A 72,089-nucleotide genomic window follows, 5' to 3' on the forward strand; every position below is an offset into this window, starting at 1 on the left:
TGTGACTCTCTTTGGAGATAAGAGTCTTTAGAGAGCGAATTAAGTTCAAATGAGGTCTTTAGCATGAGCCATTATCCATTATAATTTATGTCTTTATAAGAATAGAAAATTTCGACACAGACATAAACAGGAAAGACCATGTAAAGAAACAGGGAGAAGATGGCTATTTACAAACTGAGGAGAGAGGCCTCAGAAGATACTCACCCTTTTAACATCTTGATCTCAGACTTCTGGCTTCCAGAATTGTGAGAAAGTAAATTTCTAATATTTAAGCCACCCAGTCTGTGAAACTTTGTTATGGTACCCTTAGCAAATTGTACAGCATATAATTAACTTGGCTAGATTCAAAATGCAAATGATCATGTCCTTGGTGGGTAGCAGCTCAGATCTCAATTCATTTCTTTTTTGTTGTTTGTTTGTTTTTGAGATGGAGTCTTACTCTGTCACCCAGGTGGAGTGCAGTGGTGTGATCTTGGCTCACTGCAAACTCTGCCGTTGCGGTTCAAACAATTTCCCTGCCTCAGCCTCCTGAGTACCTGGAACTACAGGTGTGCAATACCATGCCCAGCTAATATTTTGTATTTTAGTAGAAACAGGGTTTCATCATGTTGGCCAAGATGGTCTTGATCTCCTGATGTTGTGATCTGCCCACCTTGGCCTCCCACAGTACTGGGTTTACAGGCATGAGCCACTGCACCCAGCCTCAATTCAATTCTGTAAACATGAGTTGTTAAGAGGCTTTCAGGTTTGTGCAGAAACAGTTGTTTGAGAGGTTAGTGAAGTATCTGAACAGTTTAAACATACAATTTTGGGTTATGGTTCTATGAATTTATCTCTCCTAGGGTCTCTCCCTCACTCTCTGGTGGCCCTGGGTTCCCTGAGTTTCTTTTCCTGGTTCTCTGGTTAGAAGGATGGTTGAGCTTCCCACTGGGGTTTTAGCTGCCCTAAAGGAAAAACCACATGAATAATTAGAACCAATCCATGCTAATCACTTGTTCCAACTTTTGCTTCTTTCCAAACTGCCCCTTTGTTAATCTCTAGAGGCTTAATGTAGTTGGTTTTTATATTCTGCCCTGAGTTTATAGCTATTATTTGCAAGATGATCAATTTGTTAGGCTCTCTTTTCTCCATACTGGAATTGAGACTTGCAATGGGTTTTGAATATTAATTTTGAATCTAATTGTCTTTCTGATTTTCTTAGTAATCTCAGATAATTTATCTCTAAATTTAATTTGTTTTTTTATCCCTTTAGAAAAAATAGGAGCTAGAAGCTTATTAATGTTCAAATTTCAGATAGTAAGGATGTTTTGACTTAATGCACATAACTGATCAAAAATAATTTTGTATTAGCTTATGTGATTTTGCCAAAAGAATTTTCTAATGTATTCAGTTTGTTTTCTTAATCAAGATAATATAGTTTAGCCAGTGATATGCAGGTGCTCAAACTTTCATATGGGTCTTAGGAGAATGCCAATAAAAATATTACTTTTTATTTTTTATTTAACAGCCTTGGAGAAAAAAACCAGTGAGGTGGGGTGTGTGTGTGTGTGTGTGTGTGTGTGTGTGTGTGTGTGTGTCACAGTTATACTAGGTCCTGATCACTAAAGAGCTTTATGTTTTGGTATTACTTTCATTCCATTTGGATGATTTTCTGAGACCCAACACTACTTCTTTTTCAAACATTTATTTGTTCATTTGTTTACTTATTTATTTAGAGACAAGTCTCACTCTATCACCCAGGTTGGAGTGCAGTGGAGTGATCATTTCTCAATGGCAGCCTCGAACTCCTGGACTCAAGTGATTCTCCTGCCTCAGTCTCATGAGTAGCTGGGATTATAGGCACGTGCCACCATGCTCTAACAGTATTTCTTTCTCCTTTTTTTTTTTTTTTTTTTTTTCCAAGACGGAATCTCACTCTGTCACCCAGACTGGAGTGCAGTGGTGTGATCTTGGCTCACTGCAACCTCCGCCTCCCGGGTTCAAGCGATTCTCCTGCCTCAATCTCCTGAGTAGCTGGGACTACAGGCACCTTTCACCATGCCTGGCTCTAACATGATTTCTTTCTTTTTCTTTTTCTTTTTTTTTTTTTAGAGATGGAGTCTTGCTCTGTCACCCAGAGTGGAGGTGCAGTGGCGCGATCTTGGCTCACTGCAACCTCTGCCTCCTGGGTTCAAGTGATTCTCCTGCTTAAGCCTCCTGAATAGCTGGGGACTATGGACACCCACCATCACTCCTGGCTATTTTTTTTTTAAATATTTTTAATAGAGATGTGGTTTCACCATGTTGGTTGGGCTGGTCTTGAACTCCTGACCTCATGATCCGCCCACCTTGGCCTCTCGAAGTTTGGAATTACAGGCGTGAGCCACCATGCCTGGCCTCTAACACTGTCTCTTTACTTTCCTTAGGTCTGAATAAAGAAAGCCCTCACTATGGGGTCCTAGGTCAGAAAGATCATTTGTCAGCACATGCTTTAAAAACATATCAATCCTGAGGAGCAACTCTGACAGATCTATATACCTCTACTCTGAAGATACAAAGAGTTTAAAACATATCAGGGCTGATGGTCTTCTCAAGCCCTCTCTGCTCTCTCAGCTAGCTAAGATTACTATAAATTCAGTATTAGAAAAGTGTTTTTGGCCATTATAAAAAGAGAGATGAAGAAGGGTTATTCCATACCTAAGGGCAGATAATTATCAATATTTGTATCATGTACATAAAATTTAAGACAAGCAGGAAAAGTCAAGCTGCATTGGTTATGGTACCAAGAGCAGTCTCAAAGGTTCTGTTGCTTTGGCAGTGGCTGCTCTAATCAGCAAAGCCTTTTATCATGGGCACCTCAAGGTTGGATGCCTCTGGCACTGCAGTAGGAATCTTATCTTACCTAAGCCCTTACCTAGGAAGACTTTAAGGGGAAAGGTGTTATTTTCATCTACCCAGAAGCCTTTGGAGTCAATCCTTTGGAGAAATATCTGATGTTCAATGGAGGTATATATCCTAGGTCCCTCACTGAGTAAGATCTAAGAGCAAAAAATCTCAGTTTAAAGAAGAAAACCCCTTTGACATTAAAATTTTTATTTTCAATTAGAATACAAACGTCACAGAGGAAAGATGATTTTCTGTTTGTTCACTGTTGTATTTCTAGTGTTTACAGCAAATATTTGTTGTATAAATTTGAACAAATCTCCCACATCATTTACAATTGCCTAGTATTTACAAGTGTTTGAACCAGATACTAGGCCCGACTCCCATGTTGGAGCCATGTAATTCCCCAGACTGAATTTCAAAGCAGCTACAGTGAATTTTAGTAGACATCACTCAGTGGGCATGTCAGTAGAGCCAGGGAGGAACATGGATCAGAAACAAGTCTAAGAGACCTGACAAAAGATCTGGCAATAGAAGGAAAATGTATCTGTTAATTTTTATTGTTCTCATTTTCTAATTCAGTTAAATTAACAACTTCATTTCAGTAAACCCATGGCCTCTGACTCTAGCACTTAGAAGGAGAAATAGCAAAAAAAAAAAAAAGTTAATCATTTGTCACCCAGCAAGTCAGTCCATATCATTAGCATTTATATAAGAGAGGTTACCATTATGGGGTAAAGAGACAGTATTTACACTTGGAGAAAAAAGTCTACTGAGAGGCAAGAGAATGAATTCTTTGATTTTCAAAATTTATCTTCTATTTTTAAAAAATGCTTTAAATTACACATACCGTATAAAAACAATTAGCAATTTAAAAATTCCTGTTATACAGGTATATATCAAGGAAAGTATGAGTTTTTATACTTCTAGGCTGTTCTCATTTTTGTTGAGCTGAGGATCATGCTCAGTGTTCTGGACTGAATCACAGAAGGAACTGGTTTTTGTTCTCCCTGTCACTTTCAGGTACACCTATCAAACCTAGATTTAGTCTTTTCACATAATCCCATATTACTTGGAGGCTTTGTTCATTTCTTTTCACTCTTTTTTTCTCTAATCTTGCCTTCTCAATTTATTTCATTGAATTGATCTTCAATCTCTGATATCCTTTCTTCCACTTGATCAATTTGACTGTTGAAACTTGTGTATGCTTCATGAACTTCTCAGGCTGTGTTTTTTACCTCCATCAAGTCATTTATGTTCTTCTCTGTGCTGGTTATTCTAGTTAGCATTTCATCTAATGTTTTTTCAAGGTTCTTAGTTTCCTTGCATTGGGTTAGAACATGTTCCTTTAGCTTGGAGAAGTTTGTTAGTATCTGCCTGCTTCTGTCAGTTCTTCAAACTCATTCTCCATCCAGTTTTGTTCCCTTGCTGGTGAGGAGTTGTGATCCCTTAGAGAAGAGTTGTTCTGGTTTTTGGTGATTTCAGTCTTTTTGCGCTGGTTTCTTCCTATCTTCATGGATTTATCTACCTTTAGTCTTTGACGTTGGTGACTTTTGGATGGGGTCTCTGAATAGACGTCCTTTCTGTTGGTGTTGAAGGTATTTCTTTCTGTTTTTTAGTTTTCTTTCTAACAGGCCCCTCTGCTGCAGGTCTGCTGGAGTTTGCTGGAGGTCCACTCTAGACCCTGCTTGCCTGGGAATCACCCAAGGGGGCTGCAGAACAGCAAAGACTGCTGCCTGTTCCTTCCTCTGGTAGCTTCCTCCCAGAAGGGCACCCACCAGATATCAGCCAGAACTCTCCTGTAAGATGTGTTTCCCGACCAGAAAACACTGGGGTCAGGGAGCCACTTGAGAAGGCATTCTGTTCTTTATCAGAGCTTAAGCTCTGTGCTTGGAGATCCCTTCAGGGCTGCTAGGTACGGACCTTTAAGTCTGCTGAAGCGGAACCCGCAACACTTCCTTTTCCCACGTGCTCTGTCCCAGGAAGCTGGGGGCTTTAATTATAAGTCCATGATGGGCTGCTGCCTTTTGTCAGAGATGCCCTGCCCAGCAAGAAGGGAGGGCCTGCAGAGGCCTGTCTGCCTGCAGAGGCCTTGCTGAGCTGCCATGGGTCTTGCCCAATTGCTATGTAAACTTCCAGGCAACTTTGTTTACACAGGCAAGGTTAAAATGTCCTAATGGAGCCTCAGCAATGGTGGAGGCTCCTCCCCTTACAGAGCTTGAGTGTCCCAGGTCAAACTCAGACTCCTGTGCTGGCTGCAAGAATTTCAAGCCAGTGGATCTTAGCTTGCTGGTCTTCATGGGGTTGGGACCTTCCAAACGAGATCACTTGGCTGTGTGGCTTCAGCCCCCTTTTTCAGTGGATAAAGCTGTTCTGTCTCACTGGCATTCCAGGCACCACTGGGGTATGAAAGAAAAAAAAAAAAAAAACTGCTGTGGCTAAAGTGGCCACCCAGTTTTGTGCTGGAAACCTACAGCACTGGTATTCTGGGCACCAAAGGGAATCTCCTGGTGTGCGGTTTATGAAGGCCGTGGGAATAGCTCAGTATCTGAGCCAAAGTACCAGAGTGTTGGGAAATGTCCCTAATAGCTTCCCTTGGCTAGGAGAGGAAGTTCTCCAGCCCCTTGACCTCCCGGGTGAGGCAATACCCCACCCTGCTTCGGTTTGCCCTCCTTGGGCTACACCTACTGTCTAACCAGTCCCCGTGAGATGTACCTGGTACCTCAGTTGGAAATGTGGAGATCACTCACCTTGTGGATTGTTCTTGCTGGGAACTGTGGATCGCAGCTGTTGCTATTTGGCTATCTTGGCAGAAGTCCTGAAATTTATCTTTTCTTGTGTTTATATATTACTCAAATTTTTTAAGTTGTATATATAACTTTTGTGATTAAAATAAATGCCTGTTAAAAATAACTCAAAAATTGTGTTTTCTTAACAAATGTTTTCTTGAAAACTACAGTCCTTTTTGACAGACTTCATCTAAACTCCCACTGAACTTGTTCCACGTACCTCTAAGACTTTGTTTAAAGTCTTCTGTTAGTTATTTTACTTGTGTGTAGGTCTGGCCTTGGTTCCTCTCTTCAGGTTGCACATGGTCTAACTTGGAACAGATGTATGATAAATCTAAAGTTTATAGTCATTGATTAACCACATTGCAGAATCTCAGAAAACACAGATGGATTGATTTAATCACAGGGAGAACACCATTGGACTCTAGATGTAAAAATCAACATGTATTTGTTTTGACTTTTTAGCTGGCCTTGGAGGGACATTCTTTAAGTTGAAGGACAGTAATGAGGCATCACAGAAGATTGGGAAGTGAGAAGAAGAGAGAGGGAATGGAAAGGATAGATAGTCTGTGAGCTCTTGCTTGGCAAATATGGGTTTTGTATTGGGAGTAACATTACTGGCACATGACATTTTAAATTATCACAACACCATTGAGGCAGAGAGAGCAGAGAAAGTGTTTTGTGTTAGTAGATATCATTCTCACGTCCACTGTGGCCAGGAAGGAAAAGATAAAGGAAATCTGTCTTGAGGAAAGTCCTCAAATCCTGTGGCATTGCCCACTGACCGGCTCACTGTCTATAGACTTCCTTGCTTCATCGGAAATATATACGCTTATGAACAAATTCCTATCCCTTTCTCCCAGTCCTTTTGTCCTGCCTGGCTAATGTCAAATCCAGTCTAGCTAGGGTCTGTAACTTCTGAGTTTATAGTCCAGGGGATACTTCCATCCCCAAATTAACTCATAGTAATTCTTTTTTCTGAAGTCAGTGACCTCAGAACCTTAGTGAAATCATCCAGTATCATTGTATACCAGAAACAAACAAATTGTCTGTATAGATTCATAATTTTGTACACAACTTGTAGGAGAGTAGATATTGAGTAAGGTTATGAGGGAATCTGAGGTCTGGGTTAAAAAGTCAGCTCAAGGACAGGCTATGCTGGAAGCTTTGACTCCCTCTAAAGTTTTACACATGGAAAGAGAAGTGTGTTATTTTACCACCTAGATCAGGTAGCCTTCCTCCTGACATAATTGCTGTTAATTAGAAACAATCCCTCACATGTCCTATGCTGTTAGAAATCTTATTCCCCAGGAAGTTGGACATACCTTTTTTTCCAGACTCATAGTGAAAACTTCCCTTTCTTAAAATCCCAGAGACTCCATTAACATAGGTGATCCTGTCTGAAAAGTCAAAGATCCTCTTTGTTTGTTTGTTTATTTTATATTGCTCCTTATACACTGGCTTTTGTGTGGTAAAACTTGATCTTCCAAACTCCTCCAAGTTCTGAGTCCTCCCACTTGGACATCTCTCATTTGGACCCATTAGACTATCATTGAATTGTGTGAGTAAGGGTCCTCTGCTCAGCAAATATGTTGGGCAAGGGTCTGATATACATTTTCCCCCCATAATTTTTTCAGAGAGTATCAGACTACTCTGTTCCCACATTGATGGTTCAGTTTGGCCTAGAGACCTTTAAACAACTGATGTGAGAGGGAAATAGGGAATAATAACTTGAGAATGATCCTGTGTAGGCAAAGATCAGAAAAAAAAATGTATTTGGAGCTGGATAGGAGTTTGTGGGTTTCTTGATCATGCTCATGCTTTGAAAGGTTGAACTGTCAGTATGGATGAGCAGAATGGAAGAAATCTAAAGTATTATAAGAGGCAGGAATGAGCAAGTGACAGAATACCTAAAAAGGCTTCTGAATTCCCTTTTTGTTTTCTATGAACCATTTTATGTTTTAAGCCACACCCAATCAACCTTGTATATATATTTGGCCAGTATCAGGTGAGTTAGTATTTGTAAGTCTGCTGTCAATTATAAAGTCTCTTGTTAAAAGAATGCAGAGATGGAGGCTGCTATTTGGTGAATGATTTCAGTCATCTTCAGCCTGGTTTATTGGTTCATGATTGGATCTGCAGACCAACAATTAGTTTAAGTAAAGATTAATCATTGCTATGTAGTAACCTAGGTTCAGACTGACAACACCCTTCTCTTAGAGTTTTGAAACTGTAGGAAACTTCAAAAAATGCCATGGAATATTTTGTCACTGTTTGTTGGCCTCTTGAGCTGGGTATCTTGAGATATGTTATATAATTGATCATAGTTTTAAGCAAAAAAATAAATTCAACTTTTTCTATTTGAACTTCTTTTCAAGTGAATCACAACTGACAGCATTGTCAGTTGTCTCACTTTTCACTGTGGATTTTATTTTTTTAGACCTTGCCACTTTCAAAAAAATATTTGAATTTTTGACATATACTAGTTTTACTAGCAAATTTTTATCTTTTTTAAAAAATCAACTTTTCGTTTCTCATTTGCTCCTTGTTACCTCCTGTGCTTAACATTGTCTTTTTGCTGTTTCTTTCTGCATCTTGGATAATTGAATCTCATTATCTCTAGGACTTGCATTTTCCCTCAGGTTTTTTGAGAAAAAATAATAATTTAGATAAGGTAAGGCCATCATTTTGGATCAAATAAAAAACAATTTTTTGAAAGATAAAACTAACTATCTTTAAAACCTAACCTTAAAAACTTTACATTGGAATTCCTGGTTTTAAAGGTGAGGTGATTTTTATTGTACAACTTTGGGCTAGTCTTAGGATATTTGATAATAAAATTGACATCTGTGGAAACCTGAGATTTAGGGTAGTATTATCACAAAACTCTGATTTTATAGAACAAAAATGCAAATTAGATTTTTAGAAGTTCCTTTAAAGTTGTTATTTTCCCATCCAATTTTATTAACTTTCAGCTTCTGTCTCTAATTCAACCTCTCTATAAAATGGAGGAACTGCTCTCTATAAAACCACCAGATCTCATGAGACTTATTTTCTCTCATGAGAACAGCATGGGAAAAGCCCACCCCCATGATTCGGTTACTTCCCAGTAGGTCCCTCAACTCATAAGGATTATGAGAGCTACAATTCAAGATGAGATTTGGGTGGGGGGCACTGCCACACCATATCAATACCCTTTTCTAAATTGTCTTACTGACTTTTAGATAAATCATATGTGTTTTTAAAAAATATTTCAATATCTCTTTCTGTTAGCTGGTTAAGTTTCCATTTTGTTATTATTTTGGTTAATACTCTGGAGATACAACATTAAGCCTTTAGTTATCAGAGGCTAATAAAAAATCATTTCATTATTTTCAGATAATGCTGAATCCTTATAATATTTTAACTTAATTTACTGTGTCCTTCCTTTTGTGTTATCACTATCATGATTTTATTTCTATGCATGTTTTAACCCTAGAAAATATTATTTGTGTTTCGATTTTCTCTGAATTTCTTTACTTTTCTTTATTATTTTTCTTCTGCCTGAAGAAATTTATTTAATGTTTCTTCACTGTGGGTTTACTGGTAATAGAATCTGTCCTTTTGTATTTTTATGAACCTTCCATTTTAAAAGACATGTTTCCTGAATCCAGAATTCTACTATTGCTGATAGATTTTCTCAGCATGTTGAAAAAGATGCCATTCCGTGGTTTTCTGGCTATCATTATTTCTGTTGAAAACACAGCTTACTGTTGCTACATTGAAATTAATCTGTCTTTTCTTGTGTTGCTTTTGAAATTTTCTCTTTGCTTTTGGTATATAGCATTTTATTATACCCTAATTCTAGCGTACTCTTTGTATTTTCCTACTTGAGATTTGTAGCACTTCTTGAGTAAGTGGCTTGATATACTTTTTCAGTTTTGAATATTCTTAGCTGCTGTTTCTTCAAACTTGCTTTTGTCCACTTCTTTCTCTTCCCTCCTTCTGGGAATCTTTACATCTGTTAGATGGTTCCATTCACTGAGTTTTATATATTCTGTTTACTCTTTTATGTATTTTCCATCAATTTTTTCCTTTGCTTCAGTTTGTATAATTTTTACTGGTCTTTAGCTTCATTAATCTTCTATTAATCTGTGCCAAATTTGCTGTTACACTTCTCCTGAGTTCTTTGTTTGTTTTTTGAGATGGAGACTCACTGCATTGCCCAGGTTCGAGTGCAGTGACTCAATCTCAGCTCACTGCAAACTCAGCCTTGTGGATTTATGTAATTCTCCTCCTCAGCTTCCCGGGTAGCTGGGAATACAGGTTCATACCACCATACCCGGTTAGTTTTTGTACTTTTAGTAAAGACAAGATTTCACCATGTTGGCCAGGCTGTTCTCGAACTTCTGACCTCAAATGATCCACCCGGCTTGGCCTCTCAAAGTGCTGGGATGATAGGCATGAGCCACTGCACTGGGTCCTTTTTGAGTTCTTAATTCTACTTATTGAAGTTTCTACATCTAAAATTTGCAACTACTTTAGCCTCTGATTTTCTGTGACATTCTTCATCTTATGATATATGTTTTTGACTATTAATCATAGATCTTTTAAAGTCTGTGTCTCACAGCTTAAAAATTTGGCTCACCTGGATCTGTTTCTGTTGATCAAGAGACCATTTTTTCCTTGATCTTATTTGTTGGAATATCAACTAATTTTTGGTTGAATCTTTCACACTACCTATAATTGAGTAAAGAAGCCCTGGGTGGTGTTATGTACGTCAAGAAAGGGTTTACCCTATCTCTTGACAGGCAGGAAGGGTAGAGCAGATCACCGCATTCTACTTACAGTCTGAGAAGACCTTGATCAGGATTGCAGCTGAAGTTACAGTTTAGATCTAGCTTGTTCTTTCCTTCAGGTAATTTTTACTCTTGGTGTATAGTCCTTCAAGTGCCCAGACTGTGAGCCTGAGAAATTTCCTGGAATCCTTCTTTGTTGATGGGTACTGAACCCCAATTTTTACTTCTGTGCACCATTAGGCTTTGTCTTATGTACCATGAGACTGCTAAGATTTTACTCTTGTTTTTTGGCTGTTTCTTATTGGCCTTTTAGTCTCTTGCCCTGCACAGCTTAGGTATTTAGTAAATGCACTATGGGAAATGCCATTGCTTGTTGGTCTGTCTTCTTTGAATCCTCATTCTTTAGGGATCTTGGCCTCGTAAGTTCTGCCTGAATCAGCACTCTAAACTGCAGTTTTTGTCCCTTTAACTCTGAGAGACTTCTGAAGTCTCTCATGATTTCATAGTAGCTACACTCTCCTTGGATTTTGTCTCTTCTCCTAACAAAGAAAATATATATGCCACAAGGAGAGAAGCCAAACTCAGAACATTGGGTTTATCTTATTGACTTTCTTCTCTCCTGAATTCTGACCTATCAAGTTTTAATTTTCTCTGCAGAAATCCAGTTCCTTCAGACAATTTGCTTTTATGTTTTAGCTGAATTTTTATATTATTTTTAAAAGGAGAGTTGGTCTGCTACATCCAGCATAATCAAAAATGAAAGTCAAGACAGGTGCAATGGCTTACATCTATAATAGCAGCATTTTGGGAGGCTGAGGTGGGCAGATCACTTGAAGTCAGGAGTTCAAGAAACACATGACAAAACCCCATCTCTACTAAAAATACAAAAATTAGCCAGGCATGGTAGTACGTGCCTGTAATCCCAACTACACAAGAGGCTGAGGCACAAGAATCGCTTGAACCTGGGAGGCAGAGGTTGCAGTGAGCCAAGATTATGCCACTGCACTCCAGCCTGGGTGACAGAGCGAGACACCATCTCAAAAAGAAAAGAAAAGGAAATAAATCAGTGCTCACTTTTTTCCTTTACAATCTATCTATTTGGTTTAATTGATATATAATTTACATGCAATTAAATATACAGTCTTAGTGTACACATCCACAGATCAACTTTTTACTGTGTAACAGAGGACCATCATTTTATTTTACTGGTAGAATGCTTCAGTTTAGCTCCTGCAAACTCAATTTTTTTTTTTCCAGAAGCGTATTTTTTTGCTTTATCACATTTATATAACTGTAAAATATTATTTTACCTAGAAGCCTATGAACTAGTTGGTCCTTGTTTTAAGGAATTTACAACCTGAATGGAGGATTAAGGTTTATAGACATATATACATCTTTTGGAACTCATTTTATCTTACTGATTACGTTACCCAGTTGTTAACTTTCTATCTTGGATGGGCAGGATAGGCTGAGAAGATTAAACTGGCCTGGGATTTTGTCTTGTGCCTAAAATTTTAAACTGTTCTTAGGGCAAGACAAGTAATGTCAGTTACCCTCAGTTTTTCTACTGTCCAATCTGAATAATGCCTAGACTGCAGGATCATTGTGAAATTGAGATAATGTGTGTAAGGACTTATTCCAGTGGCTGCCGCATGCTGAGTGATGCATTAATATTATTTTCTTCTCTACTTAGCATTTTTTCTCATCAGCTAATGTCTGTTGCTTTGCTTCTTCCTCCAACCCCTCTGCCTCCCTCTTCTTTCTTTTCCATGATTAAGTTTTCTCAGGTGGTTTTCATTCCCTCACTATCTCACCCATGCCCACATGCATGGAAGACAGTAGCATGTTATCGACTACTAGTATTAGCCATTATTCGCCTCCTCTCAATTTCTGGGAGTTGCTTGGACACAGTTTGTGTTGCATGTATATAAAAGTGGGCTGTAGAGGAGTGTGCTGAGGGCAGATAGGTGTCCTTTGATTGGAGAAATTGCCTCCAGTCATCAAGAACATGATCTTTTTTACAGAGTGTTAATTCTCCATTTTCCTCCATCCCGAGCCTCTGAGGTTTTAAACTAGGGCATCTGGCATATTGTCTTTTCTTTCTAGTGGAGGCTCTGATCAAACTTTCCCTGTCTTAGTTCAATCCTGGAGGGTTTGGGGTTGTTGTAAGGCATGCATTTCTAATTTGGTAAAATTAAATCTCTTCGGTTAAATCTACTGTGAAATTAAAACCTTGACTCAAACCTGACATTCAATAGATTCCTTTTGAAAGTGTCCTGATTTTATGTGAACTCACATAGCCACAGTAAGCCTAAGGTCCATTTCAAATTTTTCAGGTTCAGCTGCCTGATGGGAGATGCAAGATTGGTGCAGAGACAGAAATACTTTTCTAGGTGTAGACAGAGCAGGCTGAGGGAGATACTCAGAGTTATGTGGGGATAGTTTTTCTTTATACCTTATTTTAGGGCCTCTTTTTTTTCTTTTTTCTTTTTTCTTTTTTTTTTTTTTTTAACATAGCTATTGTGTTGTTTAGTGACTGGTTACTGAGCTATGTGTGCAATGATTCTGTTACCACTATACCTTTTTCTGCTTAGTGGTATTACGGTATTAATGATAGTATTAATGGAAGTGGCACTGAGTCCTTTTAACTTTTATTTTGGATTCAAGATCATCCATCTAGTGTGAAGCACTAGTTAATTACATTTGGTCTGATGTTCCTGGCTGTCTCTAGGTACAGAAGTTTAGTATGCTTAAGGAGATGCTTAATTGGCATTACTTGATTAAGACTGAATTTTCCAGGTAATTTGTTTAAATAAACAGAAGGTTATTTGATTTCCTGCCTTCATAAAATTAAACAAGGCTAAATTTTAAATTCTTGAAAACTTTAAGAAAATGTGTGTTATGTGTGTCTCTTATCAGTAGATTATTGCAATGTGGAATAAAGAGTATGTCTTGGTGGTATCAAGACCTGTGCCGTTATTCTGTTTATAAGGGTCCTTCTTCCTTATCCCTCTTGAGTGTGGAGTTGGAATCCTTGTGTCTATCCTCTCAGGATTTTCCTTGGGACAAAATTACCATAAAAATATGTGTTTAGATGATTGACTTCTTAGAAATATTTAATTTTAGAATACTATTAGGTTTAAAAAATTATGACAGAGAATTCTCATTTTCCTTGTATTTGATTTCCTCTAGTATTAATTACATTCACATGGTACATTTGTCACAATTAATGAATGCTATTAAAGTTATTAAATACAGTCCATACTTTATTAAGAATTATTTAGTTTTCCCTTAATTTTTTTTAAAAGAAATTCTGGATTCCACCCAGGATACCACATCTCATTTAGTTGTCATTTTCCTTAGGTTCCTCTTGGCTGTGACAATTTCAGACCATTGACTTTGAGAGTTATGAATGTCTTCTTCCACTTTTGAGATGAGACCCAACATTTTCTTTGGCTCTTTCTCTTTATTTGGTCCTTAGATTCCAGCTTTCAGTTTAACACACACACTCTGTCTTCTCTATCTTCCCTTCTCTCTGTATCAAGTTCTGGCCACATAGTTGGAAGATTGCCCTTTATTCTTTCATTGAGGCTTTGTTTGTTCTTCTTACCTGCTCATTTGAGATCTTACCTCCTGTGGTTTTTAGATTTTTTTTTTTTTCTTTTGAGCTCTGACTTGGATTAGCATTTTCCTGCATGAGTCTTTTCTAAGCTAAAGCTTAAGAAACCTTTACTGACATATGTATTTTTTATAGTAGACAGCTTCTTCATGTGTTCTCCTGATTCAATCATTAGTTTAGATCCAGAACAGACACATATTTGCTGTGCAAATTTAAATGATTAAATTAAATGGACTTTTTCTTCTAATAACTACCTCTTGAGGTCCCTGCGAGGAGTGAAAAGATTTTGCTTCAAACCATATGGCACAGTACTTGCATGGGGTTCCTTTTGTCCTCCATTCCTCTCTATATATGATTGACTAATGGAACTAAAAATTAAAAAGATGTTTGGACCTAACATATGCTTCTGACTATTGATTTTTGATTTTCACTGATGATGGTGTTTTTGCTAGAAGTAGACTAATTTAATTACTTTGTGGAAAACAAATGACATGAAAATACCAACACTATGGTTTTATAAGTATAAATGCCAAATGATAACAGCCTGTTGTTTACTTGGAGATCATTTAAAAATTATTGCCTTCAAACGGTTTAGTGGGTTAGTCTGGAACAAAAACTCAGTCTCAGAAGAAATCAGACTACAAAAAATTGGATTTTAATTAAAATAGAGAAAAGTGATTATATGTTATTACAATGATAGAACAAGACATAGAAAGTTTTAACCTGTTCTAATGTATTGTGATCCATCCATATAGTAGTACGAGGTCTGTTTTAAACAAATTATAGCAAATGGAACCAACAACATGATTTTGGTTCTATGAAATCTCTCTGAGTCATAGCTCCATTTCCAATCAAAGCAGATTTGGGCTTTAGGAAATTAATAATTTGTTTCACTATCACTTTCATTTTTCATCCTCTGCCTTCATCCAATTCTGTTAACTCTACTCAAAACCACAGAGAGCTTCCTAATCTCCTATATTATCTCTTCTCCCCTGCCCTGAGAAATAGTGAAGAAATTTATTTTAAAACGTTGACACAATTTGGCCCCTAATTGATTAAGAAATGGTTTTCTGGTCCAGCCGCTCTCTGAGGAGCAGTGTCTATTGCTATCCTTCAGTCACTTCACTTAATAAATTTTTCCCTTTGCAAGTGGCTGACACCCATGCTCTTATTTGATACAGCTTATGGATGATCACTCTTTAAATGAGAGATGCTTAGTAAAATATGCACATTTACCAAAATTAAAAATGCATGCCTTACAATTACCTAGATGAGATGGGGCATACTACTATGGTAGTTAAAGTCTATGGAGGGGAAAAGAAAAGCGGATGAGTTTGTTATTTTTCCCTCTTGGGGATTTCTTCCACATTTTGCCATAAGTATGCCCTCAACAAAATTCTGTCCAATACCTATAGTACAAGTCACAGTATGATTTCATCTCTTGAAGTCCCTGCTCTCCTTTTCCTTTCTTGGAAGAGACATGAACTTTCTAAATATATCCACAAAACATTTTGCTTTTCAAATATTCCAGCATCCCTCCAAGAGGGTGAAATGCTTCCCTTTTGCTGTTCATTTGGAATGTGAGGTCCCAGCAATTCCCCATTTTCTTGGAAATTGAGCTGAATCCTATCTTTCATCAGAAATCGAGATAAAAAGAGAATTTTAAAAAATAGTTTTTAGATTTATATTCATGGTATTTAGAAGTTGATTTTGGCATTTGTTAACTTTCAGTTTTGTCTAAATATGACTGACTCTGCTAATAGTTTGAATTGTAATTTTCACAAATTGAAAACTTTCTGTAGGTTTTGTGTACACTGTCTAATTTAGTTCTCAAAAAAAATCTTTATCAATAAAGTGGACACTATTGTCAATAAAGTGGACACAGTAAAGTGGACACTATTATCAATAAAGTAGACACTATTATGATCTTGATATTAATGAAAAACCTGAGGATCAAATAGATTAAATATGCTTGGCAGACTTCCACACAGAGAGCTTAAAAAGTTGAATTCAGATTTCTCTGAGTCATAGCTTCTTATCTTCTGGGTTTTGTCTCTATTGTCTCTGTCTCTCTATCTCTACCTCTATCTCTATCTCTAACTCTATCTCTATCTCTATCTCTATCTCTATCTCTATCTCTATCTCTATCTCTATCTATCTCTATCTCTATCTCTATCTCTATCTCTATCTCTCTATCTCTATCTCTATCTCTATCTCTATCTCTATCTCTATCTCTATCTCTATCTCTATCAAGACTGAATTTTAGAGTTCATGGGCATTATCTACCCAGAGAAAAAGAACTTTCCCTGATTTAATCCAATGGAAGGGAATGAATTCAAATGCCATCTTTTTTCAGTGCCCTATTGGCTCAAAGAGGAAATCAGAAAAAACAAAAAAGCCAATGTTTAAAAGAACTACATTGGTTACTTTAGGAAACAAAAGAATTAGGATGAATTAAAAGGAGCTGATTGAGGTTCTGAGCAAACAACACAGACCTGCTAATACATGTAACACTTGTATTACATGACAGGTGGCTCAAGTTCAAGTGACACAGGGTGTAGTCCGCCAAGAAAAAAAAAAAAAAGTTTAGAAATGGAACCGTGGTGTTTTAGTTTCTTAAATATCTCTCAGAGAATCAGTCCATTCTGTTCCAATAACATTGCATCTCTCACGGTTTGAGCTGCCATTCTCTTTTGCCTGGACCATTACTGTATTATAATTGTTTTTCTTCTGTCTGCCTTGTTTCCCTCTCTGGTTCCTATGTTGTAGCCTGAGTAAGCTTTAGAAATGCAAATCTTGTCACGTGATGTTCCTGCTTAAATCACCTCAGTGGAGAAAGACCTAGAGCTACCCCATGACCCGTGAGGTCTCACTGACCCAGCCCCTGCCTGACTCTCGCTGCCCTGCATTTCCTGCCAAAGCTGGCACTTACAGTTCTTGGATGGGCTGTAGACTTCTCTTCTTCAGAGCCTTTTAACGTGTTGTTCCCAGTCTGGGGAACAATTTTATAAACACACACACACACACACACACACACACACACACACTCACAAAATGACTGTGCTTCAGGAAAATTCTGCCTTGAGGGCTCATCATCTAGTTCATGGCCTCCTTTTTTTCTCGGCCTCCTGTGTTTTTTCTTCATAATATTTATCAAAATTTAAAATTACATAGTTTTTTGCAGACCAACTTCTATTGATTAGCCTCAGGCTGAGAAAAAGGAGATCATGACCTAGAGGAGGATATAAGCTCCCTGAGAGCAAATGATGTGTGAGTTTTGTCAAGCACTGTAACTACTGTGCCTAGCACAACGTCTGCCATTTATGGTCTATAAGAAATAGTTACCAAATGAATGGCTGATCATTATGGAATCTTATGGATACTATATGTATTAGGGTTCTCTAGAGGGACAGAACTAATAAGATAGATAGATGTATATATAAAGGGGAGTTTATTAAGGAGTATTGACTCACACGATTACAAGGTGTGATCCCACCATAGGTCATCTACAAGCTGAGGAGCAAGGAAGCCAGTCCAAATCCCAAAACCTCAAAAGTAGGGAAGCCGATAGTGCAGTCTTCAGTCTGTGGTTGAAGGTCCAAGAGTCCTAAAGCTGAAGAACCTGGAGCTCGATGTTTGAAGACAGGAAACATCCAGCACAGGAGAAAGATGGAGGCCAGAAGTCTCAGCCAGTCTAGTCATTCTATGTTCTGCCTGCTTTTATTCTGGCCATGCTGGCAGCTGATTAGATTGTGTCCACCAGATTGAGGGTGGGTCTGCGTTTCCCAGTTCACTGACTCAAATGTTAATCTCTTTTGGCAACACCCTCACAGATGCACTCAGGAACAATACTTTGCATCCTTCAATCCAATCGAGTTGACACTCAATGTTAACCATCACACTATGGCACTCTCAGTACGGATTCACACAACTGTCTTCTATTCACATTGGCTTCGTGTTCCTTCTCTCAGTATCCCCATCCCTTTTTGTGAGTTTAATATGTGCTTGGAAAGAACTCTCAAAATGTCAGTTCTTGGGGTGCCTTTATGTGGCATTGAAATTGTTTAGTGTATATAGTCAGATTTTATTTCCAATCTTTCTTCAGGAGTTATTCAATTCTCTTTGTGCATCCTTGAGTGAAGATGTCCTAATTTTTCTTTTTCATGTTTTTAAATCTGCTTTCCTAAAGTCCTCAGCTTATGCGTGATGCCTGGTATTCTCTTCCTCTCTGTCAAAGATTCCAGGATAATATAGTCAGTTTGGCTCAGGTGTCCTGGGGTTTCCATATGTCCAAGTAGTTCTTTCTTTGTAGTCAGAAAGAAGTCTAGAATAGCTCCTTTATTAGTGCTTTCTCTGACTATGGGTTAAAGTGTCTCCAAGGAAGGGAAAGTATGAAAAGTGGACATTCTTTCTGGATACACAGACCTAGATGTGATTTGTAGGAATTTACTCAGCTTCTCTCATTTTCTGATTTTTTATATACTATAAAATGAGACCATATTTATAATATGAAATTTTTTGAATAATTAACAAAATAACATGTAGAATATCATATCAGAAACTCAATAATTTATTGTTGATTTAAAAACTATTATTAGCCTTTCCCATTTGATGATATTCAAGAACAACTGATGAAGTCTAAATAATTTAAATAAGCCAAGACCTTTTCAAAAGATGAATGCTTACATTTTGCCCATAAGGCACAGGTGAAATTCTTGATGTTGGCACTCTAATTCCAAACCAGTATTGGCATGGCAAACAATAAGAGCCATGCTTAAAATGGGCTCATTAGTTGTATTTCTAAAGTCTTTTGGCTTTGTCTAGTTACTTACAAATGACCCTTGAACAATGCAGGGTTGCATTGTCGAAGTTGAAAATCCACAGATAACTTTTTTTTTTGAGATGGAGTCTCACTCTGTAGCTCTGGGTGGAGTGCAATGGCACCATTGCGACTGACTGCAACCTCTGCCTCCTGGGTCCAAGTGATTTTTGTGTCTCAACCTCCTGAGTAGCTGGTATTACAGGCGAGTGCCACTATGCCCAGATAATTTTTGTATTTTTAGTAGAGAAGGGATTTTACCGTGTTGGTCAGGCTGGTCTCAAACTTCAGACCTCAGGTAATCCACCCTCCTCAGCCTCCCAAAGTACTGGGATTACAGGTGTGAGCCACCGTACTGGCTAAACATCTGCAGATAACTTTTAACTCCCCCAGAATTTAATTACTAATACCCAGCTGGTGACTGAAATCCTTACTGATAATATAAACAGTTAATTAACACATATTTGTATATTATGTGTATTATATACTGAATTCTTACAATAAAGTGAGCTAGAAGAAAAAAATGTTATCAGGAAAATCATAAGGAAGAGAAATATATTTACTGTTCATTAACTGCAGGTCGATAATTATAAAGTCATCTTCACTCAGTACTGCCTGAGGAGGAGGAAGAGGAGGGGTTGGTCTTATTGTCTCAGGAGTGACAGAAGAAGAAGAAAATTTACATATAAGTGGATCTATGCAGTTCAAACCTATGTTATTAATTTTTTAATTTTTTGTAGAAACAGGATTTTGCCGTGTTGCCCAGGCTGGTCTCGAACTTCTGGGCTTGGCCTCCCAAAGTGCTGGGATTACAGGCATGAGCCACTGCACCCAGCCTGTTAAAAATTTTAAGAAATGAAAGCAGGAGCTGGAATATAATTTTCCTTGTTTGCCCCAAGCAAACACCATCATATTGAAATTTTGGGAAGGGTTCTTCAAGCTATAGAAAATATAAAAAGCCACTGATGTCTCTGAATGTTCCACAGAAACTGAACCCCGAGGATACTATTTTCCCCTAGGGTTACAGCAAAGACGCACCCCCTTCCTTTCTTACTCTTATGTACACATGTATTTGTCGGAGTCTGGAGAAACTGCCTGACCACTCAACAACTTTTCTGTGCAGAATAATGCTTGAGACAACTCAACAACTTTTCTGTGCAGAATAATGCTTAAGACAACTCAACAACTTTTCTGTGCAGAAAATCCTTGATTTTTCTGATAAAGAAAAAAGTGAAATTTGATTGTTTAACATCCTTCCTGAAATGTGCCCTGAAGAATATCATTACTGAATTTGTTTAAATAATAAACACATTTATAGAACTAATTAATGTCAAACAGAGGAGAATAAAGAGAGATAAGAGATACAGTAGACACTTACAGTGAAAATGAGGGTAAAATTAAAGAGAATGTGAGAAGACAAATGAAGTGAAGGACCCATTTGGGAGTGTTTCAGTTGGGGTGGCTTTTTGACAAGTAGTGGAAAGGTTTTCAGATTGAGGACTGGCAGGTGATGCATACCGAAAAAGCAAAATTGCTAGGAGAAACAGGCACACTCAAGGTTTAGGTGGCAGAGCAAATTTATGAAGTGTATTAAAATTAGGAAGTGCCATGTGAAGCTTCTGCCTGCGATGAATGGATTATCAAATGTAGTCTGTTATCCCGCCCGGAGACAGCCTGTAAAGTTCCTTTGCCAGGGAAAATATAGTTTTAATCAGTCACACAAAACAATTTTCCATATGTATCTAGTAATAAAAAGCTTTGTCACTGTGATGGATGAGAAGAGTACAGTGTATGTAACACTTTAGAATATTGGAAAACTTTTACATGCCGTTTACTTACTACTCATTTTCTTATAGGTTCCCCATAAAAATGGACATAATTCTGCTAAATTTCTAGATGAGAAGGATGGTGTCTTTTCCCAAGAGAGAATTTAAATAAGGGCTACAAGTACCTCAGTCATGGCATTGTATCTTAACTTTGTAGTGGTATATCTAGGAAGTTCTTCTGTGCAAATTTCAAAGGTCTTAAAGTCTCCAACTCTTAGGTTTGATATTGAGGGTGAGCCCTGTAGTCCCCTCCCTGCTTCCTAATGTGGAAAGGAACAGCAGAGGAGGAATCTGAAAACAGAACTTCTGCAGAAAATATTAAGTAAAATCAGTACTGTCTTACTGTCTTATATTTTGCAGTCTTCTACCTACCCCTCTCCTTCTACTGTAATATAAATATTAAAGGTAAAAGCATATTAATGGAATGTTTGCCTCATCTGGAAAAGTTTTCTCTTTCATTGGCTAGTCTCTGAGAAACTAGTCTTTCACTGGGAAATTTTGTATGTGCAGCTACTTTGTTAGGTGAAAAATCCTTGTCAGACAAATATCAACTATTTTGAGAGAAACTTAAAATTTAGACTCTTTTTCTGTACCAATGTTAATTTTATTTGAGACTATAGTCCGCTGAAGCTGAATTTTAATAAAATGCATTGTGTTTAGGTGCTGCTATAGAGTGAGAATTTGCCTCCCCCCAGAATTTATATTGTGAAACCTAATCCCTTTTGTAATGATGTTTGAAGGCAGAGCCATTTAGAGGTGATTAGGTCATGAAGGCAAAGCCCTTATGGATGGGAGTAGCTCCCTTATAAAATAAGTCCCAGAAAGGTCCTTCACCTCTTCTGCTATGTGAGAACACAGCAAGAAGATCACCACGTATGAATCAGAGACCAGGCCCTCACCAGACACTAAATCTGCTGGCCCCTTTGTGTTGGACTTCCAAACCTTCGGAACTGTGAGAAATCAATTTCTTTGGTTATAAGACACCCAGTCTATGATATTTCATTATAACAGCCTGAACCGACTGAGTTAGGTGTCAAACCATATTGGCAGCTATTTGCATTCATTGATGTGACAGGGAAGACTGTTTTCCAGCCTTCCTTGAAAACCCACAGATGAGCTACAGTTTGTTTTTATTATTTATGGAGTTAAATATGCATCTTTCTCTACTATTTAAAATTTTTAAAGTAATTTCCAATCATCAGTTCGAAATCCCAATAGGAGCCTTCCTTAATGGAGCAGAACAGCAATGAGCTTGAGTCTGGGAGTCCAGCACACCAAGATTTGAGACTACTTCATTTCTATACCACAGAAAGCTATGTGGACTTGTACAAATTATTTCACTTCTCAGAGCCCAGGTTTCCTCATGTGTAAAATGGGGATGATGATAAGGATGTCTACTTGTTAGCACTGTTATAAGAATTACATCAGATAACATACAAACACACTAACCATGGTACCTGGTCTGTAGTGATCACCATATGTATTATCTATGTATTACTCTTATTATTATCATTGTTGTTGTTATTGCTTGGCTAATCAAGTGCCTATTCAGTATCTTTGGTGCTGACTTTTCAGTATTTTTGTATCTTGCAAAAATGCAAAATTTATAACATTTTTGTTTGTAGATGGGGCCATTCTGTCAATGGAAGTAAAATAAATCATTTGTCTCTGATCATGAACTTTTCTCCTTCTAAATTAAGGTAAGACAAATGAGTATGACAGGTTGAGGAATTAACCTCATTTAGATTTTATCATTCCGGGTAAGAATGATTCAGGGTGCTTCATTGCTCATCAGGCCACCCAAGGAGACTGCACCATGACTAGTTGCAATGACAGGTGCCTATCATAGTTGAAACACTGTACTGAAGGCAAAGGTAAAAGAAGCACACAGTGAAGTTACTGAAAGTGTGGGTTTTGGTGTTAGAGAGACTCAGTCCTGATCTGCCCCCTACAGATGGTGTGGTTAACTTAGGCAAGTTGCTAAACTTCTTTGACTTCAGTTTTAGTATCTTAAGAGTGGGGATGATAACAGAAGATACTGCACATGACTTTTTTCAGGATTTAGAGAGACAGTTTTTATGAAGTGCTTAGTAGAATGATGGGAATATGGTAAGTGCTCAATGCACAGTACCAATCAAAGCAATAACCACTACAACAGCAGCAACAGTGATGATGGCTCAGAGGAAAGAGGGGGATGATAGAGGAGCTGAGGATTAGACATTCAGATAGGATTGGAATGGCGTAGAAGGAAAGAAAGGGTGCCATAGACATGATGGCAACTGAAGCTAGAATTTGTAAAGGAAAAGGAAGGCAGTAGTAGAAGTTTCCAGTAGAAGGTAGTACTGTTATATTTCTGAGCACTTTATATGCTAGGCTTAGGAGGTAAACTTTAATGTTTTAAGTTCATTTAAACTTTAACCATAAAGATCATCATTTCTGAACCCCATCTCTTGGTTTTCTGAATCTGTAAATCTGAGGTAGGGTATAGGGATCTGCATTTTGTTTTTTACTTGAGACAGAGTTTCACTCCTGTCACCCAGGCCAGAGTGCAGTGGCACAATCTCCGTTCACTGCAACCTCCGCCTCCCAGGTTGAAGTGATTCTCTCACCGCAGCCTCCTGAGCAGTTGGCACTACTGTTGCATGCCACTGCACCTGGATAATTTTTGTAAAGACAGGGTTTTCCATGTTGCCTGGGCTGTTCTTGAACTCCTGAGCCCAAGTGATCCACCCTCCTCAGCCTCTCCATGTGCTGAGATTACAGGTATAAGCCACCACAACTGGCCTGGGATCTGCATTTTTAAAAGGCCCTGGAAGGTTCTATTGAAGATGGGTACAGATAGTTTATAGTTTACAGTTTAAGGAACACTGCATTAAGAAATGGTAGATTGTTGTGCTAAACGAGGGAGGAGAAATTGGCTTCATAATTATGAACTCTGCCTCACAGATCCTCTTAAAACTGTATCCTTGGTCTGAAGGGCATTTTAAGGAATAGGTGTAGTACCGACTTACAAGAAATCCAAATGATGACTAACCTATACAAATATATTTTCTAGCTATAAGTGCCAGCAAATAAGGTTTATCTGAGGGAGAAATTTGAATGTCAGGATTAAAATCTCTACTTAAATGTTGTTACTGAAGTACAACAACAACCAATATGTGGTTTTTGATACTTCAAATAGTTTGAAGTCTAGTGAGTTGATTACATATGATTATGAGTAAGGAGCACTATGTTAGATCTCAGATTCCAGAATGTTTGGGTTTGAATTCCAGTTCAACAACCCATGAGTTCCAAGCTGAGACAGCTGATCTAACTGTCCTCAGCCTCAGTTTCCTCATGTGTTAGAGGAAAGCAAGAATTCCTGCTGTGTGCAGGGGCCTCACTGAGGCATTGTAAATAATAGTACTAAAGTATGATTATAAAGCTCTTCATGCATTTCAGATAGTGAGATTCCTTTAGTGCCATGAAAAAGGAACGAAATGTACTGAGGAGTCAAAGTGAAGAGGAAACCAAACCTGGAACTGGGGACAGGAAATCAACGTCTTTATGGTGGCAGCAGCATCTGAGTGGGTCTTGGAGAGTGGATCCCATGTGATAGGGGTTGATGAGATGGTATGAAAGGGGGCATTCAGGGTAGTTGGGGGGAACAGTATGAACAAACAGTTGAAGCCCCAAATATGTAGGAGCCTTGAAGGTTACTGTGGGTGATGATAGTTTAGCTCTCCTAGAATATTAGGTAAAAGAAGTTAGAAGTTTGAGGGAAACAGGGAAGGTGCCAAGATTCTGATTTCAGTGTATAATGAGGTACATACTGCTCTTCCCACTCACGCTCTATGTACATTCCCTTCCCTCTCACTGTGTGTATTGGCAGATGACATTCCTTCTTTCAGCCACATACATCATTAAAGATAGGACTATTTATTTATTTGAGCATAGCATTTTCCTTATAGTGTGGAAAACAAGTACACTACAGCAGTGGATGCTGTTATATGCAGGGTGACTACTTGTCCTAGTTTGCTGGGGACTGAGGGGTTTCTTGGGACATGGAACTTTCCGTGTTAAAACTGAGACAGTCAGTGGCAGACAGACTTAAGTGGTTGGTCAGTCTAACACCTACACACAACACATGTCCAAAAACCCTATAATGAGTCCAGTAGGATACTTGCTATTAAAAATTTAGTTCTGATTATAGAGTGTGACATATTTGATTTGGAAGATTTTGAATATCAGGTCAAGGAGATTCTATTTTATTCTTTAGGAACCATGGTGCATGATACCTCTAAATGTTTTTAAGCTTTGGAGTGATGTCATTACAGCTATGTGCTAAAATATTGATTTGGCAGCAGTGTGTATAGTGGAATTATAGTAAGAGAGAGAAAAGCTTCTTACACTTGGTGTAAGTCTCCTGGAAAATCCCAGATGAGATAATTAATGTACTATATGTAGGCTCTGAGGCAGGCAGAGTGATCTTTTCGGAGATGACAAGAAAATGACTTTAATATGCTATTGTCCAATTGTCAAATTTGGGTGTTTTGTATAAGAAGAGTTACAACACCAAAGAAGTAAGATGATTAATTTGGATAGAGCATTTTGGAGCAGAAAATAGAGGAAGAAATATATTTTACTCTTATACTAGTAATGGAAATCAATCTTGCCTCTTATTTGGTATCTCTGCTGCAAAATGGTTGTTGTTTTGCAAAAATCCTGATAACAAGTTAAAATGATTTTCCACTATCTAAGGGTGATTGTTCCCCAGAAGTAGAGCCTAAGACAAGGATGTGAATGCAAGTACTTTATTTGGCAGGCGATTCCACCAGGGAAAGTGAGCAAAGTAAAAGAGTGAAGCTCAGACAGATAACATCAAACAAGTTATTGCTATGGGTATATAGAGCTCAATCCTTCTGGGAACAGTGAACATCAATATAGCACATGCCTTGGAGTTATCTTACATGAATATCAAGGAAGCTAATGTGTTTAACCTTCAATTCCCCTTGGTTATTGGCTGATAAATGTTCCCTAAAGCATTAACTTCATTCAGTGCCCAAGGTGCTTCACCAATTTGGCGCACGTGGTCTTGAAATTCAGCTGCAACCACTAGCATCTCTTTAGCTGAGATGTTCCTCTACTGATGTGGTTTGCAGGAAGTTTCAGGGAATTAAAGCCTTTGCTTCTCCGAGAAACAGCCCAGCTCCTTGATAGCTCCAGGGCGCACGTTTTACTCCTTTTCCCAGCGCTCTCCTGCAGGATTAAGTTCAAGTTCCCTGAAGTAGCAACTTGCTTGAATAACAAACTTTTATAGACTCCATTCCTGTTGTCTCTCACTCTTTGTCTTTTACTTTTACTTGGTAAGGACACTTGCCACGTTAACCATCTGTACCAGAATCCTTGCTCAGAACCTACTCCTGAGGACCCCAGGCTAAGATAGATAAAGTGTTATTTTTCATTTTTTAATCTAAATTAAAAAATTAGTTTCTGAAACTGGTTATAAGAAGATAACATTTCATCCATTTTTTAGAGACAGTTGTTAAGAAGAAAACCAAAAATCATTTGCTGGGGATGGTTTCAGGTAGAATCAGCCTGGGAGAAGCTGGGATGTGCTGATGGTTTCACATGGTATTGCTAAGCCTGGCCTCTACTATTTCGTTGTAATGATGGCTACCTCCCAACTGGGAGCAGTGAAAGAAAGAAACGTGAAAGAAACACATACATTCAAATATAAAAATGATTTCATAGTTTATAACAGGTAGTTAATAGTAAGGCATCCCAATTTATTCTTATTTTATACAAAAATAATTCAGATCTTAAAATCTGAAGATGAATAATTTGTGCTTTAAAGAGAAATATGAAGCTCTGGAGGTTGTATAACTACCTCATTACTCACCTGCTTAATGACTATACTTATGATTTCCAAAAGGTAATATATATCCAATTATTTCACTGACTGTTAAAGAACATAGTAGACTACAAAAGAGCTTGTTTGGGGTGGAAAAATGTCAATGTACAATGGAAAAGAACAAATTATGGTTACCAGGTCCTCACTCTATGTTTTAATATTAATATTTTGCTATGTTTTTAGGACACATTGTGTCAGAAAATTAGTCTTGGGTTTCCATACTTTGTGAGATGATTTCATTAGCTATGGAATGTCTATTTTTGTTACTGCTAAGGGGAACTCAAGAACTTCAAATCATAATTGAAATATTCCATTGATGTTGTTGCTTAGCAACAAACTTTTATATAAGTAGATTAATCATTTTACTTACAATTTTGTTACTTTAAACTTTTTGACTTATTTAAAGCAGATCACCTCACTGTGAAATGTGTTTCTTCCTTCACAGCTTTAAATGCATATTTGTATCTGAGATGAATGTTTTATAGACCGTAGCCAAAATTTGATTTCCTTTGAATTATCTCTATGAACCAGGTTGCCCTACAATCATTGGAATTAAGGAAAATTTTGTGACTAGCAGGAATTTTTTTTTTTTAACTCCAAAAACAACCTAAATAATGCTGGGATTGTTAAGAGCAGCAATTAACTTTGTTGTCAATTCAGAATGACAGGCCATGGATCCCACATGTGCTTTTTTGCCACCTCCTCCTCATTCTCTGAGCCTTTCCACTCCCAATCACTGTCTCTGTCAGGAAAAAAATAACTCTCAAATACTCACCATACTAACAATTATTTTCTTGGCAAATTTCTAACAGTGTAATAGCAAAGTTTTTATTGCTTTTCTTATCAGTGTATAATTATTTTCATGTAGGTTTACAAGGACCTCTGGGGTTTAGTGGACAGTATATGAACTCTGGAGTCATACGGGTAACCTTATCTAAGTTAGTTAATGCTGAGGTAACCTTATCTAAGTTAGTTAATGCTGACCCTTAGCTTCATCATTTACATAGGGTCATAGAAATACATCTTATAGGCAGGGCACAGTGGCTCATGCCTGTAATCCCACCACTTTGGGAGGCCTAGGTGGGCGAATCACTTGAAGTCGGGAGTTTGAGACCAGCCTGGCCGACATGAGAAAACCCCGTCTCTACTAAAAATACAAAAATTAGTCAAGTGTGGTGGCATGTGCCTGTAGTTCCAGCTACTCGGGAAGCTGAGGCAGGAGAATCGCTTGAACCCAGGAGACAGTGGTTGCAGTGAGCTGAGATGGTGCCACTGCATTCCAGTCTGGGTGACAGAGTGAGATTCCATCTCAAAAACAAACAAACAATACGTCTTATAGAGCTATTGTGAGAATTAAAGGTTACATGCAAGGAATGCCATTTCTAGATGTGGGTGCTCAAGAAAGGGTAGGAGTGAAAATGTGGCTAAAATGTTGCTGAGATTATCTAGTTCAAGCTCCTGACAGATTGTTGTCCTATGGACCAAATATGACCTGTGGATAAATATTTCTGTTACACTTGCATTTATTGGTCAGTATATCTTTCCCCACAAATACTTCCTAAACTGTTACTCACTGTTGGTCACCATGATATGTTTGGTAGGATACAATTTTGTGTAAGATAACATTCCTCTAGTGTTAAGTCTCTGGTTTTGGAGTAGAAAGAGATATTAGAGAAAAAATTTAGTCACAAATATAGCATTATAGATAATTTGTCAATAGATGAAAGATGAGGAATATTCCTAGAAAAATTTCACAGTCTTTGAAGACAGCATAAATTTTTATTAATTTAATTTATAGCTGCTTGTATATATATGGTTGTACCACATAGAAAGTTTGTATTTGCACTAAATTCTTATAGGTTCTACTCACTTCACTCAATCTCCACATCATTCATTTGTCTCCTACACTGTTCCATTCAGTTCCACGGAAGTAAAATAACTCAACTATAGTTTAATCACATTGAAGGCTCTCTGCAAACATGCCTGTTGTCTACTGCTGTGGTGGAAAAAGCTTTGTGGCAAATAATCTTGGTTTGATACACCTTCTTTTACTGTTTATGAGGGCTCTGGCAAGCCACTAACAACTCAGCTGGGCCTGTTTTCTCTTTGATCAAAGGGGCATAATAATATTCTCAATGTTGAAGGGAAAAGTAAATGAGATAATTTGACAAAAATGCTGAGCACAGTGCTAGGTAAAGAGCAGGTGATTAATAATGCCCTTCATCATATAGTCATCACACTGCAGACTTAAACTGAGAACTTAGTATATGTCAGGTGTCATTTTGGTTGTAGAAATAAGAAAGCATATATTTTGCCCTTGACAAGCCTATACTTTAATAATGGAAGAACAACATGTAAAAAAAATAGTGGTAACAATCTGTACTATTTTTTTGAAGCAGAATCTCATGGAGAAAGCAAGGAGAGGATCACATATTTCATGGCAGAGTTTGAAACGGGCTCAAGGCGAGGACTTTGGGACCAGATTATTAGAGGAGAAGCAGGAGCTTGCCATGTAAATAAAGGGATAAATGAGAAGGGTTTGAATGATTGAAATTCAGAAGAGAAACACTAGGATTTACTCCATATTTCAATTTTTGAATGGAAACCTTTCCATTATTTTTTAACAGATTGCCCTTGTGAAAGGACAAGTGAGAGATTTAGTATCCACTTGTTGGCCCTGAAACCACACACTTTTAGGCATGGAACTCTATTCCAAGCATTGCTGGGAATGAGGTATTTGATAATGTTATGTCAAGAAAATCACATTTATTACCTCCAGGAAATTACAGTGTCAGAACTGTAGACTTAATGCAGCTAATGTCTACAAAAAGTAAAAATAATTATCAAATTCATGAATTAGGCACTTTTTATATTTCAATAATAATTTGTTTCAAGTCAGATACTCTGCCATGTTTAAAGGCATTAATGGCCATAAGCAAATTAAACTAGATTTAATTTTCTCTAAACAGTTAGGAATTTCAGACATCTTTGTCTTGCAGAGAAGCTCAAACTTCATCCTTACTCTTAAGTGCTGATGCAGTCTTAAAATAATATTTAACAGAAAGTTATTATTTGTAGTTTTCTATGACTGTACAGCCCTGACTCATGAATTTTTAAGGCACTGTTTTCTAATATTTACAACTGACTGCTGATTTTGGTGCTTCTTCTGTATGTGGGAATCGCTCATCAGGGGAAACTATGGTAGTTTGATCATTGCTTTTGTATTTGAGAATGTTTAAGATGTTAATTTATCTTCTTGTTAATGTTATCCCAAATCCTGTGGCTGAACTAACACATTTATTATTTTTAGCACCCATATATTTATATCAAATTACTATCCACATGATCATTTTTCATTGTGAAGCTTTAGCTTAAGATATAAATTTGTCTTTTCCTACTAGAGTTATTACATAATGCAAATGTTTAAGAAGGGGTTTTAAGTCTCACGAATGGGTGACCTTATTGTCAAAAGATGTTGCTATTACAAGCTGGTTTGCTGCAGAGCTAATATTGAAAGGGAGTAACATATTTCACTTTGTTTGGGGACTTACCTAGCTCTGTGACAATGAGCTATGCAGGTAATCCCCTTGATTTTCTGCTTGCCAATGCTTCTAAGACAATATTTTAGAAAGAGCCTTCTTGGAAATAATCAACCCATGTCATGCCATGCAATTTTATGGTTTATAGCTTCCCATAATGACTATCCCAGTAGATCACTTTGGCTCTATGCTCTGATGTGTGTAGTACTTCTAGAAATCTGCTGATGTAAGATCATTTTGCCAATTGGTCCTTCAGTGTTATTTTTTAGTTGATTCTGTTCCTGTTATCTGGAGAACCTAAATTTCTATCTGAAATCATCCTTAGTGTTTGCAAAGAAAACCTGTCTTTGGGGTTCTATCACTGTCTGCTCTTCTCTTTTTAATTGAAAGATAAAAAATTGTATAAATTTATTGTGTGTAACATTATGTTTTTTGTATATGTGTATGTTGTGGAATGGCTAAATCAAGCTAACTAGAATATGCATTACCTCATCTACTTATCACGTTTTTGAGGTAAGAACACTTAAAATTTACTCTGTTAGCAATTTTAAAGTGTATAATACATTGTTATCAACTACACTCATTACCATATGTAAAGGATCTCTTGGTTTTATTCCTCCTGTCTAACTGATATTTTGTATCCTTTGACCAACGTCTCCCCTGTCTCCCAGACTGTGGTAACTACCATTCCATGCTCTGCTTCTAGGAGGTTGACTTTACTCTTCTGCACATATGCACAATTCCAAAAAAGTAGAGAAATGATGTCCATTCCTCTTTAGTGTTTCTCTTACTCAATCTTAGATTATGGTCACCACCACTGCCCCTCTCTGTACCCCCATCCCAAGTGAAGTTAACTGTTTTCTGGAGCTCTTCCTGGGAGGTTCTATCCTGAAATAAGACCAAAAACAAGATAAATAAAGGTGATAACTGATGTCAGGATGGTAAATTATAGGTAATCTTTCCTAATTTCTTCAACATTGTTATTACTTCTATAAAAAGGAACAGAAACAAAAACGTAAAACACACACACACACACACAGACGCACAAAACTGGACACGTCTTGAATTTTTTTGCAATATAGTGGGATGATTAAAGGCAGAGGATTTGAAATCTGTTTCAAGATGGAGTCCTAAATATGCTTACTTATTAGTCTTGTGATCTTGGGAATCTCTGTGGTCCTCAGTTTTATCATTTTTTCAGAGCAGATAGAAGGATCTAATAAGATTAACACACTGACTGGTTTAAAACTAGGTACTAATTAATGGTAGATACTAACCTAATAATATTTCCCTGGTTGACTTGATATGCATGGCATGTACACAGATCACATTTCAGAAATGCAAAAAGTTAAGAATTCTGAAATACACATGATCTAAAGTATTTCTTAAGAAAGCCTAAAATATGGCATCCATGCTGTTTTTTTTTAATTTTACTCAGAAGTTGCTCATTATTCATAATGTGGCCCAGGATGCCAAAACAAAAACAAAAACAAAAACCCTTCTGTGCTTTACCCATGGTCTGTTCTTGTATGAGATATTTCTTCTTTGGCACATTTTTACCTCACAGAGACCCTAAGGGCATTTGAAGTAAGAATGATCCCCACTACACTTTTGCTGGCAGTCATGTTACAGGGTTTTCACACAAGTCCCTTGACGGAACAAAATAGAACTGTCATGAGTACAAAAGTGACTTGTTCATGCTGCCAAAATTCTGATTTTTCAGTGTCCTTTATTTCACTTGTGGTAACTGAAAAGGCAGAGTGTTTTCTGGTTTCCTTTCTGTATTGGCTTCTGCTGGGGAGTCTTATGAATCAGGATCCTTGGACATGGATATCACTTCTGGTGCTTTCAGCAGCAACAGACAACTGGTGTAATTTCAAAAATTACTTTTTTATAATTACACCAGTTGTAATTTTGTAATTGCCTTAAAACATGCCATGAAAACCAAAGTTCCTTTCTTTTCTCTAGTTGTTGTTTTTTTTCTCCTTCACCACCTTCTCTGGTATATGTCTTTCTCTTATATGTGTTTTTTCTGGTCTCCTTGGAAATACTTTATTCTTGCTAATATGGAGACTTCCTTCTCCCTGCTTCCTTCGGTGTCACATGCAGTCCACCCTTTCTTTTTCTTTTTCTTTCTTTCTGTTTTTTTTTTTTTTTTTTTTTAATACAGGGTCTTGCTCTGTCACCCAAGTTGGAGTATGCTGGGTGATGTGATCACAGCACACTGAAACGCCAACTCTTGGGATCAAGCGATCCTCTTGCCTCAGCCTCCTTAATAGCTGAAACTATAGAGGCATGCTGCTGTGCACAGCTAATTTTAAAAAATTTTTGTAGAGACGAAGTCTCACTATGTTACCCAGGCTGGTCTTGAACTCCTGGACTCAAGAAATCCTCCTGTCTTGGCCTCCCAAAGTGTTGGGATTATAGACCCAACCATAAATAAGGAAGCCACTGCATCTGGTCTTCCTTTATTCTACCACTGAGTAGTTGCCTTGCCATGTTTTTCTTTTTCCCACCTTTATTGAGGTATGATTGACAAATAAAAATTGTATATATTTAAGATATCCAATGTGATGTTTTGATATGCATATACATTGTGAGATGAAAACCAGAATCAAGCTAATTAACATATTCATCACCTCACATAGTTACTATTTTGGAGAGTGTTGAGAACACTTGAGGTCTACTCTGTTGGCAAATTTCAAATAGACAATACATCATTACTAACTGTACATTAGGTCTCAAGAACTTCTGGCATCTTATAACTGAAAATTTGTACCTTGCCATGTTTTAATATATGTCATGTGTATGGTTAAAAGTTGTCTCCAGTCGTATAACCCTAATGGGAAGATACTTTAGTTGTCTATTGCTGTATAATAAATTACTCCAATATTTAGTGACTTAAAATAATACAACTTGTTGAGTGGTGCTGATTCAGGCTCTCTCATGAGGTTGCAGTCAAGATGTCACGTGAGTTGGTGGTCATTTGAAGGCTTGACTGAGGCTGGAGTATCCATCTGCTCCAAGCTCACTCATGTGGCTGTTGGTCAGATCCCTCTGTTCTTCCCCTTAAGGGCCTATCTGTGTGAGCTCATTTGGCTTCCTTACAGTATGGCAAATGGGTTGAAAGGGCAAGCATTCTGAGTGACAGTGCCAAACACAAGCCATGTTATATTTTACAAGTTATCCTTGCAAGCTGCACAGTATCATGTTTACCACATTCTTTTGGTTCAAGGGGACAGAAGGCAGTCTGAGTCTTAATGAGGAGCAGCAAAGGTCTGGAAGAGAGTGTGATATAAAAATATTGCTGTTGCAAAACTTTTAGAAAACATTATCTGCTATACTGTGAATTTTCTAAATCATAGAGTGCTCAGACCAGATAAGATCTCTAGAGATTCATTTTGGCTGGGACTGGAGCTAGAGAGAAGGGGCAGAGTGCAGTAAAGACCGGTATGTAGCTTTTGATCAGCCTCTATGACATAAAGGTAAACAGTTTGGGCTTTTTTTCCAGTTGCGTTTTAGCCACCATCTTTCTTGAATTTATTGTCATTTGATTAGGCTGGATGAAGACATAGTAATTCAAAGTCAAGAAATGTATCTTCCTACTTGGCTTTCTTACTTCCCTGACCTCGTTTCTCAGGGAGATAATCAGAAGTTAAATGTTGAACTCATCATTCTTTATTACTGAGCTGGACTGGCCCAAAATTTACCTTCAAAAATGATTTTTACTGGATAAAGTGATGATTGGGAATGAATGTTATGAGATCACACCATATTTTTTTTCCCAAATTCTGGTTTCTAAGTATTTGCAGAAGCTCATTATAGAAATAACATATATATATATATATATATATATATATATATATATATATATATGTTACATATAATATAGTGTATAATTATATTACATATATTAATATATAATTTATATTACATATAAATCTATGACAAATGTGATACTTAAAAAAATTATTGAGAGAAATAGCTCCTCTCTAATCTTATTCTTTTCTCCTCAACTTTAGGTGCAAAGTGTCTTTTAATCAATTCTGTCATGAAATGAAAAGCTTTCTCTGGGGGTCTTTGAGGTTCTGTGCTTTCAGTGTGCCTGATTAAGTGGAATTCTGGAAGAAGAGGTTTGATTTTTCTGCAGAGGACAAGGCAAGTGAAGGACTGGGAAGACTCCATGTCTCTGTCGTATTAATCAACCTGTCTCATTAGGATGTCCACATTGCTGGTAATTAATCCTGTCTTTGATTGACAAAGCTGCACTATCACTTCTTTATACATTTTTTTGCTATTCATCCAATACTTCATTCAGAGCTCTCAGTAATTTATTCTGTGCATATGTAATTTACTTTTACATAAAACATCTCAGAACAAGTTACAATAACTACTTGGGTTTTAAGCTATATAGGGAATGTGTGTAGAAGTTAATATAAATATATATAAATATTATATGTAATATAATATATTAACATCATTTCTGTAATGAGTTTCTATTCTGCAAATACTTAGAAATAAGAATTTGGAAAAAGTATGGTGCAATCTCATATCATTCATTTCCAATCATCCCTTTATCTAGCAAAAATCACTTTTGAAGGTAAATTTTGGACCGATTCAGCTGAGTAATAAAGAATGATGGGCTCAACATTTAACTTCTAAGTATCTCCCCTGAAAATGAGGTCAGGGAAGTAAGAAAAACAAGTAGGAAGATACATTTCTTGACTTTGAATTACTATGTCTTCATTCAGTCTGGTCTATCTAATATGTATATTTATATATAATATAATTAATATAATTATCACCAGGAAAAAAAAAAAGGGAAGATGAAAGGGAAGATGCCCCTATACAGCGATATTGAAAACAGCCATGTAGAAACTTGTTAATTGTTTACTAAAGAATGCCTAAAAATGTGGTGAAAAACTCACTCTCCTGATAGGTTCATTACTTTGGAATATCACTTTCTGTGGCTTGTGTATAATTGCTGTTGCTTTATATTGGACCATTTATCTGCTGCTGCCTATCTACAAAGGCTGTCTTCCTATTCCTGTCTTTCAAGGGTACCGTGGACATGAAACCACCCTCAGCCTTGTGAAACCTGATCTTCACTCAGTTCCTGGATGCTCCTTCCTTTTGTTCTTTTCAGGATAGTTTTCTTCTTTCTGTTTCATAGGCTATGTTCTATGCTTTAGCCCACATTATCGTTTTCTTTATTCTTTGGAGCAATGCGACATTTACTGAGTATATGCTATGTACCGTGACTGACTGAAATGAAAGAACCCATCTCTGCTTTAAAAAAACTAACATGATTGGGATAATAAGCTTTCTTTGGAAGATGCAAGTATCTATGTTTGGGTATAGAAGAATCAGTTTTTCAAGTATTATACATGATCTTAATCTCATTACTTTCTATATCATCATCATCATCATCATCATCTTACACCTTATAATTCTATACTACTATCAGAATTCTGAAAGAAGACTTTTTCCTATTATCTAATTTGATTCCATGCCAGTTGTTTGATCTGTATTTTCATTTCTACGTTATAGATTAATAAACTAAAACTTATAAAATATATCACAACATTGTAACCTGGGAAGTCTGTTTTGGAGCCGAGATTAGAATCCATATTCCCTGATGCTTATCTATATCCTCTTTCCACTAAACCATATTTTTCACTTAATGATTAGCTAAGATTAATGCATTAAAATGGAGGAAACTGGTACTGGATAAAGGAGGAAATAATTCTGGATCTTGTCACATTAGAGATTCCAGCAGTTCTGAATAGAGGGTTCTGTGTTGTTTATGACTATGTAAGGACAATGGTATCTAGAGGTACAGAGTTAAGGTACCAGAATCAACTTTATCTATTAAAAATGTTTTAGGATCAAACCTGTGACTCAAAGGCAGTAAGGAAAGCTTTCTCATTTCTAACTCTTTTTGTGTTTTAATTTAACTGTAATGTTTTCTGCTCCTAGATCCCCAGTCTTAATGCCAGCACTCTCTGTAGTTATAATTTTCTTTTATGTATAGGTTAAACAAACCCTTGTAGATCAGTACAGGAACACAAACGCCATGTGTAATCTTGCTTCTAAGAAAACATTCCTTTTAAGTTTTCAGTGATCCATTCTCAAGTAGAATGCTCTCTCTTTCCTTGGTAAACACATCTTATTCTTAATTTATGACCTAACTCACACATTCTAGCTAGACTTTTGAAAAAATTTCTTTGTTTGCTGATTGGATTTTTAACTTCTGATATTCAGTCTTTATTGTGGTTCTCCCCAGTAACAGAAAGCTTTAGGCATAAGAAAGAATTACCGTGAGGCTGCCAGTGCTCTATACCAAGTATTTCAGGTTTTCTCCTTGCCCACATTTCAACACTGCACTTCCATGCTCCTTCAAAGTTTGCTGTGATCACATGATTTATTTTGAACAATGAAATAGGAACTTAAAATACCCAACAAAATTACAAATAATCCCATTAAAAAGTGGGCAAAATAGAATTTACCACTACATAATATTTGTATGCAAGAAACCTTCCCTTATATCCCCTAAATACATAAAAATTTTAAAAATAAATTAAATAAAACATTATGCTAAGTGAAAGAAGCAAGTCACAAAGGACCACATTTTATGATTCCATTATATGAAATGTTTGGAATAGGCAGGTCTGTAGAGACAAAGAATAGATTATTGGTTTCCTAAGGATAGGAGGATGGGAGAATTAGGGGGAACAATTAAGAATTCAAAGGGAAGGGAATAAAAATGTCCTAAAATTGCCTGTGGTAATGGGTACACAATTCTGAATATTTTAAAAGCCATTAAGTTGTATACTTTAAATGGGTGAATTGTGTGGTATATGAATTGTATCTCATAAAGTTGTTTTTAAAAAGTAGGCAAAGGACCTGAATAGACTTTTTTTTATTCAAAAGAAGCCATACAAATGGCCAATAAGCATATGAAAAAATGCTCATCATTAATCATCAGAGAAATTCAAATTAAAACCACAGTGAAAGATCATTTTATACCAGTCAGAATCGCTATTACTAAAAAGACAAAAAATAACTGATGTTGGTAAGGATGTGGAGGAAAGGGAACCCCATATATACTGTTGGTAGGAATGCAGATTAGTATAATCTCTATGGAAAATAGTATGGAGATTTCATCCCACTAATGGGTATGTATCTAAAGGAAAAGAAATCATTATAGCAAAAACATACCAGCAGCTGTATGCTTATAGCAGCCCTATTCACAATAGCAAAGATGGGGAATCAACTTGTGTCCATCAATGACTGATTGGATAAAGAAAAATGTATATCATCATTTATGACACAATAGAAGACTATTTATAAATAAGAATGAAATCATGTCTTTTTCAGCAACATGAATGGTACTGGAGGCCATTGTCCTAAGTGAAACAAGTCAGACACAAAGACAAATACCATGTGGTCTCATTTATAAGTGGGAACTAAATAATGTGTACTCATGAACGTAGCATATGGGATGATGGACTGTGGAGAATGTGGAAGGATGAGAGGGTAGGAGGGGAGTGGATGATGAGAAATTACTAAATGGGTATAATATACATTATTTGGGTGACAGATGCACTAAAAGCCCTGACTTCACCATCATGCAATCTATGGATGCAACAAAATTGAACTTGTATCTTATGAATATAAACAAATAAGAAAAAGAAGTAATGAGTTCTGGATTACAGTCTCAAGAGCTCATCTCTGATTCTTCACGCTGTGTCGCTCTGTCAGTCTGACCCACAAAGCTCTGGCTTGATGGCTGCTCCATCAGCCCCCACTGCCAGTGTGTAAAGGACATGCAACATGAAGAACAACTCTTGCTGTGTTAAGCCACTGATATGTTTAACCTATTTCTTAATATAACATAAGATAACTTCTATGTCTTATCTAAATTCTAAAATCAACTAAAGAAGCAATGCTGTATGGTCAGTTAAAAATAGACAGGAGAAAGGATGACTGCCTTACTATTTTGTTGTGTCTCAATCAGCATAAGCACAGATGTGAATGTTTCCTTATAGAATAATAGTGTGAGATTGCTTTATTTTGTTTGCTACCTAAAGATATAGTGTCAATTCACCAAACTGCCCTTTCTAGAGACTTTTAAAATTGACTTCCTACAGGGCTCTAATCTCTGTACTGTTCAACAATGGTGTGCTGACTCACAATATAGCTAACACTATTTATTCATAGAGAGTTACACCTAAGGGATTCCTATCACCCTTCACCTTCCCTCCTTTATTTTTTCTCCTATTTTCTTACCATGCAAACATAAAGGCAGTAGTAATTAGATTAAAGGAAGGAAATGTTGATTAATCACCACAGTTAAAGATTCATGACTTCTACATGAATATTAGTCATATCCAATTCCAGTAATTTAAAAGAAAACTCTGTCATTGTCAATCATCAAATGTCAGATGTCTAAAATTACTTGATGTTATGAGTTTTTGAGTTTAATCGGAACATTTCACCTTTCCTTTAACCTCTATTTTGGGAAGAAGCAATAAAACAAATTTAAAAATGAGGCCTATATTTACATTGTGGCTTTGCTATTTTCTAGATTTTTTTTTCACTTTGGACAAATTATTTAAAGTCTTTGAAATTTAGTGTTCTCATCTGTGCAGATAATAGTCACTTCAAAGAAGATGATGCACATATAACACATCAAACCTAGCTTCCACCATATAGCAGACATGAAAATCACTGTTTTCTTTTCTTTTCTTCAGTCCAATATTTATTTTGTTATTATTTAGATTACATTTTAGAGTAAAAAGATCAAAAACATTTTCAAACTATATTGGCTATTGATTTTATATTGTTAATATATTTTATACTAATATATATTTAAAATTTCTTTTTTTGTTTCAAGATTTCAGACTGTGCTGGTCTTTTGAGCACAAGGAAAACAGCAAACATCACCAAAGCAAATTAAATGTAAAAGAATAAATTGTTTTTCATGCAAAAGTATAATATAAGTGCAAAGTTTTTTTTTTCCTGTAAGACCCCTTTGTTTTATAACAATTATTGATAAGGCTCTATGCAATACTGGCAGAGTAATGAGTCCATTTCTGTGGAAATACACTCATTTCTATTCAGCATGCTGGTTCCCAAAGGAATTATGAATTGCTTTTCTAGTTTGAAAATACAGTTCATGAATCTCAAGGAAAACACACATAAGGAGTCAATAACTAACAGTTTACCTTTACATATCTAGACAATGGATAAAATGGTTGGAAAAAACCTTAAAAATGAAATAGAAATGAAAATGGAAATTATTGTTATTTGTGGCTTTCACTGAAATTCCCACAATCTCTTAGTAAGAAATCCTTCCTAGGATGAAGATAAAAGTGAAGTTTGGGAGGTTGCAGTGGAAATCTGGAAAACCATTACAAAGCTGCTATTGACTATTCAGGTGTATAAACAATCTTCGTCTTCTGACCAGTCTCATGTTTCTATAGGAAATGAATGACAGGAGTAATTCATAGGGACCAAAAGAGGAATGCCACCAATTTTGGAGTATCATATGCAACCCCAGGGTTTGCAGTCTGTTGGCCTGTAGACAGGTTGCACTTCTCAGACTTGTATGCATTTTCTCTCTAACTTCTCATTGACTCAGTTACTCCCTGTCTTGCACATCATGTAGATGATGTGGCCCAAGGATAGAATATTTGAGTTGAAAATGCTTCTTCTCTGCTCTTCTGTTACAGTGGAGGGAGTGTCTCTGTTCCTATGGATGGCCAGTCTCTGCCCTTGTTTTCTGGACCCCACCTCCTCTCTACCATGCAAGTACTTTGCACCTGCAGTTATGCCCTCTTTCTCCTGTGTCATCAATCTCTCATCCTCTATTGGATGTTTTCCAATCAGCATAAAGACATGTTTTCTGTCTTCCCTTCTCCATTATAACAATGCCCAATTGACCCTTGACCCCAAATCCTGCTTCTGTCTGTGTTTCATTTGGGTTCTTAGTGGCCCCTGCTGGATATTGGGCAGTCCCTGCTAGGACATTATACAGATGTTGGTATGAGTGACACATAGGCATTAATAAGAGGTGAAAGAAAGTGTATTGTTTATACAATAAACAGGAAAAGGATTCTCCACATAGAAGGGCTCCTGCTCAGTCTGAAGTGAAGCAAGGGCAAAGGATGGTGGGTGGCTTGGCTTGTATTGGTTAGATGGAGGCTGGAGTGGTGTGCAATGGGGACCTGCCTACTGTCTGAGGTCTGAGTGCTTTGAAATTTCCCACAAGCACCACGAGAGGGAGCCCATGGCTTTTTTCTCCCCTTGCCCAGAGGCAGGTGAGGTGTGAAAGTGGTTGGGGCTAAAAGCTTAGAAAGTGGAGTCTGTCTCTGTTCCCCAGTCTTTTGCCCTCCGCTTCACTATCAAACCTCTCCACAAAGCCTCCTTTTCTTTACCACCACTGGCTTTAACTCGTTTCCATGTAGCCCTTTCTAATATTCCACCAAATGCATTCACATAGGCCTCCATGTCACCAAATCTAATATCCAGTTTTCTGTCCTCATTTTAGTAGACCACCCAGCAGTCTTTGACATATCGGATGGCATTATTCTTCTTCATACATTCTTTTCTGTTTCAGTGACACCATACTCTCCACTTTTCCTCCTATTTCCCTGGTTGCTCTTCTCAGTCACCTTCACTTGATAGACTTCTCTCTCTGATCTGAAAATTTCAGAGTCATTTAGGACTCTGCCCTCTTTTCTCTGGTTGTGTTTATCTCAGTGCCACAGCAGGCATTGCTGCTGTCTGCGGCTTTAAAGATCTAAACGCTGGTGAAATTTTATGTCTCCATATAGATATTTCATATGATGTCCAGGTTTAAAATCCAGGCGTATTCAAAATTCTATTTGGACATCTCATAGACATCTGAAGCTTAAAATTCCTCAAGGAAAGTTTGATTTCTCTTCCAAAATATGTTCCTCCTATAATCTTCTCTATTTCAGTAAATGAGATCATTAAGCTTCCACAACCGAAGCTAGAAACGTAAAATCATCATGGATTTCTTCCATTCCCTCACCTCCCACATGTAGTCCATCAGCACATCTCATTTTTCCATCCCAAAATACAGCTCATCCTGCTCACTCTGTCTAGGGTAAGCCATCACCTGCCCTAAGCCGTCATCACTCCTTTCAAGGTCTACTGTGGTGGCCTCCTAATGCCTCTCCTTATTGCCACTAATCTCCCTCCAATACAACTCCTCAGAGCAGTCCGAGTGATATTTAAGAAATAAATCAGGTCATACCATTCTCCTGCTTAAACTTCTCTACTGGCTTACAGATTCACTCAGAGGAAATTCCAACTCCTCATCATTCCACACACAGTATCCTCAGTGTGGCTGACATTGATTAAGTAATTAGACTTCATCTTACACTATTCCAGATGCTTTCCAGGCATCGAAGTATTTAACATTCACATCAACTTTGTGATCTAAGTACTATTATTACTCCTACTTTGTTGCAGAGGAAATAAATCCTGGATATGTTAAATAACCTGCCTAAGGAGACACAACCTAAAAACATTGGAGCCAGTATTCAAATCAAGGCCACCTGGCTCCAGAGTTCACCTTCTAACCACCACATTTTACTGTTTCTCATGAGCAAAGGCATGGATGAATAAATGGGAATGATTATTCAGAGGCTTGAAATAAATGACCATTCAACTATTCCTAAATTAACCTGGAGAACAGAGTTCCAGCATCACAGATCAGGACTAAGAACTACTTAAAACTGCTACTCAGCAGTTTTTCTGTCAGTCATGGACCTGAGTTTAGCTTGAATGGTAATTGCCTTCTCTCCTTTCAACCCAGGCACATTGTCAGCATGGCAACTATGGATTTCAGCCTGAGAGTATCATGCTGCTTGCAGATGGCAGGAGAGGGCAGCAATGCCAAAATGAGGCAGAGTGCATTGCAGTATGCTACATCATTGCCATGGGCACTCAACAGAATTGAATTCACCTTCCTCGTCAAGGTATAAGATATTGCCACTGTCTCCCAGCAACAACGTTTTGGAACATCTGCCAGTTTCTGTTCAATGTGGTTAATAAATTTCACAGGTCATTCTGATTGGTCCTAAAATATCAGATCATCAAATCTATCTGCGAAACATTGATATTGAGACCTGCTGTGTGCAAGACAACATGTGGGATACAGATTGAATGAGGCCTGGTTCATGCCCTTAAGGCATGAGAAAGAGACACAGACTTTCACTAAATATAGTAAAAGTCAGTATGTTAGAATGTTATAAAAAGTGTAAAAGTGCTCTCAGAGCACAGAGGAGGAATAGGTTAATTCCATAAGAATAAATGGGAAGGCTTAATGAAGTAGGTGATGGGCATTTATCAATTTAACAAATAATGTATTGAGTGCCTACTATATTTTAGGCTCTAAATGGGAGCCTCATCAATATTTCACTACATTGGTTAAATTAACTCACATAGAAATATGAGATAATTTCTTGACTGCTCACAAGTTCGTCCCAAGATTTGAAAAAATTTGACCAGTTTCGTAATTTCTCTTTTTTTTACAATGCCCACCTGTCTTGGTGGGGAAGAAGAGAAATAAGAGAGGAAGATCCAGTTATTTCTGCTTTGTTTTGAAGTCAGATGTCCAGGAACAAGCTATTATCAATCATCAGGTACTGAGACTGCCATTGTACACGTAATATTCTGGAACTCATGCTGGACCATGAAATTGTGATTGTCATAGGAAAATGGACCTGTGCACCAGCTGGAAAACGTTTTGAAAATAGTCTCTTTTGATTATTTCTGTTTAAAATTTTTCTTATTAGATGGCTAACTTGCTTTTCCTCCGAAGTCCTTTCAGTACATTCCATAATTATATAGTACCTTTGTGTAGTTGCGATGAGATCTGCTATGGTATGCTGTTGAACTTTACATAATAGCTGTTATGTAAATAGGGAAGAAGTCAGGAGACACAAAAGGAAATAATTGCAAAGACAGAAGGATGCATGAACAAAGAAACCTGAAGCTGATGTGTGACACAGTTAGAACACCATACAAATCAAGTTCCTGACCTTCAGGACATATCTAGTTTTGTTGTAAGCTTTTGGATTTTTCTTTGGGGGAGAGGAGATGCAGGAAGTTTGAGGAAAAGAGACTTATAAATGCTGTTTTTTTAAGGTGATCCTCTGGTTGGCACTGTTGCCTCGGTTCATCATTTCTAGGTCCACTATTTCATGAGAGTTGCAGATAATGATGTTGATTCAGCTCATGTGGCTGGCAAGGAGTCCTCTCTCTTCCTTACTGGCCTCAAAGGTGTATGCTTGGGTATGTGGTTTGGTATCGTTTAGTAACTTTTCAGAAATCTAAGCTCTCTGGGCTTTGCATTCCTCGTTCTGTATGTATGGTATAGTTTAGTAACTTTTCAGAAATCTAAGTTCTCTAGGCTTTGCACTCTTTCTGTATGTAAATACATTTTGCTTCCTCCTCTCACACCCAGGTATCTGTGGGATGGTCATGGATCAAAACACAGCATCAACAACAAAATGTAGTTTTGAATGCTATGAACTGGTACAGAACACTTGTAATTCAGAAAGATATCTCTATTAGGGCCCTAATGGGTAGTATGAACTTGGGAAAGTTACTTAATATCTCTAAGCCCCGATTTCTTTATATGCATATTGAGAGATAAGTAAGACCTTATGGTGTTAAGAAGATCAAATGAGATAATTTATGTAGAAGAGTGCTTGGCACATGGGCAGAACTTTGCTCAGTAGAGGGTGAAATGTAATGACACTTAGCTCTAGGGTCACAATTAATTCTGATCATTTCTGCTGATGGTGCCAATTAGCCAGCTGAATGGGGATAGTGACACCATGTAATGCCACTCAGGTCCCCCTTAAAGAACTAGGCACTCATTCCTAAGAGATTGGCAGTGTTGGCTGCTGACAGCTCAAGACTGCTTTCCTTTCTCAGAATTCCCCTCTACTGATGGGTGCTCCCTTTCCAGGGACGGCCCACATTCAATGACTGGTTGCTGTTGGGTGGTACAAATATCTGGCCCCTTTACTTCAATGACAAACACCCCTGAAGGGCTTCCCAGCCTTAGAGCTTTCTGAGTGATTGGCAAAGGCCACCATTGCAACTTTGTCTCACTTTGGCTTCTGCCTCTGTTTGGTCTTGCTTTCCTTGCTCCCTCATAGTAAGTAGTTCCTGAGAACATATGCCATTAAACCTCCTGCAGACACATCTCAGCATCCTAGAGTCTCTTTCCTCAGGAGCCTGAGGAAGATAGGAGGCATCTCTGTTTGCCCATACCACTTGTGGTGCATCTTTCCTGAAGGAAGGAGAACAAGGTACCACAGTCGAAGCTTCCCAGATACCTGAAAGTCCACAGTGCTAACCACAGTTCACAGACCAAGAAACAGATGATTATTTTGGTGGTGTCATCAGGATGGTTCTTTCCTTTCTCTCTCAAATTTTTTGTTCACATAGTCTGGTTCAACCCAGACTAATTAAATTCTTTACTTCCTCCACCCTGGAGAGCAGGGTTAAGAGTTGAAGAGAAGACAGCTGCTCCTGACATGAAGTCCACACCCCTCTCTCTCACTGCTTTTTAAGAGGAAGTGACAGACACTTTACCAGGGCAGCATGAAGAGAACCAAATGAGGAAATAGAATGTGAGTTTCAGAAAAGACTGCCTGTCATTCGGACTGTGATTTTGAAGTGACTTAGGTATTACCTAGCAAGGCCACAATAGATTTTTTGAAACAGTCACAGAAGCAAGCTCACATTTTATTAGAGCTATAACTAGCTCGAATAGATGCCAGACTGCCCAAAGCTAGCTAACTTTTAGGCCATGCCCAAGACTTCTAGCTTAGGAAGATCTCTTTGTTAAGTGAACAGGTTTAGATCAGTCGTATAAACAAGCATTGTCCAATGCTTACTCACCACACGCAAGACGCTTTTTGTCATTTGAGGTTTATAAAGGATGATCCCTGCCTCTGAGAAGGTTAGGGTGTGGCTGGAATCATAAGACATACTGCATAAAAACTTCAACCACATGACATTAAATATTCTGAAGGCAATTCTAAAATCATGATGGTTTTCAAGTCAAATGCTTGGAAGGCTACCATCACCATCTACTATAACTGCCTATGGCATACAACCTATATCAGGTGAGCAGATTTCTTGGTATGCTAGCCAGCTCAACTGAGTATTCTTACCCCTAAAAGCAGAAAGCTGGGTTTTTTGTTTCCTTATATTCTTGAATATCCAAATCTGTATCTGAGACAATTAAGGGTAAAGTGACTGTAGTGCTCTAGTCAGTGTCTGGTTTGATTAAAAAATGTCCAGCAACTAAGAACCTCAAATGTCAGGGAAAAAAGTTTGTTTTCACATAGCAGTATTTCCTTTGGTAATCTGCCATGCAAATAGTCAAAAATTATTGAACTCTTAAATCTTTCCAAGTGTTATGCATTACAGAAGATTGAAAAGTTATTAAACATATGCCTATAGGGAAATGTGAATCACAAAATCAAATCAACTAAAATTAAAAGCTTCATGTTTTATGTGGCTTATATTGAGATTAGCATCTTTAAAACATAAATTTATTAAAAGAATAAAACAGTGAATAAAGTCATCTTCAGGCATTAGAAGGTCTCCTTAGCTTTCAAAATATAGTCTGTCTCTAGAAGCATTCCTGATTGTGCAGGAATGGATTATAAATCTTATTATGGAACTGATTAACTGAATAGAAGCATTTTTTTAAAAGAAAAATATTTGAGACCGGGCATGGTGGCTCACGCCTGTAATTCCAGCACTTTGGGAGGCTGAGATGGGTGGATCACCTGAGGTCAGGAGATTGAGACGAGCCTGGCCAACATGGTGAAACCCTTTCTCTAACTAAAAATGCAAAAAATAGTCAGGCGTCATGGCAGGCCCCTGTAATCCCAGGTACTCTGGAGACTGAGGTGGGAGAATTGCTTGAACCTGGGAGGTGGAGGTTGCAATGAACCGAGATCGTGCTACTGCCCTCCAGCCTGAGCAACAGAGAGAGACTCTGTCTCAAAAAAAAAAAAAAGAAAGAAAAAGAAAAATATTTTATATTACAGTGCTTTAACAACTCGTTGCTCTTCATGTGAAGCAGGATTTCTTCTTATCAAGTAAAGCTGTATCTAAAATCCCAATTTACAAAAGAGGAAAAAAATCATTCTTTGGTAAAATACATTTCCTAAAATTTACTTCATAAAATGCATTTAAATATCCTAACTGAAGCTTCTTTGATAACCACAAACATTTTAATTCAGCACTTAAATTTTTATTTATTTGTGTTAGCTTCACAATATGGAGAAAATTGACATTCATACAGATTAGCTGGATATAACTTTTTAAAAACACCATGCAATTGTAGTGTACTTTTCAAGCAGGTATGAGAAGAGATGGTGTATTTAAAAGTTTCTCATAAAACCTTTTAACCCTGCAACAAGCATTAACATACTGATTTTCTCTAATGTACTATAATTTGGGATTGATGCATGTATGTTGTTGCAATAATTTTTTTTAATAGATTTGCTTTTTAGAACAGTTTTAGGTTCACAGGCAAGTTGAGAGGAAGGTACAGAGATTTCCCGTATATCCTTTGACCCTGTACATGCATAGCCTCCACCATTATCAACAGCCCCCACCAAAGTTTTACATTTATTGCAATTGTTGAATCTACATTGATATTCATAATCTAAAGTCCACGGTTTACATTAGGGTTTGCTCCTGTTATTGTACATTTTATGGGCTTGAATAAATGTATAATGGTATGTATTCACTATTATACTATCATATGGAGTGTTCTCACTGTCTTCAAAATCCTCGTCCTCTGCCTATTCACTTCTTTCTTGCCTCTAATCCCTGTCAATCACTAATCTTTTTACTTTTACTGTTTGTGTAGCTCTATCTTTTCTGGAATGTTACATAGTTGGTATTATAGATATTTAGCCTTTTCAGATTGTCTTCTTTCACTCAGTAATATGCATTTATGTTTCCTTCATGTTTTTTTCATGGCTTGATAACTCATTTAAAAAATTTTTAATTTATATATTTTTTGAGATGGGGTCTTATTCTGTCAGCTACTGCAACTTCTGCCAACCATGTTCAAGAGATTCTCCTGACTCAGCCTCCCTAGTAGCTGGGATTACAGGTGTGCTCTATCACGCCCAGCTAATTTTTGTATTTTTAGTAGAGATGGGTTTCACCATGTTGGCCAGGCTGCTCTTGAACTCCTGACCTCAGGTGATCTACCGACCTTGGCTTCCCAAAGTGCCTGGATTACAGTTATGAGCCACCATGCCCAGCCAACTCACTCATTTTAAATGCTGAATAATATTTTATTGTCTGGATGTACTCCAGTTATCAATTCATCTACTAAAGGACATCGTGATCGCGTCCAAGTTTTAACAACTAGGATTAAAGCTGCTATAAACATCTGTGTGCAGATTTTGTGTGGATATGTTTTCAACTCTTTGGGGGAAAATACCGAAAAAAGAGATTGCTGGATTGTATGGTAAAAGTATATTTAGTTTTGTAAGAAACTGCCAAACTCTATTTTGTAATGGTTTTTAAAATTAGTTTAAAAACATAAATATAAGATTTCAATGACATATTTATAGATTTCTGAAACACTTATTTCAATGATAGTCAAATCTCTGCTTTAGTGCATAATAAAAATCATAGCAGTAAGAATGTGGAGCAACAGAAACTCTCATTTATTCCTGGTGGAATGCAAAATAGTACAGTCACTTTGAAAGACAGTTTGGCAAAAAATAAAAATCAAAAAATCAAAACAGTGCTACCTACCCCAAGAGATTAAATTAAGGGGCATATAAAAATATGATGGTTAGATATAAGTTAAACCTTTGCCAATAATAGTTATTTATTTATTTAAGAAATCTGACTCTACAGGTTATCTTATGTCATCTTGGACCATTTATTTAACCTTTATAAAATGTATTTTTCCTATTCATAAATTGAAAGTAACAGATACATAATGAATTGTCATGAGAATAAATTAATATGTGACATATGCTCTCTTCTTTCTTCTTTTCAATTGTAGACTATTATTACTATTATTAATCAAATTATAAACTCTATTAACTATCTGTATCATCCTTCCTCTGCTCCACACAGTGAGCAAGAAAACGTTTATTTGTAATGAAAGTCTTTACAGAACCATCTTGAAGGGGAGCATAGTATATTCTATTGTGTTTCTTACATTTTATCCTGAACATTTATATCCAGATCATTAAGATTTAGTTAAATTAATAAATTTTTAAAAATGAAAATTGGATTACCTTTAAGAGGATGACATGAAACACAAACACCTGTGTTTACAGCTGCCTGCAGGTCCTTTCCATGTGGAGGGCATATAATTGTGTCTGAAAACAAACCCCTTAACCTGGCACGCCCCAGAAGTTCTTTACCCATTATAAAGAAGGTAAAAGTCTGGCAGTTACATTTGACTTCTCCTCTTTTTAACTCTCATATCAATCAGTTGCTAAATCTTGGCAATGTTCCTGCTTAATCCCAACCTTTACTACCAAGTTAGGCTTTTATTATGTTCTTCCTGGATTAAACTAATAGCCTCCAAGTCCATGCTTGCCACCAACCACAAACCCTCTCCTGCATATACATCGATGCCTCAGGTGTTGCCTGTGGAGTGAAGTCCAAGCTCCCAGAATTTGGCTTATTTTTCATCATTCTTCACATCAAATTTATTCTTGTTCAACACTGAACTGCTTGTAGTTCTGGTACATACCACAGGGTTTTTCATTTCTATGTCCTGAATTTCTTCTTTCTGTCATCTGGATAACCCAGCTTAGGCATAAATTATTTCCAGAACTTCTTTTCTGAATGTGATCCTCTTTCCCTACTCAACCTCCTTCAAAATTAGTTTAGATGCACCTTCTCTAGGTCCTATACATCCTCCATTCATTTCTTACCATCATGCCTAGGATAGGACACTGGGATACTCTCTGTCTCGATGTCAGTATTCTTCTGTGAATTCCTTGAAGAAAAAGCCAGTGTCTTACTGACTCAGTGTCCAGCTTTCTTTCTGGTCCCTAGGAGTCAGAGAAAAATGTATGTTTTACTCATGAGGTAAATGAGTTCATGGGTTGCCAATAGTCCCACATTTCTTAGTCTAATCAGGGGTTAGTCGATAATGTATTACATCTACTGGCACTTGAGGTTTTTTGATTGCTGATTTTTAAGCACAAACTATTCAGCTTTTCTTTTGCCCTGAGGTTTGTTTTTACAGGACCCCCACAAAGAACACATTTGGGTAATCACACCCATCCTTTATAGTAGTAGAAGTTTCTGTTTATTGGAACTAAACAATTATGAATGTCTTCATGTGTCTTTGTACCCCAGTAGGTGGCCCAGATAATGGGGGAAGCATAAAGTTTAATTGATAGAAATAGTCCATTGTATAATTTGACTTCTTCAGCCAGAATTTTATTGGCAAGCTCAGTAGGACACCCAAAGTCAACCATATCTTTACATTCCTGAGCATATACTGAGGACTTCTTGAGAGCATGGAAACATACCAGCATAATTGTGGGAGATGAGTGTACAGAAGATTTATATGACAGATTTAAAAGTGTCCTGGTATTCTACCAAACTTTGGTGAATCTGGATACTGTAAGCCTCTGGTTATACCATAATAGGAATATATATGAACTGGAAAAGGTCAACAAATGACAATTCAGATCCCTCCAGAGATGAAAAGGTTTAGAATAGATTTGTTTACCAAGTCAAACAAAACCATAACTAAGAAATGCTGTCTATGGTTTAAGGAGATGGTTGGAAATATACATATTTTCTTTTAAGTATGTATTACTATCTAATATACTATATGATTTGCTTTTTATCTTGTTTATGTCTGTTTCCTTCTCTGCAATGGAAGTTCCATGAAGGTAAGGGTTTTGTTCTGCCTCATTTGCTCCAGTATCCCCAGTGCTTAGAATAGTGTGTATAAAATGATAATTCATCAATAAATATCTTCTGAATGAATTATTTAATAGTTTAGTAAGATACATTAAAGTGATAGCAAATACTGTCTAGAATTGCATGACGGAGAATAGTTAATTCCACATTCTGTGATGACTTTGGTAGTATCACTATTCCCTTTCCAGGTAATTAATTCATTTTCCATCTGGAACTTAAGATAATTATAAAATTTGGAAATATTTTAAATAAGTACAGGTATTTGCTGAGCACAAATACTGAACCAGGCACTGTTTCCTTGTACTTTTAGATTCTTTTTATTTCAGTATCACCCTCAGCCTGGAATTGTTCTATCATATATTATATCTCTGTAAAAATAAGCATTTCCATTTAAAATATTGTAGGCAAGATTTGCATTAAACTATGAATTGAAAATATAATGGAAACTATGTACTAAATCTGAAATTGACCCATATTTACTTTTTTCCTCAAGCCCTGAATAAAATAATCAGCTGTTGCACTTACATATACAAAAAAAAATCACTTAGCAAATCAGTTTAACTAGCAATATCACAGTAATCTCAATAGAATTATTTAATTTATTGAAAGATTTTATTGGAGAAGAAGAAACTTCTCTAGTCAGCTAATTAATGTAGTCCAACATCCTTTTAAGTGTTAATTTCCTTAAAATATATATTTTTCTTTTTCTATATGATCCTTTTTTATTTTCAAAAGGCTCAAACTACTATTCTTGAATATTATACAGCTACATTGAACCTTAGTCTGTAATAATAATTAATCAAAGGAAAAAAGGTATTACAGTATATTATTGTACATTAAAGAATTTTAACTGAACATAATTACTTTATTCTCTGTGATTATTTTCTAAATTGCCCGAATAAATACAAAACGTTTCATACAATTTAGTGAAAGAAGAAACTATAAAGACCATTTAAGAGATATGAAGTCTGAGGCCCAGAAAGCACTTAGCTTGAATATGTAGAATTAATCACTGTCAAAGCTCAGATCATAAGAAATATATCAGATTTGAAATATTATGAATTAACAGATGGAACATAATTGGAAATAAACATTCAAGAAAAAAAATCAAACCTGTTTAAATAGATGACTTTAATGTTAACAGTGTACTGACATCATTTTTGGCAAAACCAAAACACTTGGCTAAAATAATCTCTTTAGCTTCATTAAATTCTAAAAAGCACAAGTAGTTAAGATGCGTTAATTGCTGTTCAGCAAGTAAATATTGTTAAGTATTACTAGAAATATATTTTAAGGAAATTAATACTTAAAAGATGTTGGTCTGTATTGATACCTGACTAGAGAAGTTTCTTCTTTATTTATTTATTCAGTTTTTTTTTTGAGATGGAGTCTTGCTCTGTCATCCAGGCTGGAGTGCAGTGGTATGATCTCAGCTTACTGCAACCTCTGCGTCTCAGGTTCAAGGGATTCTCCTGCCTCAGTCTCCCGAGTAGCTGTGGCTACAGGCACTCGCCACCATGCCCTGTTGGGGGAAGCAGCAAAGGAGAAAGGACTTACAGAGTGCCTACATAAATTGGTTATTAGTAACATATAAACTGGGAACAACAAACAGTGGCAAACAGTAGGAGGCTGCTGGGGATGCAGGCTTCTCCATGCCTCATGTGCCAGTGCAGGATGACCTAGGCTCTGTTTCCATAAACATTGTGCTCAAGCATGTAAAACACCTTTGTAGCAATGAGACGTAACCAGATTTGTAGGCTCCTTGTGAGGCCTGAGTTCCACCAGGTGCACATAGATAATAGGCTAAAGATAACCCCATGTTTTTGTTTTGGGAAACTCCCAAACTACCACTGTTATCAATCTTCAGAATGACACAGCAGTTCCGGCAAACTGATTCAGTTCTTGCTCACTGATTGACCCCACCATCACATCACCCTCTCCCCACCATCACTCCACCCCTAACCTATAGATCAAAGTGATTGTAACCAATAAATACTGTGGGAAATCAGAGCTTTGGGCCTTCACTGCCTCCAGGACAAGTGATGGCCCCCTGGTCCCACTTTTTGCATTCTTAACCTGTCCTTTTCTCATTCCTTTGTTGCCACCGAACTTGGAGTACCCACAGGTGGTATGTGGGGGCTGGCTCCCTGATTTCTGGTGCCCAAAGTGTGGGGCTCCCTACATGCCAGGTAATTTTTGTAATTTTATTTTTTTTTTTATTATTTTTTTTTGGTAGAGACGGGGTTTCACTATCTTGGCCAGGCTGGTCTTGAACTCCTGACCTCGTGATCCACCCACTTCAGCCTCCCAAAGTGCTGGGATTACAGGCCTGAGCCACCCCATCTGGCCTAGAGAACTTTCTTCTCTTCCAGTGAAATCTTTCATTAAACTAAATAGCGATTCTGTTGAGAATATTTTGATATTGCTGGTTAAACTGTTTTGCTAGATGTCTTTGTTTTTTGTGTATCTTAATATGATATCTGATTGTATAGTCAGGGCTTTAGAGACAAAAAGGGGGTTTTCCTTCTATTTTTATTTAGGAAGAAAAACTTTAAAAGGAAAAAAGGAAAAGTATGATAGAATAATATTGTTGTTCTGGGTGAAATGGGCTCAATAAGTGGGCTACAAGATTTCTAACTATACATGCAGAATACTTCAATTTTTGTGTTGCACAGAGAATAAAACAAATTTTGCATTATAAATTGTGTCTACTTTTTTGCCTACTTTTTTATGCATATATTCATTTAGTGATAGAATCAAATAGTCAACACTATTTACATATGGAACAATCATTTTTTATTTTCAAAACCAAAAGTAAAAATTCATTTAGCTTTGTTTCCATTAAATTTATAGAGGCAAATTAACTTTCCCTTTTTTTCTAAACTTGTACTGAGCAAACGCGTGCTGTAGTATATAAAAGAGTTATTACTAAGTTATATAAAATGACATCAACAACTCAAATGGATCATAGTAAGTATGGTGACTGTGAATAATGGCAGTTATAAGAATCCATATGCAATTATTTGTTATCTTTCTTTAAAAATTGTATAACATGAAAACATTTGATACATTATTTTAAAATCTTGGATTAACAGTCTTATATGCACTGGGTGAGATGGCTCATAGCTGTAATTCCAGCACCTTGGGAGGTCAAGGCAGGCTGATCACTTGAGCCCAGGAGGTTGAGATTAGCCTGGGAAACATGGCAAAACCCCATCTCTAGAAAAAATACAAAACTTAGCCAGGCATGGTGGGACGCCTCCAGTCCCAGCTACCAGGAGGCTGAGGTTGTGCTAACCTACCCTGACTCCATTTTACTGAGAGTCAGACAGACTTCATCTTAACCTCCACCTCACCCCTCCCACCATTTCTCCTTTGAGTGCATATCTGGGTCATGTTCCTGTGCTGGCTCATGTTGTCCTTAGAGCTATAGAAACGTATAATCATTGTAACCATATCCTGCTTGGCAAGCACACTTACTATTGTGAATACCCCCTTGATTGATGTTACGGAAAGTACCAAATGCCCTTCCTTGGTAAGCAGCAGTCATGGGAACTGCTTGTGTATACCCTCCTTAGTTAATCAACAATCATGGGATCCTCCTGCCTCCTAGTTAGCAGCCTCCTCCTCTAACTTGCTTGTTCTGCTTCTGTAAAATTCCACTTCAGCTAGGCTCCCCCTCCCCTTTCTTAAGCAAGGTATAAAAAGAAATTGAGCCCCTTCTTTGGGGCTGAGAGATTTTGAGCATGAGCTGACTCTCGGTTGCTGGCAATAAAGGACTCACAATCAGATTTCAGAGTGTGGTGCTTTCCTAACAACTCGCTCAGCTATAGCAAGGTGGAGTACTGCATGAGCCCGGAAGGTCAAGGCTATGGTGAGCTGCCAGCATACCACTGCACTCCAGCCTGGGCAACAGAGTGAGACCCTGTCTCTAAATAAATACATAAATACAGGTTTATGTAAAGTAAAAACTCAAAGCTCTTCTATTGTGCTTGTCCACACAAGTTTACTCCTCAGCCAGAATATGGTAACAGCCTTTGGCTATAAGGTTTTTATAAGATATTTTCAGACCACTTTTATTCATTTATATGAATGTAATTATATATTTAGAGGTTTGGACAACACTGAATATAAATGCCATGCGTATAAATGAGCATAAATATTTTCTCTTTGCATTCTTCTTATTCTTGGTTTTTCACTTGAAAATGGCTTGGAGATACTTTTATACTTCGTTATTTATAGGTTCTCCTGGTTCTTTTACTGGCTCATGCTAGTTCATTGAATGTAAGTTAGTTAGTTTCAAAATATATTTTAAGGATTTCCTTTTTTCTTTCTTCTTGATTTCATGAAACAGTGGGTGAATTTTCATGACTTCTGCTTCCTTCCTATGAATTCAGTTTATGATGTCTGTAACAAGACTGTTGAACTTAAAGAAGACTGTATAGAAGGTTCCGTGAACTAGCTGTTACATTTCATGAGTTGATTTTAGAAGTCTTGTCTTTCAGTACAGATGAATAACACTTTGTAAAGTTCATATTATCAGGAGTTGTTGAATAGAGCCCTGGCTGATTTGGTTGCCTACCAAATCAGGGTTAAAAGCATTTGAAAGCCTATCAAATAAATTATCGTGCTTTCTAATTATTATTAGTATATATTTATTCTGAACATTTTAGAAAATATAGAAAACATGGTAATTTCACCACTTGGACGTAACTTGTGTTATCCTTTGGTGAGTTTTTCAAAATTGTTCTGTAGGTATATATCATTGTAGACATACAAGCCTAGCTTCTAAGGCTAGGCTTCCTGAGTTCACATTCTAGCTCTGCTACTTGTTAGTTATGTTTTTGAGTAATTTCCATAACTGTTCTAAACCTCAGTTTCTTCATCTGTAGGATGGGATAATAATATCTCGTACAGTTGTGAAAGTCTAATGAAATAAATACATTCAAATAACTAGTAATGAATAAATATATTCAACTACTAACATCTAGCCTGTGTTCCATAAATAAATTATTATGTAAACAATTTGGAAGATACTGCATATAATTTGGTACCTTTTCTTCTCATTTAATATGTCCTGATCTACTTCAGGTGATTAGTAGTCTTCTTGTTAATTATTTTTAATGACAAAATGGTATACTACTAGCACATGAACATATATTTCATATAACAACCCATTGTTATTGGACAGTTCAACAAGTTAAAACTCTTATGCTATTAAAATAACACACATTTGTAGTTCTATATTATAGTCTAATATAATAACAACTCTAAAGTGAATGGACAAGGCCAATAATGGGTGCCACATCTTAAGGCTTTTATACCTGTCGTCAGAGTGAACAATGGTTTGATGAATTTTAAAATTCTTTCAGTGACTTTAAATAAAACAACTGTATTTACTCCTGATTTATTTCTTACTAGATGAAAATTTTAGCTTAACAGCGTAAGACAATAATGGTCTTTGATTAAATCTGTGGAATAAATGATGTAACATAAGAACTTACGCATTTAAATAAATGTTAGTTTTCAAAATAATTATCTTAAAAGAGAGAATATACATTTGTTAGATCCATGAGTTCATTTATCAAAAACGTTTTGAAATTATTCTTTGGCAATTGCATAAATATGTGTAATTGAACTTTATCCCAATATTTTCATTAAAGTTGACTTAATAAATTGCAGTTTCTTATTTAATATCCATCTTCTTATCAATCAGAATCTTTTTTTTTTCAGCTGGTATGATAACAGTGTATTTGGCTCTGGCAATAGATTACAACTGGTCCAAACCAATTCTCAGGGTATCTTATAACTAGGAGTGGCCTTAAGACCCTGTTTGTCAAGAATACCTAATTGGAAGGGTAGTCAAAAGGTATTTATTAAGGTTTTTGCTTTCCTGATAAAGGAGATGGTTGTAGCTACCCACCTTTTCTTGTTCTTCACCCTTCTTTCTGCCTTGAATGAAGCCAGGGTAGTTGGAACTGCAAAAGTCATTTTGTGACCAGAGAGATCACCTCAACCTCACTGAGCTGCTGAGTCAAGTCATAACTGCCGATCTTCAGATTTTTTATTGTATGAAGGGAAAAAAGAATTCTTCTATCTTTTTGTGACTAATGACTTTTACTTGACTTGAAGGCATTCCTAAACATAGACACTGCTACTTTTCCAACTACTTTTGAGACAGTTAGGAGTTCATCAAAATTAACTGCTTTATAAGTATTTATGCATTCATTATAAAATAGGTTCATTTTTAAAGGCATAAGTCAAAGAAATTACAGAATTAGTGTTGGAAAGATCTTTAGAAATCATTTAATTCAGTTGTTCTCAGTGGTGGATTTTCGTTACAATTATTGTTGGAACTTTAGAGGAATGCGCATGTTTGTACCCCATATCCAGGCATTGTGGTTCAGTGGATCTCAGATGGGTTCCAGGAATCTTTGTTTTTTAAAACTACAGGGTGATTCTGAGTTACTGATCTATATCAGTAATCTTTCTCAAACAATGATCTGTGGACTACCCTGAAATATGTGTATCTAGCAAAAATTAGAATTTTTCAGCCTAGATAGGGGAAGTAACTTTATGAAACTGTATTGTTAGAAATATGTAAGATGCTGGTAAGTATGGAAAGAAAACCGTCATTGTAAATCAGAGTTAACTATGGATGATTTTCTTTCTAGAAAATAAAAATAGGGGGTTTGATGATATTATTTCAACTGTCTCATCTTCCACGAGAATTTCACCTTCAGTTCCGCTCTTCAAAATTGTTTAGATTTCCAGAGTTGACTGAGATTTAGTCCAGTGGTGTGGATCTACTTTGTTTGAAAGAGGCTAGGTTAATGAATGAAGCCAGCTTGGAAGGGGCTGTTGGCAGAATGTGGTGCTGGTCATCATTGTGCCCTTTCCCTTCCCAATTTCTCTACCACAAGAAAGTGAATTTGCTGTGGAAGTTGATAAAAGCACAGCTTGACTGCTTTTATTTCAGTTATATGTGCAATTACCTTATAAATTCTTCCAGACCTCAGTTGACAAGTCAGTCTGGTTTCTACTTATTATGTAGTCCCAAATGATTTGGATAATTTATTATTTAATAAATACCCATTCTCCGAAATGAGCTTTAGTAATTTTTAGAGATAGAAGGCAAATGTTCAGAAATAGTTATTATTTCTAGGCCTGAAAGAATAAATTTTCTTAAATCTCAAATTGTGACTCATTAAAGATAAGTTATACCACTCTTTCAAGCTCTTTCAACTCCAATTTAGCCATTTTCCATTTAAACTAGGATAGTCTTATTTTATTAATTGGTAGCTCATTCTAGAAAATGTATTTTATATGCATAAATTTCAAATATACAGATTTATACATGAACATTACATATGTATATATAAATATGCATCATGTATATGTGTGTATATAGTGAACAGAGTTATGTTTATTCATGTATATATACAGTATATAAATGTGTATGTATATACAGACAAATTTATTCTAAAGTATATTACATAGTCTCCTAGAAGTATATAGAAAAAATATTTTTGAAGATCTTTTTCTATCTTTTCCTACCCTTTTTGCATAAACAAAATCCTGGTCTGCTTGTAGAATTTAAGATATGCTAAATATTAAAAAATGCATCCTATGTAACTGGGTCTTAGTAGCTGTGGTTATCTACGGCCTTGGATATGTTGTCCTTTTGATTTTTTTCTAGGCAGCAATTGGCAGAGAAGACCTAGGCTTCAAAGGTCTAGACTTCTCTTGACTATATTATTGTTGGAACCATTTCAAGGTCAGGAGCCTGGGGCTTTAGGTACAAGGTTTGCTGAGGTACAAGGCAGTAGGTGCTGTTAGCAGCCTCCACAGAGAAGCAGTATTGTGTTTTGTTGAAGAGCATAGTCTCAGAGTTTAATTGCAGCTTTCCCATTTGCAAAATTTGAGCCTGGCCAAGCTATGTGAGATCTCTAAACTTCACACTTGTTATCTCCAAAAATTTTTTTATAAAGGATAAGAATTAAATGTGATAACTCTTCTAACAGCACATAGTGTTAGCTATCCCTGGGCCTAGAATGTGGTAAATGTCCATCCAATGTTAATTGCCAAATTAATCAAGACTTTTTCATGTACATGGGACAATAAAAATCAGTCCCAAACTAACTTGCATAGCATTGTAAATTAACTAGCTTACATAACACGGAAGTCGTATTTTCAAGTTTTCAGGTTGCTTAGTCTTGCCTAGATGTAGGTTTTCAGGAAACAGAGTAAGTTCAGTGTCTTTCATCTCTCAGTTTTACTTTCTTCTACTTTTGCTTTCCTTTCAGATACATTTTCTCTGTAATTTACAAAGATGACCCCCAGTAGCTTCTACTTACGTGGTTCTTAGAGCAGAGATCTCAGAAGGGGAGAGTATATCTTTCTCAGTAGTTCCAAAAAAGTCTCAAAGAAGGCTCTCATTGCCTCAGCTTGGATCATATGCCAATTATTTATCCAATCAATCTAATCACTTGGGCCAGGGTTTTTATTGTTCTGATTAGATGTGCAAGGTTACATATCTACCCCTCAGAGGTGGAGATGAGAACTTGTAATTGTCTCTATGTGTGTTGTGAGTACAGCAAAGGTTATCTGAAACTCATAGACTGAGAGTAGAAATGCACTTGTTTTCCCAAAGACAAATGTGAGTTCTGTTCTGCTGCAGGGGACAAAGAATGTTGGTTATGGTAAAAGAAAATCAGTAATGACCAGAATACAATGACCTTCCAAACTACACATATACTCCATATGTAGTTCTTGCCATATTAGCTTGCTTATTTTTTTATAGCATGAACTCATATTTATTATTAATTTTTCTTTATTAATTGATTCTCCTCCCACTATGCAGTATGTTTCATGACTTCAGGGATTAAATTTATGTTTTCCACTGCTATCACACTGCCTGAGTCTGTAATAAAACTCTTTTTAGTTTAATAAATGTTGAATAAATTTTAAAAATAGATATAATTGACGCACTCTGTTTTTGTTATTCAGTGTGAGATGCTAGCAAGACCGTCATTTTCAAATTCCCTGCTTTCTTAGAAGAAAACATATTTTTTTCTACCTTTACTAAGAAATTCTTGTCACCATTATTTTGTTTTCTATGGCTATAATTAGGCCAGCATCTTTAACTCCTTTACCCATAATCTCACAGCCTCAGCCATGTAAATTCCACTGCAAACACATGAGCACAGTTTTCTAACTGGTCATTTGCAAAGTGTTATTATGATCTTAGAATAGATTGCTGATGTTCTCACTCATAAGTGGGTGCTGAACAATGAGAACACATGGACACAAGGAGGGGAACATCACACACCAGGGCCTGTTGGGGGTTAGGGGCTCAAGGGGAGGGTTAACATGGGGTGAGGGGATTGGGGAGGGATAACATTAAGAGAAGTACCTAATGTAGATGACGGGGGAATGGATGCAGCAAACGACCATGGCATGTGTATACCTATGTAACAATCCTACATGATACACCATGGCATGTGTATACCTATATAACAATCCCGCGAACTTAAAGTCTAATAAATTATTCAATGCAAAAAAAAGAGAACAGATAGCTGAATAATCTGAGTGTTTGTCATCAAAGATAATGTCTTAGTCTGTTTATGCTGCTACAACAAAATACCTGAGACTGTGTAGTTCATAAAGAACAGAAATTTATTTTCTCCCAGTTCTAGAAACGGAGAAGTCTGAGATCAAAGTGCTCACAGGTTTGGTTGTCTGGTGAGGGCTGATCTCATTTCCTTACACAGCAGAAGAGCAGAAAACAAACGAGTAAGCTAGCTGGATGCTGCATGAAGCCTCTTTCATAAGAGCGTTAACCCCATTAATAATGGAGGAGCCCTCATGGCCTAATTACTTTTCTTTATTTCTTCCTTTTTTGAGAAAGCAATGGATTATTCAGTAAATACACGGAGAACATAAAAATTCAAAAAACATATTTAATCTAAGAATCTGTGAACAAAATTAAAGCATATTGCCTTGTTGAAGTTGAAGGTAACAAGAATTCACATATCTGTTAGCCATCTGTGGAAATGTCCCCAGAAAAATTATGCCTTGAAAGAAAATACTGTTAATGTAGCTGAGTCCAGTTTGCCTACTCAAGTTTGTCTAAAGCAGCAGTGAATTCCAAAAGTAAGATAAGCATGATCTAATTAATTGTACATGTTCTACATGAAATTATGATGGAATGACAAACACTTTTTGTGCCTGATAAGCCTGTTAATAAAGAAGAGGGAGATGGTTATTTGACTATTTTATCTGTGGAAGAGAAAGACAAATCACAGATATTCTGGTTATAACACAGAATACTTTGGTGGGAATGGTGCACTGGTGTATTTGTCCTTCTCATACCACTAAGGAGAAATACCTGATGTTGGGTAATTTGTAAAGGAAAGAAATTTAATGGACTCACAGTTTCACCTGCCTGGGGAGGCCTCACAGTCACAGCAGAAGGTGAAGGAGGAGCAAAGTCACATCTTACTTGGTGGCAGACAGAGGGCATGTGCCAGGGAACTGCCCTTTATAAAACCACCAGATCTTGTGAGACCTATTCAGTAGCATGAGAATTAACACAGGAAAAAATGGGCCTCCATGGTTCAATTACTTCCCACCAGGTGCCTCCCATGATACATGGGGATTATGGAAGCTATAATTCAAGATGAGATTTGGGTGGGGACACAGCCAAACTATATCAGCTAGGTACCCCAGTTTGACTCTACAGCACCTTTATTGTGTTTCTGTACCTATGATTACGATACCCCTGATGATGACAGCAATGAAAATGGTTCTGATGATGACAGCTATTTTCTTGAGCACTAAATGACTCTGTTAATCATTTGAAATTCATGATCTCATTTTAACACTTAAAGTATAAATTGGCACAATTATTTTTTCCTGTTGTTCTTATGAAGAAGAGAGTTTTTGAGAAGTCAGGTCAGTTGCCCAGGATTGTGTAGCCAGTGAGTGGTATAGGTGAGATTCCAGCCCAGGTCTGTTTCACTATAGAGTTAACATGCTCATAACCACTATCAGCCCTTCTGATGATTATTTTGATGTCTTTGAAATGATCAATCTAAAGTTAAATCTACAAAAATGTCATGTAGAGAGCTAAACCCAGGACCCATTATCAGCCAACCAAAGTACAGACAGTTCATGAGGCCCACTCTGGAATAGAACAGTTGAGTTTCCCCTCACAGCTTTAACCACATTACTCTACCATTCACTAACTCTAGTTTGTGTAAGGTAAGCACTAGAGATCACCTTAATGCTGCTTATGTGAATCTTTAAAATCCTATTATTGGTTTCTGAAGGCTTTCATCCATCACCCCCTTGTGATGAATCTCTAACAAGGCATTTGCCCCTCCTTTCACTTTCAGATTCCCTCATCCTCAATAAATTTCTCTGTGAAGCCACAATTAATCTTGAGTAGCACATTAACCTTGTTCATATCAAAGTAACCCTGCAGGTTTTGCAGTTTTACATGCGATTAGAGACAGGTACCTCACATGCTGCGAGTCTCCTTTCACCATGCGCAGAAGGAGAAGGATGAACTTTCTGATATCTGCTCCCACTTATCTCTGTTCCCCAGGCAGGCTTGGCTCTCTGCAAGGCCCTGCTCGCCTCCTAGCTTTTACACAACTCTGGTTGATCTGTCTGCCTTTTTCTCTCTTATCTGCTTATCATCTAATGAAAGTTCCTTTGCATCTTTTCATTTTCTTTAGTGCTATTGCTTAATAAATTAGTTTGAATTAAACATTCAAACTTCTCAAGCTATGCAGAAAATCTAAACCTTTTATTAACTGATTAAAAACAAATCCCTGTTTAACGTCTGAGAGACTAGATTCCCCATTCAGAGAGCATTGTGTTTTTGCATTCAGAAACTCAGCTAATAACTCATACTCACTATGTCTCCAAAAGTAAGAAGGTTGATTAACACTTCAAGATTCCACTAGAGACAGCCCCTTCATGCAGTCTAGTTATCTGGTAACACTCAGCGATAAGCAGAAAAAGCCATGCTCAAGCTCAGAGCAAAAAGCCTTTTACATAGTGTGATCAGAAGGTGACATGACCACCCTTATCACCCATCTATATTTGCTTGCTCATCTGCTATGGAACTTAACATTTCAACCATTTTAATAATATTTCAAATTTAGACTTTAGAAGCCTTTTCAAAGTATAATTAAGCCACATGAGAAGGGTCACCTTTCCAGACATTAATGGCTATTAACATAAAATTAAGGATTCGTTTTGAGTCACTTCAATGACTCAAGAAGGACAAGAAGAGAATAATAGAGTGATGTGACAAACTTAGATGTGATGAGGTGTCGGGAATGTTTTACATCAGGTTACTTGACATCTGGAGGGCAGGTTTGGTTGGGACATTGTGGTGAAACGTTCAGGAATGTAACAGTGAAGGATTTTTGTCGACATAAATGAGTTGGGGGTGGAGAAATACCTATAAAGGTTGAAGTGGGCAGAGAGTCTGGGAAAACGCTAAAGTATATATGTCTAGTCTTAAATTTTGTCAAAGGCTCACAGTTATTTTAAAATGGATAATTTTAACTTAATAATTGTTTCTTCTTTTCTTTTAACAGAAATCATACCAAAGAGCATAGCAAAGAGCAAAGCAAAGGCATTGCCATATCTGATGAAACTGGTCTGCCAGTATGTGTTTCTCATCGTTTCCTAACTGAAGCTCCAGATTTAATGAAACTGGAAAGAGGTACGTGCCTCAAATGGAAATGTTTCAAGTTCCCTTATGGAGAGTGGCGTTGAGCAGATCCTTTAGGTTCAGTTAACTAGCATGTTTCACTAGTTTAAAGCCTCATAAAATATATGTGAGATGAAAAGAGTATGTTGTATGGAATTTACAATGTAGAGAAGTACTTTTTAAGCACAACATTGAACACTTAAAATCGTCAAATAGAGAGTAATCAAGGAAGAAAAGGAAGGATAACCTATCTGCCTATGAGTTCAACACCAGCAGATTAGGTACCTCAAGCTGATTATTAGTCCCTAAGAGGGAAACAATTAAAACGACCAAACGGCCAAGCATGGAAACATAAAACTCGTATGGCAGAAAGATGAGTTTTGAAAATTAGACAAAAAGGTGAAAGCTATCATTATGGAAAAGGAAAATCAGTAGAACAAAGATCACTAAGAATGACAGTGTCTGGGAAACCAATAGGAACAACTCTGTTTTCTGAGGGTGACAGTTTCAAAGGGCTTCAGAAATAAAGAAGAAATGGGATTGAACCTGGTGGTCAAGAAACAAACAAGCAAACAAAAAAGGGCTGAGCAACCAGACATACCTGAGGGAAATCTACATCAACAGAGAATCTTAAAGAAAAAAAAAATTAAGTATGGGGATTTGGAATTACTTTTTTTGAGGAAATCAAGTAGAATCCCACTATGAAATAATTGCTTGAGAAAGAACACATCTCGTTAAAGAACAAATATAGGGACAGGGACTTATTCTCACAAGATAGAATCATAGTCTTTGTGAATCTCTTGTACTCTCCTGGAAATTTGTTCTAGTTCTGGAGTCATAGGGGATGTATACAAAACAGCAGTCATGGGAGAGTAAGAGAAGCCTGTTTGATTTTTTAAACGATGTTTTAAATTAAGCCATTTAGTGGATTACCTTTGATAGAGGGAAAGAAAATTGGAAAACAATGAAAAAATCCGGAAAAAAAAGTGGGTAGGGAAAGAAGTGGCCATATGCAAATTAAAAAAAAAAAAAAAAAAAAGGAAGAACATAAAATAAGAGGAAACAAGCTGAAGATTTTTTTTTTTTTTTTGGAGACTTTATGAGGTACCTGGTACTGTAATAGCTCTTTTACAGTCTAATTCTTTTTATCATTTCAAAAAGTATTCCATTTTACAGATAAAATTGAGGCACAGATCTAAGTATTACATAGCACACACGCAGCTGCTTTTATCCATAATCAAGGTCAATCTCTGTGACTGGAACGACCATTCTTTTCTATAACAGGTTTCTTAGATTTGGATTTAGAAGACTTGGATCAGTCTTACAGTCTTGCCCTGTCATGGATTAGCTATGATGTTTTGTTTTGTTTTAATACAGAGTCTTGCTCTGTCACCCAGGCTGTAGTACAGTGGTGCATTCTTGGCTTACTGCAATCTCTGGCTCCCAGATTCAAGCAGTTCTCCTGCCTCAGCCTCTGAATAGCTGGGATTACAAGTGTGCACCACCACCCCTCACTAATTTTTGTATTTTTAGTAGGGATGGGGCTTCACTCTGTTGGCCAGGCTTCAATTCCTGGACTCAAGTGATCCACCTGTCTTGGCTTCCCAAAATGCTGAAATTACAGATATGAGCCACCACACCTGGCCTGATGTTAAATTAATGCAACAATTTATTTATTTATTAAGTGCTTACTATGTGCCAGTGGCACTTCTAGATACCTGGGAATCAGCAATAGATTAAACAGAGAAAAGTTCCCACTTATATACAGCACATATTCTAGCGGGGGTAGCTGATTGCAGGGGCCCTCAGACAAGTCAGTACACTTCTCTCAGTTTGTCTCATTACCTCTAAAATGAAGCATTTATAATATGTCATTCACAAGATCTGTTTCTATGACTGAACTTGACAGCTGTAAACTGTGATATGCTTTACAAATACTATTCGCTGATCACCTAGAAGATGCCTGGCATGCAGTGGTGCTCAGTAACTGCTGCATGAGAGGGAAGGAAATGAGAGAAAGAGAGGCAGGAGAGCAGGTGGGAGTGATGGCTGTAGGTGCTCTTCAGTGGCTTCTGGTTACAGATGATCCAGTCATATTTCAAGGCAAAAGCAGAGTACAATACTGGCAGAGATGGATCTTTTCAGTTCAACCCTATGAATGTATTACTTGAAAAAATAAAATTATAGTCTGTGCTTCCAAAGCAAATAGTTGATATTTGGAGTCGGAATGGTAAGATTGATGTAGGGATCATCAAAGCAACATCTAGGGGGATCACATGGGTAAGACTGAGACATTCACACTCAAGGAGCCACGTGTTAATAGTACAATGGATGTTAGAGTTTGTTTCAATTCCCCTGGCCTTCTGCCCTCCTTACCTTTTAAGAAAAAAAAGTAATTCTGGCATGGTTGTCCATAAAATAACAATTACGGTTAAAATGGCACGAAATCTCAGGCCTAGACTTGGCATCTCCCAGTCTGTCCTTGACAGGACATTACCTCTACTGTCCTTTAGATATATCCGGCTCGTTCAGGTCCCAAGGGTGGTGGGTCTCGTGTTTAACTGGTGTCTGTCATCTTGCAAACGTGTGAGTCAATACTTATTCCCCTGTACATAGTGAGGCTCATGCAGAGGCAACAGTCATTTGAACTGATTGAAGTACTCAGGTTTGGCAGATTTTCTAAAGTCAGAGACCAGATCTCAGAGAACCATACATACAGACACACACATAACCACAACATAAGGCAGGGTATGGCCACACAACACAAATGAGAGACGCTTCAGTGTTAGAATTTGTTTTGCCATCTCAGGTACCAAATAGAAATGGATTTAAACTTTGTATAGGGATTAAAACTTTATTTTCACATAGTAGCACTTAACGCTATGTACTTTTTACCCCTGCTGAGCCACAGCCTGCTTACTTTAGGGGTGCTGTGAATGGGGGTTGCTCTACAGTCACCTGACTGAACGTGTCTTTCCAGACAGTTTGCTTAGTGGTAAACACTAGAAGGTTACCATGTCCATTTACAGAGGATATGAAACAAAGGAACAAAGGAGGAGTTTGTGTGATAGTGATCTTTCTGTGATTCCAAATGCCACATTTTCAGTCTACTTAATTTTTCCATTATGTCTTTATTTGGACCAGGCAGTGGCATTGATGTCAAACCAGCTGGTTTCAGGGCAGATAAGAACATTCTGACATCCCCTGAAGGGGCTTGACTTACAAAAGCAGTACTTGTAGCTGTTTCTGTTTGAAGAACTTTTGCACAATTTGATAATCATAAACTATTTTAAATGTAGCAAAAACCACTTCATTCAAAGTCCAGTAACAATTTGGTAGCAGCAACATACTCTCTCATGGCTCTGCTCTCAAATCTACTAAATGGAAGGTTCTATAGTCTGACTTGGGAAAGCCTGCTATTTATAGAGCATTTATTTATGTCCAAAGCACATTTAAATATAAATTGCAATACTTAATGCCTAGTTTTATAACATGTCATTTACAATCCATTAAGTATTTTATTGCATGAATTGTATAAGAAACAGATTTATAGACCTCAATTATGGTATTAAGAAGGGATGATGGAATCTCACTGAAGATATATTTCCCTTCAGTTTTTACAGAACTTTATTGTTACAGCACGATGTGAACTAGATTCTTAATGTTTTATTAGAAGAAGACTGGAAACAAGTGTTCTGATAGACAGAAGGCATAAGAAAACATACATATTATCACTAAAGATTATCTCTTTAAAACCAATGAGGAAAAAATAGGCATGTATTAAGTTTTGACAGAATATTTTAAATCAAGTTTGAAAATAAGTTTTATTTGTTCTCATGGTATATAGTCTATTTCTAAAGTGTTTATTTTTCTAGATAAGAGCCCCAACTACTCACTGAATGTGGCAGTTCATGTCACAGACTTAAGTGTATTCCTCTCATATTTTGATTATATACATTTCAAAGAAATTTCAAGATAATTTAACATCGTCAACTTTTATTTACAAAGGGCATCTGGATGGGTCAATGAGTATGAAAGGGCCTATATACTTGGATTACCAAGCACACTGCATTCCAATGTCATCACAGTTAGAGAAATAATAATTAGAAATAAAATGATGCAGAAGGCAGATGACCCAGAGATAAGAGGAATGAGGTTTCAGAAATAATTCAGGGTTGAATAAAGTGGCACCTGACGTAGAATGTATAAACTATGCACCTAGGGGCTTGGGGCCCACGAAGTGGAGCACAAAGTTGGCCAAGCTTCCAGGAGGCAGGGAGACTACTGTCAGCTTGCTCTGGATAGGTGAAAGAGAAGGGACTCAGGTGACTGACATCTGAAATAGAAATATGGAAGCACCTTGAACTTTCTGAGTCAGAAAAGGATGCTCTTCCAGTAATAAATATGAACAGTGTTGAGGATAAAGTTGCATATAGCAGTAAGGATTCTTAAGCCACATTTGCTGCTCATGCAGTGTCAAGAACCTTAACTGACAGAATGGAAGACCATAACTTGTCTGGGATATCATCTAGTTGGCATTCATGTTTCTCAGGTGGAAATTACACGTAGGTTTCAAAGCTTCGAGGACTAAGTGAGGATTAAGAATGATCTGGTGCCGACTTTTTCCCAGGAAGCGTCCAGGGAAACAAAACAGCTCTATAATCACTATTTCTGCACAGACAGTAGTACATAGAGGTCGTAAAACCATCTGGCTCTCTTCCCTGTGTAGGAGTTGTATGTGGGAGAACTCAAAGGACTGATTTAACTGCTGGCATATGAGAATTTCAGTCCATTTAAAATGATTGACTACAATTTCTAAAGTGTGATTTGCCACTAGTGGTTAGGAATTGCTTCCTTTCCCTGTATTTGTAAATGGTGTGAATTAATTACAATCTTATTTCTTTGCTTAAGAGAATCAGTCAGACTGATTTAAAGTAACAAAGTCACTTATATTTGCTTCATACCATTTATTAGCACAAGTAGTGTCACTATTGCTATTTTCAGTGTTTCATTTCCTTTTGCTATGAACATTATCAGTATTATTAGTCATTATTTTTGTTTCTGACGTGTTTTCAAGATGTTGATGACAGTATGTCATTATCAACTAAGAAGTTTGCAGTATTTAACTCTTTATATACAATGCACAGTATAACTGATTTGTATAGTAAATTAAAATTACATTATCATGGAATTTACCCTTGTAAGAACTTTAACAATTATTTGTTTAAATTTGAAATCCCTTTTTAAATAGGAGATGAAAGCCTGCAGAAGTAAAATGACTTAGCCAACATCATACAGTGAATTAGTGGCAGTTCTAGGATTAAAGTTCAATAGTTTATGTATTCAGAGCATATTATGAGCTAAATGTCATTCTAAGGCTTTACCTGTACTATCAGTACATATTATGAAATAAATATCATTCTAAGGCTTTACCTATACTAACATAATTCCCGTAATTATTGCATTTAGTGGGGCTACTATTATCCTCATCCTAAAGATGAGGTAACCAAAAGCATTTTTCTCAAAATCATCCAGTTGGTGACTAGTAAAGCAAGGAGTAGGAACCAAGGATTCTGTTGCCAGGGTTGCCATATCTTAATCTCAAAGATACTGATTTGAAATTCAATGTTCTATATACTTTGAAGGTCATTATTTAAAATATGTTTATGATCTTATTTGTAAAAATATAGGAAAATGTTGTTGTAACAACCTAAAGGAGATAGAGACTAAGCAATACCCAATTTTATAGATGAACAGATTAGAGACAGAAATAACACATCTAGTTTAGCTCGTGAACCAGTAGCAAAACAGAGCAGAACTCTTTTATTTTAGTTATTACTTAAGTATTCAGAGCAAATGACTGGTTGGCTTTAATCCTGTCAACACCACCATACTTTTGGCATCTATTATCTCTCTTCTTCAGTTTCCTCAAACCAGGGCTCACATCCCTGCACAGAGATAATGTTTCTCCAGTTAATTCATCCACCTCCCTCTACACTGCCCACGATAACATAGGGTTTAGTATTAAATCAGCCAGTTGGGTCATTCTTCTGCTCATCAGTCTCCTAATTTGCAGCCTGAGCAGCTTTGCTGTTCATTTGACTTAGAATCAAGCTAGTATTTCTACTGTACTCTCACAGATTCCAAGATCTATACCTTCTAATCGTGTTTAAGTCATGGAATATTCACATTTCTGAACTCAAGCAGTCATCTACACCATAGTCCACATGACAGAGGATCTGTTAGGGCCCCTGGTTCTGATGGCCTCTTTGTAATCTTCATCGAATCTTACAGGAAAGACAAGCCCTGTGTTGTTTTCTTCTCTTCTAACATTCAAAGATAAAAAGAGCATGAGACCATGTATGCTATATAAAGACTGTAGCACTGTAATTATAATCCAGCAATGCAATCAATTGTTATTTTAGGTACTTCTAGGGACTGAAAATGACTTCAGAGGACCAAAACTGGCCCTAGAGTAACATTTTTTCCCTTTACCTTAAACTACAGAGGTACGTCATGCACTTTCCATTGTTTTTGGAGCAATTTTTTTTTCAAATTGAAAATAATATAAAACTATGCTATATTAAAGTAAAGATGCCTTTCAAAGTATATTCTTATTTTAGATATTTTAATCTAAATAAATGATTTTTGGGAAGGTAACAATATCAGCAGTATATATTTGAGTATGGGAGAAATTTTGTGCAAGATGTTTTCAGATCCCCTAATGCTACATTTAATTAGAAATAACCACTTACTAATAAATAATTCCATTCTTGAAGAATAGCTTCTGTATTGTCTGCCCTTTCCCTCTTTGTGTTCCTTTTTTTAAAGAAAAAAGATATTACCTGGAAAAGAAGGATGCCTATTTACTCTCTGCCCTAGTTATCCTATCTAGAAGTATGATCTACACATCCAAGGCTGAGTGAGCCAATATTAAGCTCCACTGGTTTATTCAACCTCATGACTAGAGGACATAAAAGCAAAAGAGATGTGAACATTTTCACAAAAATGACAGCACAGCAGGGAACTATCACTTGTGGCAGAGGAAACAGATGAGTAAATCGTATTTCCCTATGGTCCAAATGGGAGCAGAAGATGCCCAGGATAAAGCAGGAAAGCATGAGAATGTACTGGAGCAGTGTTAGACACAAACGGCATTGGAAATCATCTGAAAGCCTGCAAGTGGCCACATGGCAGTAATCATTCATTCATTTGTGTGAATTTCCAAGCACTACGCATCATGATATCTCTATGTTCTATCCAAAATCTTCGTAGAAATACAGGGACATGACTATTAGCTGCTTCTGGTGACCAGGTATCTGCTAATACATATATATATATGTATATAGTGTGTGTGTGTGTGTGTGTGTGTATAAACTTATTGCTGAACACTTTATATATATTCTAGAGAAGAACATAATTTTGTCAATAAATATGTATCAAATTTCTGATCAAGGTAGAACATCACCATTTTAATTAGAGAATACTCTAAAATTAAAAAAAAAATCCCTCCTACTGCACTCTATTAAGCCTTTGTTAAATGCCTGTCTTAGTAACACTAAGTGGATTGGAGAAAATCCTGGGACCATGTGGCATATGTCATAATGACCTCCCTCCCAGTATCATGCGTTGATGTTGCAGCATTCTAGAGAAGAACATAATTTTGTCCATATATATACACAGTATATAAATACATGCACAATGTTACATGCATAGATTGCCACGGTCATCAAGCCAGGGTTTTTAGGGTATCCATTACCCAAATGACGTACATTGTGCCCATTAAGTAATTTCTCAACTTACTAGCTTGAGTAAATTTTTATACTCTCAAAAACTCATGTTTTTACATGAATAAAATGGACTTACTAACAGGAGTATTTATCCCAAAGAGTAATATATAATGCAATGTTATAATACATCTAAAATAGCACATTTTCTGGCACATAATTCGTTTTTCATAAATGTTATCTACTTTGCTATGACTACATTGATTACACTGACTAATGGAGATACAAAAAGTGGAATAATTCCCCTGCTGTTTCTGTAGTTAACAGTGGAATTGAGACTAAAATCTAATCTTTATGCCTCACCAAGTCCTCTTTCTACTCCTCCTGGGAGTTGTGTTTCGAGAATAAAAAATTTCTTTCTACCGCAGCGGCAGCTCACCTTCTTATTTCAACTCAGAAGTCCTTCTCCATTACCACCCCTGTCAAGTGAGGAGCTGCTGTTTCTCCTACTAATGAGCAGAGCAGATCAGTGGTACTGATACTATTTTCCTCCTCATGGAATCGATGGGCCATCCATCACCATTAGTGCTTCTCCTGGGGCCCCCATGATGTTACAAGGTGGTGTTAACAGGTAAAAGAGATTCAGTGCTGCTGGACAAGCAGGGAGCCTGACATGTGAAGGTCAAATGGGAGCAGAATTGGGATGTGGGTATTTATAGCCACTGATAGTCAGAGCTCTGCTAATGGAGAAAGGACCCTAACCAAAAGTGGGATTAGTCCTTCACATTTGTTGGGTTATTGCTGTCTTCCTTCTTAAACACCGTTCAAATGGCTGATTTTAGATTGGTCAAATCACATATATGTGCAGAAATCTTATCAAATCAATGAACCAAGGTGCCCAGAGAAAATCACTCTGTTAAGTCTTTGCTGAATGCCAGTTTTAGTAACACTGAGTGTTTGGGTTGGAGCAAATCCTGGGGCCATGTGCCATATGTCACAGTGAACTCCCTCCCATTGTCATGATTTGATGTTGCAACATTCAAGAGAAGAACATAATTTTGTTAATAAATATGTATTGAATATCTGATCAAGATAGAACATAACCATTTTAATTGGAGAATAATCATTCTCCATCTGGATTGTGATTTTAAAATTCAACATAAAATATTTAGGTCTTGGACTGGTATATTATTAGGATTGTTCCTAATTCTTTGAAGGAGGTAAAGACTTGAAGCTGGAACTCAAAGGTTTGCTTTTCAAAGTTAACTCTTTTGGGGTGAGTTGGCTCCTAAAATATTCATGATGAAATATGAGTATAATAAGTACTTAAGCAAGAAAAAATATGATTTCTTGGTTGAAAAGCTATTTGCAGTAATCAAATATTCATTTGCATCAACCAAACTAAACTCTTGTTACAGCAATTATGAAGTATTGGAAGGATACTTAGAATATGTTCAGACTTAGGTAAGCTTCAGAAGAGTGATCTCTCGCTCAGAAGTGATT

General features: G+C 36.9%; 1 long non-coding RNA gene across 1 annotated transcript; it reads right to left on the reverse strand.

The window, feature by feature from the left end:
* Nucleotides 1-3,918: 3,918 nt before the first annotated feature.
* LOC141580582 (uncharacterized) lies at nt 3,919-51,866 on the reverse strand. Its single transcript, XR_012512834.1, has 3 exons — nt 51,460-51,866; nt 49,121-49,240; nt 3,919-5,261 (listed from the first exon to the last, which is right to left on the reverse strand). It is a non-coding gene; the product is annotated as an uncharacterized LOC141580582 (long non-coding RNA).
* Nucleotides 51,867-72,089: the final 20,223 nt, after the last annotated feature.

This window comes from Saimiri boliviensis, chromosome 12 (assembly GCF_048565385.1).
Source record: "Saimiri boliviensis isolate mSaiBol1 chromosome 12, mSaiBol1.pri, whole genome shotgun sequence".
NCBI lineage: Eukaryota > Metazoa > Chordata > Mammalia > Primates > Cebidae > Saimiri > Saimiri boliviensis.